Source organism: Pithys albifrons, chromosome 28 (assembly GCF_047495875.1).
Source record: "Pithys albifrons albifrons isolate INPA30051 chromosome 28, PitAlb_v1, whole genome shotgun sequence".
Classification (NCBI taxonomy): Eukaryota; Metazoa; Chordata; class Aves; order Passeriformes; family Thamnophilidae; genus Pithys; species Pithys albifrons.
In genome coordinates this window covers 418494-473001 of record NC_092485.1, presented here as the reverse complement: position 1 = coordinate 473001, position 54508 = coordinate 418494, and the positions used below count along the sequence as shown (strand labels likewise).

Genomic DNA, 54508 nt, shown 5'->3' with positions numbered 1-54508 from the left:
ACCAAATCAACCCCCCACAGACCCCCCCCCCCAATGCCCCCCAGCCTCACCATCCCTACTGAGGAGGCATTTCACACACACCCCACCCCCCCTCAGCCTAATTAAACCCTCTCAGCCTAATTACCCCATCCCAGGTATTACCATCCCCCTCAGGCACCAGTAACACCACACAGATCCCAATCCAGCCCCATATAGACACCCCCCCCCCCCCCAGTCCCCCTCAGCCTCACCATCCCCACTGAGGAGGCGTTTCACCCTCTCCCTCAGCCTAATTAAAGCCACTCAGCCTAATTACCCCGGCCTAATCACCCCTCACACGGGCCAGGTCCGTCCCACCCCCCCCCGCCACGGGACGACCTCCCACAGCCTCACCCCAGCACGAGCCCCCTCAGAACCTCCGCATCCACCCTCGGGGGGTCCCCGGCACTAATGGCGCCGTTCGCCCCAATTACCGCTCGCGGTCGTTAATTACCCGCCGCTTTCCCGCCACACCCGTGAGGCGGCGCGCGCAGGGGGCGGGGCTTCCCGTCGCCTGGCAACGGCGAGACGCCTCGCGGCAGGCCCCGCCCTCCCACCCGAGGCGCGGGAGCTGATTGGGTGACACCACCGCTCGGCCCCGCCCCATAGGCGGTGCCTCCTTGAATCGGGGCGTTGCTATTGGGTGAGCGCAGCTGGCGGGAACGCAAGCCCCGCCCCTGATCCAAAATCGCGCGGGGGGCGTGGCCTGCGGCAGTGAGGGGAGGGCGGGCCCGGGGCGGGACCTCCTGAGGGGCCTCCGGGAGCTCCGCGGGCCCGAACCGCGTTATTGAACCTGGTGGGGCAGCGCGCGGGGCCCCGGCGGGACCGACCCTTGCCAACCCGCCGACATCGCCCCCGGCGTTCTGGAACTGGGACCGGCCCTTGGCAACCCGCCGACATCGCCCCGGCGTTCTGGAACTGGGACCGGCCCTTGGCAACCCGCTGGGCTCGGCCCCGGCGTTCTCAGCCCGCGGGGAGGCAGGTAACGGCGGGCCCTGGGGGGAGGCCCGCGGACAGAGCCCCCCAGCCTGACCCCCCATGGGGCAGAGACCCCCGCCCTGACCCCCTCATGGGGCAGAGACCCCCGGCCTGACCCCCCATGGGGCAGAGACCCCCGGCCTGACCCCCTCATGGGGAAGAGCCCCCCAGCCTGACCCCCTCATGGGGAAGAGCCCCCCAGCCTGACCCCCCATGGGGCAGAGCCCCCCGGCCTGACCACCCCGTGGGTCAGAGCCCCCCAACCTGACCCATCCATGGAGCAGAGCCCCCTGGCCTGACCCATCCATGGGGCAGAGACCCCCTGGCCTGACCCCTCATGGGGAAGAGCCCCCCAGCCTGACCCCCCATGGGGCAGAGACCCCCCAACCTGACCCATCCATGGGTCAGAGCCCCCCAACCTGACCCATCCATGGGGCAGAGACCCCCCGGCCTGACCCCCTCATGGGGCAGAGACCCCCAACCTGACCCCTCATGGGGCAGAGCCCCCCAACCTGACCCCCAATGGGGCAGAGCCCCCTAACCTGACCCCCCATGGGGCAGAGCCCCCTAACCTGACCTCCTCATGGGGCAGAGACCCCCTGGCCTGACCCCCCATGGGGCAGAGACCCCCAACCTGACCCCCCCGATGGGGCAGAGACCCCCAACCTGGCCCATCCATGGGGCAGAGCCCCCCGGCCTGACCCCCCATGGGGCAGAGACCCCCCCGACCTGACCCCCAATGGGGCAGAGCCCCCTAACCTGACCCCCCCATGGGGCAGAGACCCCCAACCTGACCCCCCATGGGGCAGAGACCCCCTGGCCTGACCCCCCATGGGGCAGAGCCCCCTAACCTGACCCATCCATGGGGCAGAGACCCCCAACCTGACCCATCCATGGGGCAGAGACCCCCTGGCCTGACCCCCCATGGGGCAGAGCCCCCCGGCCTGACCCCCTCATGGGGCAGAGCCCCCCGGCCTGACCCCCCATGGGGCAGAGACCCCCAACCTGACCCCCCATGGGGAAGAGGCCCCCCTGGCCTGACCCCCCATGGGGCAGAGCCCCCTAACCTGACCCCCCATGGGGCAGAGACCCCCCAACCTGACCCATCCATGGGGCAGAGCCCCCCAACGGGGCAGAGCCCCCCAGTTTCAGTGCCAGCCCTGCCCACCCAGCCCCATAACAGACCCCCCTCTCCCCCAGACCCCTCATTGCAGCCCTTGCTCCCCCCCCAACTTATCATAAACTTACCAAAAATGCAGAATTTTGTGGCAAAAGGATCTGAGGGGGTCCTGGAGCTCCATTCCTGCTTCCCTTTCCTGTCAAAACTTACCAGAAATGAAGAATTGTGTGTGGTGAAAAGAGCAAGGTGGGTTTGAACCTGGTCCTGCTTTTCTGTCTCACCAAAACTCACCAAAGCCCGGGAGGTTTGTGGTGAGAGGAGCTGAGGGTTTGAACCTGTTCCTGCTTATTTTTCTTATAAAAACTTCCCAAAATCAGGAGATTTGTGGTGAAAACAGCTGAGGGTTTTGGAGCTCCATTCCTGCTTTTCTTTCTTACCAAAACTTACCAAAAAGGAATAACTTTGGGGTAAAAATTGCTGAGGGTTTTGGAGCTCCATTCCTGCTTTTCTTTCTTACCAAAAAGGAAGAATTTTGGGGTAAAAAGAACTGAGGGTTTTGAACCTGTTCCTGCTTATTTTTGTTATAAAAACTTCCCAAAACACAAGAGATTTATGTTAAAAGGAGCTGAGGGTTTTGGAGCTCCATTCCTGCTTTTCTTTATAATGAAAAAGGAAGAATTTTGTGGTAAAAAGAACTGAGGGTTTTGAACCTGTTCCTGCTTATTTTTCTTATAAAAACTTCCCAAAATCAGGAGATTTATGGTGAAAACAGCTGAGGGTTTTTTGAAGCTGTTCCTGGTTTTCTTTCTTACCAAAACTTACCAAAAAGGAAGAATTTGGGGGTAAAAATTGCTGAGGGTTTTGGAGCTCCATTCCTGCTTTTCTTTCTTACCAAAAAGGAAGAATTTTGGGGTAAAAAGAGCTGAGGGTTTTGAACCTGTTCCTGCTTATTTTTCTTATCAAAACTTCCCAAAATCAGGAGATTTGTGGTAAAAAAGAGCTGAGGTTTTTTTAACCTGTTCCTGCTTTTCTTTTTTACCAAAAAGGAACCATTTTGTGGTAAAAGTTGCTGAGGGGGTTTGGGGCCCCATTCCTGTTTTTCCTTCCTTATCAAAACTCAGGAAAAAATCAGGAATTTTGTAGTAAAAGGAGCTGAGGGGTTTTTGAACCTTTTCCTGCTTTTCTTTATTATAAAAACTTACCAAAACTCACCAAAAAAAGCAGATTTATGTTAAAAGGAGCTGAGGGGTCTGGGGCTCCATTCCTGCTTTTATTCTTATCCAAACTTACCAAAACAGGAGAGGTTTGTGTTAAAAGGAGCTGAGGGGTTTTGAAAGGGTTCCTGCTTATTTTTCTTATCAAAACTTACCAAAAAAAGCAGATTTATGTTAAAAGGAGCTGAGGGGTCTGGGGCTCCATTCCTGCTTTTCTTCCTTATGAAATCTCAGCAAAAAGCAGGAATTTTGTAGTGGAAAAGAGCTGAGGGTTTTTGAACCTGTTCCTGCCTGTTTTCCTTACCCAAATTTACCAAACCCCGGGAGGTTTGTGTTAAAAAGAGTTGGGGGTTTGGGACCCCCTTCCTGCTTTGTTTCCTCAGCAGAACTCCCCCCAGAGCAGGAGGGGGTGTCCCATCACACCTGTCCCATCACACACCTGTCCCATCACACCTGTCCCATCACACACCTGTCCCATCACACACCTGTCCCATCACACCTGTCCCATCACACCTGTCCCATCACACACACCTGTCCCATCACACACACCTGTCCCATCACACCTGTCCCATCACATCTGTCCCATCACACACCTGTCCCATCACACACACCTGTCCCATCACATACCTGTCCCATCACACACACCTGTCCCATCACATCTGTCCCATCACACACCTGTCCCATCACACACACCTGTCCCATCACATACCTGTCCCATCACACACACCTGTCCCATCACACACCTGTCCCATCACACACACCTGTCCCATCACACACACTTGTCCCATCACACACACCTGTCCCATCACACACACCTGTCCCATTACACACCTGTCCCATCACACACACCTGTCCCATCACACACACCTGTCCCATCACACACACATGTCCCATCACACACCTGTCCCATCACACACCTGTGTCCCATCACACACCTGTCCCATCACACACACCTGTCCCATCACACACACGTGTCCCATCACACACACCTGTCCCATCACACACCTGTCCCATCACACACACCTGTCCCATCACACACACCTGTCCCATCACACACCTGTCCCATCACACACACCTGTGTCCCATCACACACCTGTCCCATCACACACCTGTCCCATCACACACCTGTCCCATCACACACGTGTCTCATCACACACCTGTCCCATCACACACACCTGTCCCATCACACACCTGTCCCATCACACACACCTGTCCCATCACACACACCTGTCCCATCACACACCTGTCCCATCACACACACCTGTCCCATCACACACCTGTCCCATCACACACCTGTCCCATCACACACACCTGTGTCCCATCACACACCTGTCCCATCACACGCACCTGTCCCATCACACACCTGTCCCATCACACACACCTGTCCCATCACTCACCTGTCCCATCACACACCTGTCCCATCACACACACGTGTCCCATCACACACACCTGTCCCATCACACACACCTGTCCCATCACACACCTGTCCCATCACACACACGTGTCCCATCACACACCTGTCCCATCACACACACGTGTCCCATCACACACCTGTCCCATCACACACACGTGTCCCATCACACACCTGTCCCATCACACACACGTGTCCCATCACACACCTGTCCCATCACACACACCTGTCCCATCACACACGTGTCCCATCACACACCTGTCCCATCACACACACATGTCCCATCACACACCTGTCCCATCACACACACGTGTCCCATCACACACACCTGTCCCATCACACACACCTGTCCCATCACACACCTGTCCCATCACACACCTGTCCCGTCACACACACGTGTCCCATCACACACCTGTCCCATCACACACACCTGTCCCATCACACACACCTGTCCCATCACACACACCTGTCCCATCACACACCTGTCCCATCACACACCTGTCCCATCACACACACCTGTCCCATCACACACGTGTCCCATCACACACACCTGTCCCATCACACACACGTGTCCCATCACACACACCTGTCCCATCACACCTGTCCATGGAACGTCCCATTTAACATCCCATCACGTCCCATCACACACACCTGTCCCATCACACACACGTGTCCCATCACACACCTGTCCCATCACACACACCTGTCCCATCACACACACGTGTCCCATCACACACACCTGTCCCATCACACCTGTCCATGGAACGTCCCATTTAACATCCCATCACGTCCCATCACACACACCTGTCCCATCACACACCTGTCCCATCACACCTGTCTCTCATCTCACCTGTCCCATCAGAAGGTCCATGAAGGTCAAAGGACATCACATGACAAACTGTTCTGGGTTTAGGTACAAGGCCCTTTATTGATACACTGCAAGTGGTTTCCATGGGGTGACACCCACGTGCTGATTGGCTATTTTAATTGTCCCACCATAAGGCAACACTTCTCATTGGCTCTTCTCCCCAGTCCGTGTTTGTCGACCCCCCCAAGCATTCAGAGGTGTTTGTTTGATGCTGTTCTTTCCCATCACAAGCTGCAGTTTATCCCACCCATCTGAGGGGCACAGACCTGAAGGTTCCCATTTCAGTTCTCTGTCCCTACAGTGTGTTCTACACCCCCTGTGCCATTTCCTGTGAGCTGGTAACGGCCCCTTTGCAGCAGCTGCCCAGGGCACCCCTGACCCCTCGGGGTACAGGTGGGTGGGCACTGCAGCTGGGGCAGGGGCAGCTGTTGCCAACCATGCTCTGGGGAGACTGCACACACCAATGTGATGTTCAAGCAAATCCCAAGTTTATTCCAAAACACAGGTATGTGTGACCTCAAGTGACCCCGCCCCAGGTGCAGTGGTCTGACTCCAATTGGTTGAGGCTGGAAACTTGTCCTTTTAAGGTGAAACCAAACTTGTGAGGTGGTCCTCCAGACCCACCTGAGTCAGGGGCTGCAACATGGAGCTTTGCTGCTCATTGGAGTCGTGGCAGCTGCCAGGGAGGCCCAGCCCGCAGGTATCACACACAGGTCGTTTATTCAATCACTCCCTGGAGAAAGGAAAACAGGTACAGGTCAAAGCCAAGCTCTAACTTCAAATTACACAATGTATCTCCCCAAGTCCCACCCACAGCCTCATCTTAGAGTTGAATCACAGTGTCTGTGACCTTCGTAACAGCTCGTAATTGGATGACACTTTTGGGCAGATGTTCACCTTTGCTGTGAGAAAATTTATCTCTTAACTCACCATTCTCTGGGCAGGCTGACTCCAAAAACCTTCTTACCTTTCTTTGGTTTTTCTACCTGCTGGCTTTTCCCACAGAACTAATTTAATACCTGCCAGGAGGCCTCAGAAACTGCCTGCAGTTCCCAAACCCCCTCTCTTAAATCAAAAATCCTTCTGTTCTACCACAGCACGTCACCAAGTTTCCCGTCACACGCTGCAGTTTTCCCAAAGATTCCTGGGCATTGCAGTTGAACCAAACACCGAACTGATGTTGCCTCTGGATCCTGCACCCCTGTGAGCAGTTCAACCAAACACTGAACTGATGTTGCCTCTGGATCCTGCACCCCTGTGAGCAACCAAACACTGAACTGATGTTGCCTCTGGATCCTGCACCCCTGTGAGCAACCAAACACTGAACTGATGTTGCCTCTGGATCCTGCACCCCTGTGAGCAACCAAACACTGAACTGATGTTGCCTCTGGATCCTGCACCCCTGTGAGCAACCAAACACTGAACTGATGTTGCCTCTGGATCCTGCACCCCTGTGAGCAACCAAACACTGAACTGATGTTGCCTCTGGATCCTGCACCCCTGTGAGCAACCAAACACTGAACTGATGTTCCCTCTGGATCCTGCACCCCTGTGAGCAACCAAACACTGAACTGATGTTGCCTCTGGATCCTGCACCCCTGTGAGCAGAGACACTGCAGACAAGTTAATGGAGAAAGATTACAGCTTAATTAGAAGCTTCCAAGGTCCAAACCCAAGAGGTCTGACCCCCAGATCAGGAAGTTCACAACTTTTATTCTCAATATTAACATCCAATCACTATTCTCATTTCCCCTGAGAGCCCACCCAAAGGGGCCTGTCACTCTGCCCCCTTCTCCATGGGGGGCAGTCGGGCCTTCTTCTCTTGTTTGTCTCCTGTTATCCTGCAGGTGACTTCTCAAAAACATCATGGCCTTGGCTGAGCCTGAGAATAACACCCAAAACTTGTGAGGAAGAGAGTTAATATGTGCACTTGGAATTTGAGCAGTTCAGAGGAACTTGTATGTCTGGCCAAACTTCGGGAACGAGGATTTGGGCAGGGCTGTCCCCACCTGGGTGCCCTTCCAGCCTGCCCAGTGGATTTCAGGTGAGGCTCAGCGTGTGCAGAACTGGCCCCACCGTTTCAGTCCTGAGGTTCATCTGCCACGGCCGAGCGAGCTTGGACAGGGACAGTGAAGTCCTCGGGACTGGAACCTACAGCCCCTGATGTTCCCAGGAGGTCTCCCATCCAAGTACTAACCTGGGGCTGACCCTGCTGAGCTTCCGAGATCTGACGGGCTCGGATGTCAGGGAGGCATCAACTGCCCACAGAAGAACTTACGGGACTTCAAATCCACCAAAACACATTAAATTCTTGGGCATCACCGAGATGAGGCTCAACATGGGGACGCTGCGCTGAGTTCAACCCGCAGCGACCGAGGCTTTTCTTCGGCACAGACACCTCGAGAAATCTCCTCCTGAGCAACACAGAGAGCAACAAAGAGGTTTAGAAGGAATCTCATTCTGAATTAATTCCTTTGTTAATTTGACTCTTGTTAGTGATGCCGTGAGTGACCTGCCCAGAGCAGGACTCTGAGCCACGTTAGTGCAGGGTAAGATAAAAAGTAAAGGTCCTTTAATATCCCAGGCCTACAGCCCACAGGAATACAGGATGACATGAATGTGCCCTCCAGTTCTTGTTTCCATGGCTTTTATAATAAGATCCCTCCAATCATTGCTTTACACATTTCTCAGTCCAGCCCTGTTCCACCCCCTGGAATTGGGTCTGGGGTCGTCCAGACCCTCTGTCTTCATCAGCTCCTCTTCCTCGGGCACAAAAAGGTCCCTTGGAGTTCATCCAGTTCTGGCTTTTGGGTCACTCTGACCTGTGTTTATGTTTCGTTCTGTGGGGCTCTGATATCCTTCAGCTCTACATTGGAAAGGAGTCTAAACAAGATTAATTAGCTAAAGGAATTTGAGCTCCCTGTCCTGGGACAGGGTAGTCATCATCATCATGGCCAGGCTTCGTGGAGGAAGATTTGGGAAGGGCACTACCCAGGCTTGCTGCAAGCTGCTGGTGGCTGAAAAGGCCGATACGGGATAGGCAGGTCCGGTCACAAAAGGCACAGGGGAACCTCTCCCTGGGTGACATTGGCAAGGAACGGTTCTGTCTGCGGTGTCTGTTCTCCTCCAGACTGACTGTGCTGCATTCCCAAAGGAAGCAGCAGCGTCGGGAATGGTGTGTCTCCATGAATCCTGACTGGAGGCCAGAGTGGACCATTGGGGCAGTCAATATGGCCAAGGCTGAGCTGTTGTTTCAGGGATTCCTTGTATCTCCTCTTGGGGCTCCTCTCTGGCGGCAGCCGGTGGCGAGTTCCCCACAGACCACAATCTTTGGGAGGCAGTGGGTGATCCTCCATCCTGGAGATGTGCCCTGCCCTGGGCAGTGGGTGATCCTCCATCCTGGAGATGTGCCCTGGGCACTGGGTGATCCTCCATCCTGGAGACGTGCCCTGGGCACTGGGTGATCCTCCATCCTGGAGACGTGCCCTGGGCAGTGGGTGGGTGATCCTCCATCCTGGAGACGTGCCCTGGGCAGTGGGTGGGTGATCCTCCATCCTGGAGACGTGCCCTGGGCAGTGGGTGGGTGATTCTCCATCCTGGAGACATGCCCTGGGCAGTGGGTGGGTGATCCTCCATCCTGGAGACGTGCCCTGGGCAGTGGGTGATCCTCCATCCTGGAGACGTGCCCTGCCCTGGGCGGTGGGTGATCCTCCATCCTGGAGACGTGCCCTGCCCTGGGCGGTGGGTGATCCTCCATCCTGGAGACGTGCCCTGCCCTGGGCAGTGGGTGATCCTCCATCCTGGAGACGTGCCCTGGGCAGTGGGTGATTCTCCATCCTGGAGACATTCCCTGCCCAGCACAGCTGCGTTCTCACCAGCATGGCCTCCATACTGCTGACCCTGCCTGTTCAGAACAGACACACTGGTCACGTAACCAGCCCAGTGGATGTTTAGGATTGAACGGAGGCAGCGCTGATGGAACGTTCGAGGAGCCGCAGGTGGTGGTGGTAGACAGGGGTAGTGATAGAAAAGCATTAAACTTAAACTGTTAGAAATATTAACCCTCTAAAAATCTACAACTACTTTGTTCCTAAAATCTACAAAATGTGAAAATCAGAACAAACCCCCCTTTGGCATCATTGGAAAGACATAAAGCATTGAGAGCATTTAATAATTTGGAAAGAAGTTTCAATTTTTGCGCGAACTGACGCGCGTGGCAGGAAAGTCGGTGCCGCGCTGAGGGTGCCCACCCGCCCGGTGCCCACCCGCCCGGGTGCCCGCCCGCCCCTCGCAGGGGGCTCACCCCCCCCCCTCTGGGAGCACCTTTGCCAATTTAGAACGTGCAGCAAAAATTCTTCGTACCGGCAAAGTTGAAAACTGGCTTGTTGTGGGTTCACTGAGGTGGCCCAAATTTGGGCTCTGGAGTCTGGCCTAGGCCGAAGCTGTCAGGTGAGCTGAGCTGGGCTGAGCCAACAGCTGACCTCTGCTGGCCAGGAACTTTGTACTCTGTCGGAGGAGACTTAGTGGACGAGGATTTCATCAAGTGGCAGAAGGACTATCAACGCTGGGTGGATGAAGATGCGGAAGTGCAAGAACCGGGAAGACCTTGGAGAAAGCCCGACAAAGATCACGAAGGCTTTAGGAGTTATTTGGACATTTCTCCTGTTTAACTGTTATCTACCTCAAAATGGCTGCCCTTGTCTTTTTCCCTTAGTCATCCCTATCCAGGTTTCTCCTTCCCACAAACCCCCAGGGCATTGTCCCGCCAACCTTTCCCTGATTGGTCCCCGGTTGGTGCAGTGCACCATTTTCCTTATATGGCTTTGTTCAACCCCAGTTCTCTGATTGGTTCTTCCCTCGTTCCTCCCCTTCATTTGCATACCCACCAATCCGATGCTTTGCTCCTCCCTGTCTCCGCCCCTAACCCCGCCCTAGTTCTAGAAGGTTCCATGCCACCCTATATAAGCCCGGGCACCCCAATAAACTTTGCTTCTGCGCGTTGACTCCTGACTCGTGTGGACTTCTTCCCTCGGGATCGTCGCCAGGTTGGGAGCGGGAGGAGCTGTCCCCAAAGCTTCTAAGGAGCTGGTCCCTGGTGAGCACACGCTGTTGCTCTCTGAGCCCTTCTCCTGGGAGCGTCACTTCCATCTACCGTATCAGTGGACAAGTCATCCACCGAGAGTACTCCATCCCACACTATGACATCATCTCCAGGGCAGCAGGAACCAGTGTGGGAGTGGTTAAGGCAGTCGCTTCTCAGCCTCCTCTTGGGAGGACACACGATGGTGTCCCAGGGGGGATGGAGAGGACCAGGCCCACCTTTGGCTCACAGGGGATCTCAGGGAAGTAAATTGTGTTGTTCTGGGTCTCTCCTTTCTGCTTGGGTTTGTCTCCCTGGGGAGTAAGTTTATTTTTAAGTAATGTGTAGTTAAGACAGTAGAATTTGTGTGTTTGTTAAGAAGTGGGGAATTTGTTGTTGCAGACTTGTGTGAGTGAACATTTGTACTCTCTTCTAATTGTCTCTTCCTTTCTATAAAAATATATGTAGTTTTAGTATAAATGTTTTTTCAGCCTGATGCTCCAAAGAGCCACAGCAGAGCTCGATGAAGAAAACGGCATCTCCATCCGATATGGTACCGATGGAAGCCCGTTCAGCCTGAGGTAACTGAAGGCCCACACCAAGACCCTGAATCACCTTGTCCAGAGCTGCTTTTGCTGACGGTGCTGCCCTCGTTGCTCACACAGAAGCAGCTCTGCAGCGCTTCACATCCTGCTTTGCAGAGGCTGCTGAGCTTTTTGGGCTGGAAGTCAGCCTGAAGAAGACAGAAGTTCTCTACCAACCTGCACCTCAGGAAGTCTTCCATCATCCCCACATCACCAGAGGCAATTCAGAGCTTAAGTCAGTCCAGCAGTTCACCTGTCTGGGAAGTATCATTTCCTCAGACTGTAAGAACGACAAAGAGACAGACAACAGGCCAGCAAAGGCACACAGAGCCTTTGGAAAACTCCATAAAAGAGTCTGGTCCAATAGACACCTGAAGAAAAGTACAAAGATCAGTGTCTACAGAGCCATTGTTCTGTCTGCTCTCTTATATGGGTCTGAATCCTGGGTCATCTGTCACCACCTGCGGCTCCTCGAACGTTCCATCAGCGCTGCCTCCGTTCAATCCTGAACATCCACTGGGCTGGTTACGTGACCAATGTGTCTGTTCTGAACAGGCAGGGTCAGCAGTATGGAGGCCATGCTGGTGAGAACGCAGCTGAGCTGCCCAGGGCACGTCTCCAGGATGGAGGATCACCCACTGCCCAGGGCAGGGCACGTCTCCAGGATGGAGGATCACCCACTGCCCAGGGCAGGGCACGTCTCCAGGATGGAGGATCACCCACTGCCCAGGGCACGTCTCCAGGATGGAGGATCACCCACCGCCTCCCAAAGATTGTGCTCTGTGGGGAACTCACCACCGGCTGCCGCCAGAGAGGAGCCCCAAGAGGAGATACAAGGACTCCCTGAAACAACAGCTCAGCCTTGGCCATATTGACTGCCCCAATGGTCCACTCTGGGCTCCAGTCGGGATTCATGGAGACACACCATTCCCGACGCTGCTGCTTCCTTTGGGAATGCAGCACAGTCAGTCTGGAGGAGAACAGACACCGCAGACAGAACAGTTCCTGACCAGTGTCACCCAGGGAGAGGTTCCCCTGTGCCTTTTGTGACCAGACCTGCCTGTCCCATATCGGCCCTTTCAGCCACCAGCATGTACAGCAAGTGTGGGTAGTGCCCTTCCCAAAGCTTCGTTCCTGAAGCCTGGCCATGATGATGATGATGGTTTGAAGTGTTTTTTTCCTTTCCCCTCTCTTTTCCTCCCTTTCCCTGGTGTCAGCAGGGAGCCTTTTCTCTCTGTGCTTGGAGGGGTTGGCAGTTGCTGATCTCAAACCAAGACACGGCTGTAAACAAACTTCTGCAGCTTTTCAGAGAGAAGAACTAAAAGAGAAGTTTTCTAAAGTAAACAATTTTCGGTGCAGAGAAAGGACTTCACACAACAAGCTAATGAAGTTTATAGTGCAGAGCCTTTATTACACAAAGCACACGGTTTATAGGGTTAGAACTGCAGCTTATTGGCTAAAAAGAGTTACACACCCCCACGCCAGAAATTGGTGAAACCCCTTATCTCACAAGTCCCATGTTTCTATTATTTAATCCTGGCTGGTTTTACGCACCTGCAGAGTCCTGTGAGAACCCACTGTGTGAATTCTTGGGGAGTTACCCCCTCCCAGCTGAGCTCCTTGCAGCTTCTTAGAATCATAAAATGGATTGGGTTGGAAAAGACCTCTGAGATCAGCAAGTCCCATCCTTGATCCAACCCCACTGTGCCCTGGGCTGGTGATCCCAGTGGGGTTGGATCAAGGGTTGATGATCTCTGAGGTCTCTTCCAACCCAACTGAGAAGAGCAACGAGCTGGTGATCCCAGTGGGGTTGGATCAAGACATGTTGGATTCTCTGTCCCTGGAGGTGTTTCAGAGGACACTCAGTGCCACATCCAGTCCCTTCTCCAGCCTCGTTGCTCTTCTCTGGCCTCCCTCCAGCACCTCCTTAGCTGATAGCTCAGTCTCACGGGGTTTGTACAGGCTGGTTTCAGTCCTGCAGGGTCTTATATAGACCTGAATTGCTCACTTGTGATTTTACTGTACCAACAGTTTTCGGCAACTTAGGGCTTTTTGCAGGCTGTGAAGTAAACGTGAAGCTCGAAGGTGCCTCCCCGTCTGGTGCTCCACCAACAGAATGGGTGGGTATTTACCCCCGGGGGCAACTCCGAAGCTGCACCAGGCATGGCACCACCCCTGGCAAATACCCACTGCCCCAGTTCTCTTTTTTGCTCTCTTTCTTTCACCAGCTCTGGGACCCACTGCCCCAGTTCTCACTTTCTTTCACCAGTTCTGGGAGCTCTTCCGTGGTGGTGGATGTGATAGATGAAATTCATTAATTTGCTAAACTCAAATTGAAATTGTATTTGATGATTTTTATTTGAATGTAGAAGTGTATATATATGTTTAAAAATCTGTTGAAACCCAGCACGGGACAGGTTTTTTTTTTGCAGGAGCCACAAAGATAAGAAACCTTGATTAAAGAACAAAAGAACCGAAACTACAACCATCCAGACCCCCACCGCAGGGGGTTGGGAGAAGCCTACCTCTGGCTCTGCTGCATTCCCGTAAGCCCCCTCCTCCCTTCCCCCCTTCAGTCCATCCTGATTTCGGTACTTCTCAGCCCGGCGCCTGCCCCTTCTCCCCCCCCCAGTTTTTCCCTTATCGAGCCTCCCCCACCCTCGGACGCGAGTTTCGCTATAGTGCCCTTTCCCCCCCTGACCAACCCAGCGCCCGGACAACCCCCCCGACCCTGTGCTCTGTCTCGGTCCCGCGGGTCTCCCCAAAATTTGGCAAAGCCCTTCTCCAAACCCAGGCTGCCCCCCCGTCTCCCCAAACGATCCCCGCACCGGATCTGTGCAGCCCCACGCCGGCTAAAGCGCCCTCCACACCCCATAACCCCGCTCCCACCTCAGTGCCGGAATCTTGTCTGACAGACACTCGCCAGCCGCCCTGCTGGGAACCAAATCCTGTAACCCCAGCCCGGTTTTGCTGCCCCGCTGGTCCCCCGTTCCCCCCTCCTTTTTTCCTCTCCCCCAGCCCCGTCCTGGTTTCTTCACCCAGCCGACACCGCCGCCGGTGCTGACCCCAGCCCCAAGGCTGCTCGTGCCAGCCACTGGCTTGTGCCTGCCCGGCTCTGCCCACGGCTGCCTCCCCGACCCTGCACAGCCCCAACGCAGCTCTGTGCAGCACCAAAGCTCCCTCCCGGTCCCCGTCCCCCTCCCCACCTCGGTCCCTCCTGGGACCCCCCCTCCCCGTAACCGCCCTTCCTCCCTTAGAACCGGCGCCGTGTCCACTCTCCCCATCCCGGGTTATCCACACTCCAGTTCACTGGGTTTTTTAATAAATAAAATTCCGGTCTCCTGCCAAGCCCGCCGCTGGCTCAGCACATGAGACAGGTCAGCCACCGCCTGGAGTGGCCACCGTGTCTGTGGCTGCCACCACCCACGTCGCTCCCAGAGCCACCTCAGCCCCGGGGCCGCATCCGGGTGAACCACCCCCGCAGTGCTGTGACCAGGCCCCTGCTTGGAGCAGCCCGGTCATCTTGGAAGCTCCATTACCGCCATCTCCAGCCGGCCCCATGGAAAGTCACGGGACCAGCCCAGCGGCCGCTGAACAGCAACTATTGCGCAACACCTCGAGCTCACCCAACGCAGAATGTTGCGCCACAGAACTGGGCATGCGCAGAAGGGACACAGTTTGCACAACTCTTGTGAAATGCAGGAACTGCGTCTGCGCAAGGGGGCGTGGCCTGCGCCAACAAAGTGAATATAGACGAGGGTTTGGCCCAGGTCCAGCAGGAACCTTTTGGGAGCTGCTCTCCTGGGTCATCCAGTGCCCTGCCACGCTGCAAGCACTGTATTGCTCCTCTCTTGCCTTCACAGAGAGCTGAAATCACTGAGGCTGGGGCTAACTGAGCTGGACACTGATACCACTTATTAAAATCAATTTCTGTTTGTTCTTTTTTTCTTAATAAATAATGTTACTTATTTTTCCTTATTAAATAAAATACTGATATTCTAGCCAACGCCTAACTGCCTATAACAGTGGAGGGTGGGAGGGAGGAGGCAGCAGCGGCCTCCAAAGAGACTGAAATCAGAGTCCCGTCGGGGCCAGGGCAGGCACCGAGCGCGGCGGAGGGCAGGGGAGGGAAGGTGGCGACCCCCAAAGAGATGGGAGGGCAGGGGAGGGAAGGTGGCGACCCCCAAAGAGATGGGAGGGCAGGGGAGGGAAGGTGGCGACCCCCAAAGAGATGGGAGGGCAGGGGAGGGAAGGTGGCGACCCCCAAAGAGATGGGAGGGCAGGGGAGGGAAGGTGGCGACCCCCAAAGAGATGGGAGGGCAGGGGAGGGAAGGTGGCGACCCCCAAAGAGATGGGAGGGCAGGGGAGGGAAGGTGGTGATGCCCAAAGAGATGGGAGGGCAGGGGAGGGAAGGTGGCGACCCCCAAAGAGATGGGATTCGCAGTCACAGCCAGCCAGACTGGCAGCGAGTGTGGTGGAGGGCGGGGGGGGTTGGGGGGTGTGTGGCAGCCCCCAAAGTGGCGGGTGGCGGCAGCAGGAGAAGGAAGGGAGGGCAAGGTGTCTGCTGATGTCTTGGTTTGAGGGAAAAAACCAAAATGTTTACCAAAAAGCAGAGAAGAGGATTCCTCCACAATAATCACATCACTCTTGATTAAATTTAAGAAAAGGAACTTTAATTAGAAAATGGATATAAGAAGGAAACTGCTCTTAACTACTATATATATATACACATGTAGATATAACTGTACACAGACCAGAGCAAACCACTCCCCCAACACCACAAGTGAAAACCAAAAGAGAATGACCCCCAGAACAGCAGGTTCCTCCTGGAACAGTTCTATTTCTGGACAGTGTCAGTCTCACACCTGGGCTGGCTGCAGGGTGAGTTCTCAGTCTTTTTCCAGCAAGACAGACGAGCAGTGAGCACTCATGAACTCTGTCCTCTCTCTGTCCTTTGTCCCAAATGAAGAAGGGCAGCTGGGAGTGGAGAGCTGCAGCCTGTCCTGGAAAGCAGCAGTGACTCCTCTTTCTCGGGTCGCTGCCGTGGTGGGGTTGGGGCCGTGACACTGCCAGAGACAGCGAGGCCGGAGCGGTGACCAGGGCCCCACATGCCAGAACCAGGAGAAGCAGCAGTGGCAAGAAGAAACCAGCTTACCCCATAGGAGCAGCGAGGAGCAGGAGAAAAGGTTTCTCTCTGACAGACAACACACACAGCCCCAACCTTCCCCCAGAGCTGTGTGATGTCCCACCCGAAACGATCAAGAAGGAATTGGTAGCAGTTAATTACTTCTTTTGTTAACCAAGGGCATGGGGAGTTAGTGGCAGGGAGAGAATTTACATCAAAACTACAACAGCCGAGGATCTGTGTGTGACCTCCAAGGTGGTCCCCGAGGTGGCAGGGAGGGCAGGGAGGGCAGGGAGGGCAGGGAGGGCAGGGAGGGCAGGGAGGGCAGGGAGGGCAGGGAGGGTGGCGGGAGCAGGATCCGAGTGTGGCCAGCGCGAAAGCAGCGGCGCCCTTTCGGATTTTATTTCCCACACCACCTGTCCTATGTGCTTCCACAACGCAGAAAATCTCCCTACTTCTTTCTTTCTACCACTTGGTTCGTTCCACAGGCTTTGCTGTCAGAGGCCAGGGCGACCAAGAGTGTCAGATGGCAGGTGTATTACAAGAGCTGGGTCGAGGAGCATGTGGAGGTCCCAGGGCCCAGCACCCTGAGCCCAGAGGCCCTGCAGCAGCTCTATAAAGGCTTTGAAAGATCAAAGCATACATTGATGTTTAATACATTGTACAGCAACATGGCTTCCCAATGTATTTTCCCCTCAGTCACCCCTATCCAGGTTCTTCTTCCCACAAACCCTCAGGGCATTTTTCCCACCACTCTTCCCCTGACTGGCCCCAGTTTGGTGCAGGGCACCATTTTCCATATATGGTTCTGGTTTGAACCTGGTTTCCCATTGGCCCTTTCCTTGTTCCTCCCCTCAATTAGCATATGGACCAATGGGATGCTTCTCTCCTCCCCTTCTCCTCCCCTTTCCCCTCCCATGTTCTGGAAAATTCCGCTGCTCCCTATATAAGGCCGGGCGTTCCAATGACCCTTCTGGCTGTGGACTCCTGACTGCCTGGCTGCCTTTCCTCGGGGGATTAGCACCAGTCGGGAGCGGGAGGAGCCTCCCTGCGCTTCAAGGGACCAGCAACTAAAGGAGCTGTCACTGCCTGAGCTTTCATCACTCGCCCCTTGGAGCTGAGAGCTCCCTGCCACTCTATCAGTGGACTCGCCATCCGCTGATACTCTGCCCGTGGCTTCCCATGGGGACAGATCAAACGCTGTACCAACATCGGGGATAAGGTTTCCATCTTGTGCCCACATCAATAACTTTCACAGTCAGAATTACAGCTAATCCCTCTCACAGAGAATAAATACTGGAAGAGCTTCACCCCCACCTCTTCCTCCAACTTACCCTTTTTTTAAGCGAGAATCAGATGACTTGTTTGCCGACTCCGAGACGTGTCTCTCCCTCCAGGTCCTGCGGGGCACTGCGGACCCGCCGCCCTCCGGGGCAGTGCTCACTATTGCTTGGCCTCTCTGCTGTTCTTCCCCTTATTATACTGCTTCTTTTCCAGGGTAGGGATTGGGGGGCAGCAATCTGAGGGATACCTTTCCTCTGGGCCAAGGATCTGGCCCTGATTTCAGGCACCAGGTAAAGTAAACAATATTTCACAGAGGATCAGAGGACACCACACAACAATCACACAACAATCAGGGGGCACCCCACTGTGTTTGTGCCCTGGGGGTGGGTTACACTGCTGGGTTTGTGGGCTAAACCCAATTTGTCTTTGTATCATTGCATTTATTGTAATATTTTTTATTAAATTTTGACTCTGACTTACAATCTCTCTTGAGCCGGGCTCATTTCTCCTGCTGGTTCACCTTTAAACCAGCGAACTCTGATCACGAGGTCGTGAGTTCGAGTCTCAGTGGAGACCGTACCGGGCAGTTAAAGCCTCCCTGCCATCCAATCCCGTCAGATCTTGGATGCTCAGCAGGGTCAGCCCCGGTCAGTACCGGGTGCTGTGACAGTCCCGAGGACTTCACTGTCCCTGTCCCAGCTCGCTCGGCTGTGGCAGATGAACCTCAGGACTGAAATGGTGGGGCCAGTTCTGCACACGCTGAGCCTCACCTGAAACCCACTGCACAGGCTGGAAGGGCACCCATGTGGGGACAGCCCTGCCCAAATCTGCGTTCGCGAAGTTTGGCCATACAGACAAACAATGGACAGTAATGGATTGTTGGCAGCAGCTGCCCAGGGCACACCTGACCCCTCGGGGTACAGGGTGGGTGTGAGACAGGAGCTGTGGTAACTCCCCTCTGGGGAGGCATCAGCACCTTCACCCTCACCTGAGGGGCCATCAAGGACTCCAAAAACATCCCAGGACTCCCAGAGTTCAATCCCCCCTGTGGGACTCCCCGCCCTGGGGGAGGTGCTGGGCATTCCCACCTGACCCTGAGCAATGTTGGGTTTGGATCCTGGTCCTTCCTGGGCTCCTTCCTTGTCCAGGGCTGCAGGAGGTCCAGTTCAGCCTCACCCTTCTATCAGCCCTTCCCTGGGTGTTCCCTTGGGCTGAGTTGTGGCATTTCTGCCCCAATTCCCTCATTCCACACCCAACAAACCCCTGGATGCCCCAGGATGAGCTGCCTGTCCCACCACTTTCCTTTCACAGAGGAATCTCACTCATCAAGGAGTTTATTTCATTATTCCCCTCCCTCCCTGTCCATCCACTGGGGCTCTGGTGCCTCCCCTGGTCTGTCCAAGCTCTCCCCATCCCTGGGAGTGTCCAAGGCCAGGGTGGACATGGCTTGGAGCAACCTGGGCTGGTGGGAGGTGTCCCTGCCTGTGGCATTAAAGGATCTTTAAGGTCCCTTCTAACCCAAACCCTTCTCTGACATTTTTCAGAGCAGGGATTTCCTTTATCTTCCCTCTGTGATTTTTCCCACTCTTGAGTCCTCAATAAGGACCTTGGGCTGAGGGAGCTCCCCCACATCCATCTCCAAACCAACATCCACCCCCAAGGCCTGGGGATACATTGGGGCAATAAATGCAGAGACCACAGATGAAAATCCCATTAAACCACAGCAAATAACGACAAAAATCAAACTATTAATAATTAATAAATAATCTCCCTTGGACAGAAACCAGCAGGGGAGGGGGAAGTCCAACAGAACCACAAATGGACAAGAGAGAAAGAGTAAAAGTTACAAATTGTGGCAGAGGGGGAAGTGCAGGAGGAGCTGCAGGACACAGACATGGGACACAGAGGGGAGGGAAAGGTGTGGGGGGAAACATCCCACAGAAATCCATGGAGAGGAGGATGCAGAGACATCCCACCCTCCAGGGCAAGCCAAGAGCCAGTTCAGACACCAACAAAATCAGGGACCCTCAGCAGGGGTTGGTAAAGACACCACCTGGGCTGAGGAAACCCAACCTTTGGCTGCAGGTTCTTGACAGAGTTCAGGGTAAAAACCACCCACACCCCTCCATCCCCCAGAGCTCCACAGGGGCCTCAGGGAGGCTCAGCAGGGACAGCCTTGGAGCCAGAGTGTCCAGGGCTCCTTCTGCAGGAGGGGTGGGATAAATCCCTGGACTGCCACACCCAGAGGCTCATCCCAGAGCCCTTAAATACATTAATTAACCCTCTAAGTGTGACCTTTTCCTGACAATTGTTTGCAAAGGGTTCCCAGAAAGTTCTCGAGTTCACAGAAAGATTTCATGGATTCACCAAAAGTTCTCAGGAATTCATAAAAAGTCCTCAGGAGTTCCCAGGAAGTTCTTAGGAATTCACAAAAAGTCCCCAGGGGTTCCCCAAAACATTTTAGGGGTTCCCGAAAAGTTCTTGGGAATTCACAACAAGTTCTCAGAATTCACAAGAAGATTTGGTGGATTCCCCCAAATATCTCAGGGAATCCTAAGAAGTTTTCAGAGGTTCCCAGAAAGTTCTCAGGGATTCCCAAAAAGATTTCATGCATTTCCAAGAAGTTCCAGTGCCCACAGGGACAGCAGACACCACCAGACCCACAGCTGGGCGTTCCAGTTTCCCCCCAGTTTCCAAGAGCCAGGCCATGAATTCCAGAGGGGGCAGTTTGTTTGGCAGGCCTGGCACAGGAGCCCCAGCCCCAGACTGGGGGATGTGCCCATGGCAGTGCCCACTGTCCGTGTCACTGGATGCCCCACAGGTGGAATGTCCCAGTCCAGGTGCCCCATTCCTGGTGTTCAACACGAGAGCCCCAACACACCCCCTGGAGGTCGGGAAGCTGTTCCAGCTGCCTGGAATGTTTGTGGCTGGGAGGTTTGCCCTCCAGGAGGGTTTGCCCTGGTAGGGGCAGGGGGGTTTGCCCTGGCAGAGAAGAGGTTTGCCCTTGCCCTCCAGGAGGGTTTGCCCTGGTAGGGGCAGGGGGGTTTGCCCTGGCAGAGGAGAGGTTTGCCCTTGCCCTCCAGGAGGATTTGCCCTGGTAAAGGGTTTGCCCTGGCAGGGGGTTTGCCCTCCAAGGGTGGTTTGCCCTCCAAGGGGGGGTTTGCCCTCCAGGGTGGTTTCCCCTGGCAGCCCTGGCAGGAGGGTTTGCCCTGGCAGGAGGGTTTGACCTCCAGGGGGTTTGCTCTGGCAGGAGGGTTTGCCCTCCAGGGGGGTTTGCCCTCCATCGGGTTTGCTCTCCAGGGGGTTTGCCCTCCAGGGGGGTTTGCTCTCCAGGGGGGTTTGCTCTCCAGGGGGTTTGCCCTCCAGGGGGGTTTGCCCTCCAGGGGATTTGCCCTCCAGGGGGGTTTGCTCTCCAGGGGATTTGCCCTCCAGGGGGGTTTGCTCTCCAGGGGGGTTTGCTCTCCAGGGGGTTTGCCCTCCAGGGGGGTTTGCCCTCCAGGGGATTTGCCCTCCAGGGGGGTTTGCTCTCCAGGGGGGTTTGCTCTCCAGGGGGTTTGCCCTCCAGGGGATTTGCCCTCCAGGGGGGTTTGCTCTCCAGGGGGTTTGCCCTCCAGGGGGGTTTGCTCTGGCAGGAGGGTTTGCCCTCCAGGGGGGTTTGCCCTCCAGGGGGGTTTGTTCTGGCAGGAGGGTTTGCCCTCCAGGGGGTTTGTTCTGGCAGGAGGGTTTGCCCTCCAGGGGGGTTTGCCCTCCAGGGGGGTTTGCTCTCCAAGGGGTTTGCCCTCCAGGGGGTTTGCTCTCCAGGGGGTTTGCTCTCCAGGGGGTTTGCCCTGGCAGGAGGGTTTGACCTCCAGGGGATTTGCCCTCCATGGGGGTTGCCCTGGCAGGGGTGGTTTGCCCTGGCAGGAGGGTTTGCCCTCCAGGGGGTTCTCCCTGGCAGCGCTGGCAGGCAGGGAGGCCTCAGCTCTGCTGCATCTCCTTCCTCATCTCCTCCAGCGCCGCCTCCCTCTGCCGCAGCAGCTGCTTCAGCCGCCAGATTTTCTCCTCCCGGATCGTCTCGTCCAGCTCCGGCGGCGCCGCCGGGAACGCGTCGTCCCTGAAGGAGCCCTCGGGCAGGCAGGGGGGTCCTGTGGGGCTCACCAGCACCGGGCACTCCAGGCCTGGGCTCTCCCTGCCCTCGGGGGGCGTGCCCGGCTCGCAGTGCCCACCCCGGGGGGCTTCGCAGGGTCCCGTGGCCATGTCGGACTCCGGCGAGGCCGGAGCGGGTGGGATGTCCCCGGGAAGGGCTTCGGTGGGATCCCAGCCCGGAGCGGGGCTGGGTCTGGGCGAGGTTCTCCTCCTCTTCTCGCTGTCTGACAGGGGGGAGGACTTGGCTCTCCTTTTCCTGGTGAAATCCTCTTCCAGACCCACAACGATCTGCAGGGACAGGAACACGCCGGGTTAAACCGGAGCAGCTCATCCCAACCCAGAGCTCACTGAGCACAAACCACTCTGGGGCCAAACCCTTGGAATTGCTGCCTGGAAAACGCTGGTTTTAGCAAAGGAACAAACCTATTCCCATGGTCAGGATTTTCCCAGCAAAGATTCCCAGTTAAGACTCCCAGAACAGCGAATTCCCTGCTGGACGATGAAGGACAGGGCACACCTGCCTTTCCTCCTCATCCTCTGGGGCTCTGCTGCAGTTTGGAACTATTAGTAAATTCTCTCCCCTGCCACTAAGTGCCCATGCCAGTAGTTAACAAAAAAGTAGTTAACTGCTGATCACTTGGGTGGGGGCAGGTTTGGCTCTTTTTGGTCTTGGGGACTACACATGGCTGGGTGTGTGCGGGGTTGAGGAGAAGCTGCCTCGCTGCTGCTGCTGCCCCAGGACTGCTTCTGGCTGTCTGGCTGCTGCTGCCCCAGGACTGCTTCTGGCTGTCTGGCTGCTGCTGCTGCTGCCCCAGGACTGCTTCTGGCTGTCTGGCTGCTGCTCCTGCCTGTCCTGGGACTGCTTCTGGCTGTCTGGCTGCTGCCCCAGGACTGCTTCTGGCTGTCTGGCTGTCTGGCTGCTGCCCCAGGACTGCTTCTGGCTGTCTGGCTGCTGCTGCCTGCCCCAGGACTGCTTCTGGCTGTCTGGCTGCTGCTGCTGCCCCAGGACTGCTTCTGACTGTCTGGCTGCTGCTGCCTGTCCCAGGACTGCTTCTGACTGTCTGGCTGCTGCTGCCTGTCCCAGGACTGCTTCTGACTGTCTGGCTGCTGCTGCCTGCCCTGGGACTGCTTCTGACTGTCTGGCTGCTGCTGCTGCTGCCCCAGGACTGCTTCTGGCTGTCTGGCTGCTGCTGCTGCCCTGGGACTGCTTCTGGCTGTCTGGCTGCTGCTGCCTGCCCTTTGCTGCTTCTGGCTGTCTGGCTGCTGCTGCCCCAGGACTGCTTCTGGCTGTCTCACTGCTGCTGCTGCTGCCCCAGGACTGCTTCTGGCTGTCTGGCTGCTGCTGCCCCAGGACTGCTTCTGTCTGTCTGGCTGCTCCTGCCTGCCCTGGGACTGCTTCTGGCTGTCTGGCTGCTGCCCCAGGACTGCTTCTGTCTGTCTGGCTGCTCCTGCCTGCCCTGGGACTGCTTCTGGCTGTCTGGCTGCTGCCCCAGGACTGCTTCTGGCTGTCTGGCTGCTGCTGCCCCAGGACTGCTTCTGGCTGTCTGGCTGCTGCTGCTGCTGCCCCAGGACTGCTTCTGGCTGTCTGGCTGCTGCTGCTGCTGCCCCAGGACTGCTTCTGGCTGTCTGGCTGCTGCTGCTGCTGCCCTTTGCTGCTTCTGGCTGTCTGGCTGCTGCTGCTGCCCCAGGACTGCTTCTGGCTGTCTGGCTGCTGCCCCGGGACTGCTTCTGGCTGTCTGGCTGCTGCCCCAGGACTGCTTCTGGCTGTCTCACTGCTGCCTGTCCCAGGACTGCTTCTGACTGCTCATGTTTCTGCTTCTTGGACAAGGAACACAGGGGGAAGAGACAGAGTCCATCTGAGAGCTCACCACTCGTCTGTCTCGCTGGAGAGGGACTGGAAACTCACTCTGCAGCCAGCCGGGCTGTGACACTGACACTGCCCAAGTATAACTTTCCTCCCAGAGGAAAACCTGCTGGGTTTTGTTGTTGTTTTTTCTCTCTCTGGTGGTGTTGGGGAACTGGTTTGCACTAGTCTGTTTACATACATATATATACATACATCAGTTAAGAACAGTTATCCTTCTTGTATTAAAAGTTCCTCTTGTTAAATTTGATAAAGAGTGGTGTGATTACTGTGGAGGAGGCCCCTCCCCTGCTTGTGGGTAAACATTTTGGGGTTTTAACCCTCAAACCAAGACAGGCTCACTCGGCTCTTCAGCCCCAGAGCAAGACAAGAATTCCCTAATTTGATGGGAAAACTCAAAATGGACAAGAATTCTTCGTTTGTTTCCAAAAAGCTCAGTCAGAGGAACTGTCCATTACCAGAGGAAATCCCTCCCAGATCTCATGGAATCACATCCTGGCCTGGGCTGGAGGGACCTCAAAGCTCATCCAGGGGCAGAGACACCTCCCACTGTCCCAGCCTGGCCCTGGACACTCCCAGGGATGGGTTTAATGCCAAGAGCAGCCTCAGACCCACTCAGCTCTTAGGACAGGATTAGCAGAACCTGAGAAGGTCTTGGATTGAGTCACCCAAAGGAAACTGGAATGCTGTGGCTGAACAGGATGACCTGGGTGTAAAACCCTTTCCAGGAACACCCAAGTTCTGCCAAAGACAAAGGAAGAAGTTCCCAAAGATCTGGAGCTCCAAAGATGGGGCAGGTCCACAGGTGAGGGTTTTATAAACCCACCTTGGTGGCTCCACAGCTGCCCAGGGGGGAAGGAAATGATAAATATGGGAGAAATGCCTTGGAAATGGCACTTGGTTGGTACCCAATGCCAATGATTCCTCCTTCCCTCTGCCCTGCTGGCCCAGCCCAGGTCACACACCCCAGGGTGGTCTCAGCTCCAACCAGGACCTGCCCCAGGGGGGTCTCTCTGCTCCAAACCATTCCTTGCTCCAATTTCCTCCAAAAATCAGCACAACAATTCCCAGCCAGTGCTGGAGTGGGATGGGAATCCCAAACACATTCTGGGAATGATTGTCCCAGGGATCCCAGGAATTCCTGCCCCCCTGCCCCGGCTCCAAACCAACCCCTCTGAGGAATCCCCAGGTACCTTTTCCTCTTTAACACCCTCCTGGGGGTGACTCCTCATTCCCACATCCAGTGAGGATGAGCTGCAGGAGCCACTTTTCATTTCCAGGCTGTCACTGGCCCAACTCCTTCCCTCTGGATTCTCCCAGGAGTTCTCAGTTACTGGGATTCTCCTCAGGCAAATTCTCTCCTCCTTAAACAGCCCAAATTTCTTCCTTAGTTCCAGGTCTTGTTCCCACTGGGGCTGCTCCTGGGGCTCTGTTTTCCACTTTCCCAGTGAGACCTTGTGTTCCCCCTGGATCTGAAACACAGAAGCAGGGACAGAACCATCAATCCCTCCCTCAGTGGCTCTTCCTCCACACAGAAACAGGTAAAATACAGAATCTATAAAAAACAGGTGCTGAAAAGGCAGAACGTTGGGTTTGCCTACACTTAACACACCTCAATTAGCACAGAGCAGCCAATTCCAATAAATCATGTTCTGGTCTAACATTAATTATCTGAAACCCCCAAATCCATTGTGGAACACCCAGAAAATGTCCAGTCCAAGCAGCAAACACAGAAATCAAAGAAGGCACAGGAGAATTCCCTGTTCTACACCTTCCAAATCCCAGGAGAAGAGAAGGCAAGGCCTTCAAAATCCAGGGATTGGCACATTTAGGGACTAAAGCAGCAAATAAAGGGAAAAGAAACTATTCCAACCATTTCCCAGGGGAGGAGTAACCCAAAAAGAAGCCCTGGAGGCTTTGCAAAGGTTCAGTGCCTCAAATGTGCCCAGCTGATGTTCCTCCTCTGCCTGGAGGGACCAGCCAGGGCTTCCAGGAGCGTTTTATTCCCTGGAAGCAAATCCATCCTGGGAATGTGGCCAACAGTCCTGTGGGCACTTGGTGGGACTGAGGGCTCTGGGCCTTGGGCACATTTTTGGTGCTGTGACCTCACAGGGACATTCCAGGTTCTCCTACCAGGAGGTAGATCCAACCCTGCAGGGAGGAGCCTGGACCTCCTTGTGCCCCACCAGGAGGACAAACTCTGCTCTCCCTTTATTGTCCTCCTGGGAAGCTGCAAAGCTTCTCTTTGTTCCCCTCACCCCCCCAGCTGTGCTGGGAACATCTGGATCAGCCCTGGGGGCTTCACCTGCTGACAACTCATCTCCTGAGGGAGCCAAACCCATCCTCCCTCTGCCTCTGCCTCTTCTTCCTGCCCTTCCCACCTGCCCAGCACCGTCCCAGTGGGAGAACAGGACCACTCATGGACCAGACCCAGCCCCAGAGCAGCATTCCCAACATCCCTGGTGCCAAACCCTGCTCGTCCCATGCCCACCCAGCACCACACCCAGCAGAGCCCGAGGTGGCTCTTCCCCTGCTCACCTTTGGCCAGTCCTCACTGGAAGAACATTCCTGGTGCCCCTGGGATGCCTCTGCAGCCTGGGGGGGGTGGGCCCTGTCCTGGCCCCCCTGGGGTGCCCCCACAGCTGGGGCCGGGCAGTCTGTGCTGGAGGACACGACACTGTCGGTGCAGGGGGTGGCACAGGGGTCCTGCTGGGCAGCACTGGGTGCCCCCAGGGCTGCAGGGCTGTCTTTGGGGTGCCCGCCCAGGCCAGCTGGGGGGGAGTCCTGTGAGCCCGCCCTTGGCTCTGGGTCCCTCTGAGCCCCCAGCACCCCTTTGCTCTTGGCCAGCACCAGGCTGACCACGGTGCTGGTGATGTGACTGACCGTGGTGAAGTCCCTGGGCCTGGGGGGCTCCTTTGGGGACAGGGCATCCCCAGGGGGGGCTGCCGGTGTGCCAGCCTGGCCCGAGAGCACGTCCGAGCCCCTCTTGGTCAGCAGATACACCTTCCCGTTGTACATGATCAGGGCGTTGCCCTTGAGGGGCGCGATCTTGGCCTGGCTGGCACAGAGGGGCGGGAGGTTGGCACAGCCGCCCCCCACGTTCTTGGAGTCCAGCATGGTCTTCAGGATCCGGGAGGCCACGTCGTTGGAGGATTTCACCGGGATGAAGGGCGGGGAGAGGGCGCTGTCCTGCACCACCCACTTCATGGGCGGGCATGGCTGTGCCAGGCCGGTGCCGGTGCCGGTGCTCCCGCCCCGCGGGGCCGTCACCAGCAGTGTCCGGGGCACGTCGGGGCCGGCCTGGCCGCAGAAGGGCGGCAGGTGCCGCGGTGGGGGCTGCGGGCTGCGCACCGTGTTCACCGGGCACACGTAGATCACCGTGGGCACCGCGGCGCTGCCGTCGGGCGCGGCCAGGGGGCCCGCCAGGATCTTCCTCTGGATGGCGGCGGGCAGCAGCGAGGCGGGCACCGCGCGCACCTCGGCGTCCGCCGGGATCTGCAGGTGGTGCCCCCAGGGCAGCGCCGGCACCACCGCCGTGCCCATGGGCAGGGCCTGCGTGTTCACCACTATGTAGGTAGTGCTGGGCCGAGCGGAGGGGCTGGGCACGGCCATGCCGGGCACCAGAGCTGTGTCCACGGGCACGGGGGCACCTGGGGTCGGGGCTGCCCTCACACTGGCACCTGGAGCCAGGTCTTCCCTCACACTGGCACCTGAGACCAATCCCTCTCTCACACTGGCACCTGGGGCCAATCCCTCCTTCATGTGGGCACCTGGGGCCACAGCTGCCTTCACACTGGCACCTGGAGCCAGGCCTTCTCTCACACTGGCACCTGGGGCCAAAGCTTCTCTCACGTTGGCACCTGGAGCCAATCCCTCACTCACACTGGCACCTGGGGTCAATCCCTCCCTCACACTGGCACCTGGAGCCAATCCCTCCCTCACATTGGCACCTGGAGCCAATCCCTCCTTCATGGGGGCACCTGGGGTCAATCCCTCCCTCACACTGGCACCTGGAGCCAATCCCTCCTTCATGGGGGCACCTGGAGCCAATCCCTCCCTCACATTGGCACCTGGGGTCAATCCCTCCTTCATGGGGGCACCTGGGGCCAATCCCTCCCTCACACTGGCACCTGGAGCCAATCCCTCCCTCACACTGGCACCTGCAGCCAACCCCTCCTTGCCAGGGCCTGCCCTGGCCCCCTCCTGCCTGTCCCAAGTCCTGATCAGGATGACATTCCCGGGCTGTGCAGACTGGAGGATCCTCACGGGTGCAGACACAGCAGAATTGCCGAGCTGGGTGTTGAGGGTGAGCTGGACAGGGCTGGGGACGCTGCCCCTGGGGCTGTTGGGCATGGCTGGCGCTGGACCCAGCAGGGCAGAACCTCCAGAGGGTCTGGAGATGGGCAGCAGCTTCAGCAGGTTGGTCCCATCGGGCGCCGTGGCCTGCAGGACTCGGTACATGCAGCCTGCGATGCTGGAAGGGACAGGGCACAGCGTGAGCGGGCACGGCAGGGACACCCCATGGCCACCCAGGGTCACCCAGGGCCAGCCCAGGGCCAACCAGGGCTACCCAGGGCCACCCAAGGCCACCCCAGGGCCACTCTGGGGCCACCCCAGGACCAGACCAGGCCACCCAGGGCCACCCCCGGGCCACCCCAGACCCACCCCGGGGCCACCCCAGAGCCACCCAGAGCCACTCCACAGCCACCCCAGGGCCAACCAGGGCCAGCCCAAGGCCAGCCCAGGGCCACCCCCGGGCCACCCCCGGGCCACCCCGGGGCCACCCCAGAGCCACCCAGAGCCACTCCACAGCCACCCCAGGGCCAACCAGGGCCAGCCCAAGGCCAGCCCAGGGCCAGCCCAGAGCCACCCCGAGACCACCCCGGGGCCACCCCAGAGCCACTCCAGGGCCAACCAGGGCCAGCCCAAGGCCAGCCCAGGTCACCCAGGGCTACCCAGGGCCACCCCAGAGCCACCCCGGAGCCATGCCAGGGTCATGCTCCCTCCTGCCCTGTCCTGGGAATGTTCAGGGTTTGGAGCTCCCTGTGCCCTGGGAATGTTGTGGGTTTGGAGTTCCCTGTACCCTGGGAATGTTGTGGGTTTGGAGTTCCCTGTACCCTGGGAATGTTGTGGGTTTGGAGCTCCCTGTGCCCTGGGAATGTTGTGGGTTTGGAGCTCCCTGTACCCTGGGCATGTTGTGGGTTTGGAGCTCCCTGTACCCTGGGAATGTTGTGGGTTTGGAGTTCCCTGTACCCTGGGCATGTTGTGGGTTTGGAGTTCCCTGTGCCCTGGGCATGTTGTGGGTTTGGAGCTCCCTGTACCCTGGGAATGTTGTGGGTTTGGAGCTCCCACCTGCACAGCCTGGCTGGAGTCACTGCCCAACTTCCACCTCCCACAGGAGCAAGAAATGGCATTATTTCACTTAAAAACGCCTTCAGACACCCAAGGAAACACCTCCCACTCCATTCTCCTCCTCCCCTCCGAGGGAACCGCCCTGCCAATGCCACCCTCACCTCCCTTCCCACCTCCCTCCTGCTGTTCCCATCCCCCCTGAGTGCCAGGAATGCCAGGAGAGCTCCACGAAATGCCAGGCAGGTTGGCTGCATGGCAAGGTGGCAGCAGAAAAACAGGAATTCCCACCAGGACACCCTCAGGTGGTGGGACAGGGTGGGGGTGACCAACTCCTGTGGGTCCTGCTCATTCCTGAGACACAGAACCAAAGGTGGATCATCCTCAGAGAGATGGAAAACCCTCAAATGCCACCAGGAAATGAACAGAAGGCTCAGACTGGAAAGGAAAAGGCTCCAAGAACGAGGAGAAATCCATGGAAAAAGCACCAGAGATGTCCGGAGAGTAAAGAGAGACTTTTGGAAAGGGAAGGGACACAAAGCAGGAGACTCAGGTGAGCTGGGAATGCTTTGGGAGCCAAGATTCCCAGAGAGGGAACAGCTGCCACTCCAAGGGAGATTTCCTGCCTGCAGGATCCTGCCCAGGGAGGCGCTGGATTTCAGGAGAACAATCCATGCCCAAAGCACCGTGGGAGCAAACAGAGCTGGGGAAGAGGAGACCAAACACCTGGAAGTTGTTTCCTGGTCCTGAGAGATCCAGGAGGATTAAACCCAACTCCACCTGGAGGCAGCAGGAGGATCAGCCCCATCCCACCAAGGAACTCCTGGAGAAGGAGGACTTGGGATGAGGTCCCAGCCCCTCCCTGGTGAGGGAGCTCTGGAATGGGAGGTTTCCCATCGTTTTGGGCCTGGAACAGCCCTGGGAGATCCCAGGGCCGTGTCCCAGTGCTGGATCTGCTCCAGGAGCTGGGGGGGACTTGGCCTTTTCCCATCCATCCACTGGGATCTCCTCATTCCCAAGGCTGGGCAGTTGGTCCCACCCTGACCTTGGAATTCTCCCCCATCCCCAAAATTCCGGTCCAGTGTCTCATTCCTGGGCATCACATGGGAAAAGAGAGACTTTTCCATGAAGGTCAGCACAGTGGGCAGGGAATTCTGTGGGATTTGTGTCTTCAACCCACCAAAAATTCAAGTGTGGGCAGCAGAGCCCGGGGCTGGAGTGGAAGGGGAAGAATAAAGGGAGTTGGATGTTCTGGAATGGGAAAAGAGAGCAGAGAAGGAGCAGCACGGACAGAGTTTGGCTCAGAGAGCAGGGAGAAAAATGTGGGAATTGGAACACAGAGCAGGAAAAGAAGAGTTTGGGAGCACCTGGGGCCTGGGAGGAGCAGCAGCTCCTGGTCAATCCATCAGCCTTCAAAAAGCCCAACTTTTCTACCCCAAAGGAGGATTGACATCCCAAGGCAAATAATCCAGGAGAGATTTTCCAGGAGGGATTTTCCAGGAGGGATCTTCCAGGATGGATTTTCCCAGAGCACTGGAGTGTTTGTAGAGAGCAAACAGCACTTACCTCACCCCACTAATGGGCAGCAAAGGGCTGAAAAACCTCCTTGTTCCACCTGTCAAAGCAAGGGGACACCTCTAATTCCTGGGAAGGGGAGCAGGAAAAACAGGGAAAGAAGAGCCAGGGGTGCTTTTCCATGAGCAGGTTCATTCCCACCTGGAGTCAGGTCACTGCAAAGGGCAGTCCCGGGGGATTTGGGGCTGGTGGAATTCCAGCCTGGCAGGAGGGGAGGAGGAACTTGGGAATGAGTGAGGAATCCCCAAATTGTATGGAAAACCACAGGTTTGTACTCCAAACAGATCCCAGGTCCTGGAGAATCCCAAAAAACCACGGGAGAAGGGAAGAGGGAATGGAGGGAATTCCCAAAGGGCCCCTCAAACAGCTGAGGAGGGGAGGGAAGGGCCATTCCCAAGGTTTGTGGCCCTGGGAGGGGAAAATATTCCATAGGAACAATCCCAGGACACGGAGACTCGGCCGGGGCAGCCCCAGGAATCCCCAGGAGGGGTTTGGGGGCACCAAAACAACCCCCAGGGCCGGCCCGTGGGGGAGGAGGGGCTGGCCACGTTAATTGGGGTTAATGAGCCTGCAGGGGTCCCTTCACTGGAGTCAGCCACGTTAATTGGGGTTAACGAGCCTGCAGGGGTCCCTTCACTGGAGTCAGCCACGTTAATTGGGGTTAATGAGCCTGCAGGGGTCCCTTCACTGGAGTCAGCCACGTTAATTGGGGTTAATGAGCCTGCAGGGGTCCCTTCACTGGAGTCAGCCACGTTAATTGGGGTTAATGAGCCTGCAGGGATCCCTTCACTGGAGTCAGCCACGTTAATTGGGGTTAATGAGCCTGCAGGGGTCCCTTCACTGGAGTCAGCCACGTTAATTGGGGTTAATGAGCCTGCAGGGGTCCCTTCACTGGAGTCAGCCACGTTAATTGGGGTTAATGAGCCTGCAGGGGTCCCTTCACTGGAGTCAGCCACGTTAATTGGGGTTAATGAGCCTGCAGGGATCCCTTCACTGGAGTCAATGGATCTGCAAGAATCCCTTCACTGGAGCTGATGAAACTCTAAGAATCCCTGAACTTCAATTAATGGATCTTCAAGAATCTCTTAATTAATGGATCCTTAAGAATCCCTTAATTATAATTAACGGAGCTTCAAGAATCCCTTAATTTGACTTAATTAATCTGTAAGACACAAAAGAAGTTCCTGGAAGAGCCAAAACCCCTCAGAGTTGGTAAAAATCTTATTTAATGACACCAGAAAAAAGGGAAAATTCCGGAAAAGCGACAAAATCCAACTGTGGGATGTTCCCAGTGGGATCTGCCAAGCCAAGGACACCTTTGGGACCCAAAAAAGAGGGTGGTTCTTTTCCTGGGCAGTGACAAATCCAGGGAATGCAGAGGGAGCAGGAAATGGGATGTTTATTTCTCATGGATTTATTTCCAGGCAAAAAGGTGGGAAGCACAATCCAGGAATTCCTGTTTCTTGGGAAAACACTCCATTCCATCCCCCCGGGGGAATTCCCTGCCCAGGCAGCACCAACACAAACCCCTTTCCTGCCCCTCCTGCTCCTTCCCCCCCCAGGAATGAACTCAGGGAATGAGGATCGTGGATTTATCCCCAGGAAATCCCGGCAGCAAAGCCAGGATGGGAAATCCTGGAGAAATCCCCCAAAAATCAGAGTCAAGGCACCAACTCCAGAATTTCCCCAGCAAAGGATCCCTCTGGAATCTGATCCCTGCTGGGATGTGGGGTTGGATGAGCCCAGGGAGGGCCTGGATATTGCACTGGGACAACGGGGATGGCTGGGAGAAAATAATCTTATTATTGTATTTACTGTCTATTGGTTAATAATTATTATACTTCAAATTAATAATTATTATACTTCAAATTAATAATTATTATACTTCAAATTAATAATTATTATACTTCAAATTAATAATTATTATACTTCAAATTAAATCTGTATTCCTGCTATAATATATCATTATTTTCTAAAGGAAATTATACACACCTCTATTTATTCCCAGAGATATTTATCCTACATCCATTTCAAATATTGCCTGAATATTGGAATAAAAGGATGACAATAATTATTATAAAATAATTAAATTATTCTACTTATTGTGTATCATTTCATAATTACCAAATAACCACGATAATTATTATTACTGAAATTAAATCTGTATTTCTATTGTAATACATATTATGCCTCATTTGTTATTCTCTAAAGGAAATGGATATTTTTCTATTTATTCAGACAGAGATTTCTGCTCTATCATTATATTCTTCTCAAGTATTGGCTGAACAGTGGAATAAAATAATAAGAACGATAAAATTAATTGTTGGAGTCATTATTGTTGGGTTTATCATCATTATTAAAGATACAGAAACAAACACAGGTATTACATTACATATATTTATATCAAGATAATTTATATATTTCTATTTCTTTAGATCCATATTTAGGCCCTACAGGTGTATCCATTCCATGGGGCATTATTAAGACACCATTAATTAATAATTATTATCTATTTATATTGCAGATTGCTGTTGTCTTTAGGGAACACCTGGATGTCTATTCTATTTCTATTATATTTTTATTCTATTTCTATTCTATTTTTATTCTATTTTTATTCTATTTTTATTCTATTTCTGTTCTATTTCTGTTCTATTTTTGTTCTATTTCTGTTCTATTTTTATTCCATTTCTATTCTATTTTTATTCTATTTCTATTCTTTTCTATTCTATTTCCATTCTATTTCTATTTTATTTCTAATCTATTTATTTATTTCTCTATTTATTTCCTGCAGCTCCACCCCCCCCCCCCACTGGCCAAATATTGGAACAAAATTTTGAACTAATAAAAGCAACAACAATAACAGCAATAATTACTAATTTCAGACATATTTTACTGCAATAATTCTCATGCAAAGGGAGTTCAGGTATTTCTGTTGTATTTATTAATTTCTCTCCCTATCCCACTCAGCTGCACACGCTCCACGTGCTGCTGGATAGTCATGGAATAAAGTATGAAATTAATGAAGGATATAATTATGAGATCAATAACAACAAAATCGGTACCATTTAATGATAGAGCTGTAATAGAATCGATAATATTTATACATAATGGATTTTTATTACACTGTTGTTATATTATTTTATATTATAATCAATAATATTATTTTATATTATAATCAATATTATTGTTTTAATCATTTATTATTATTATTATTATTATTATTATTATTATTATTATTATTATTATTATTATCTCACAGTCCCGCACAGGAGATTCCGGGATGGCCCCGCAGGGGGCGCTGGAGGGGCAGGAAAGGGAAAGGATCGGGAATGAAGAGGAAGGGAAGGGAACGGAGGGAACGGGCAAAGGGAAGAGAGGGATGGGATGGGATGGGATGGGATGGGATGGGATGGGATGGGAAGGGAAGGAAAGGAAAGGAAAAGAAAGGAAAAGGAAAAGGAAAGGAAAGGAAAGGAAAGGAAAGGAAAGGAAAGGAAAGGAAAGGAAAGGAAAGGAAAGGAAAGGAAAGGAAAGGAAAGGAAAGGGAAAAGGAAAAGGAAAGGAAAAAGGAAAAGGAAAAGGAAAGGAAAGGAAAGGAAAGGAAAGGAAAGGAAAGGAAAGGAAAGGAAAGGAAAGGAAAGGAAAGGAAAGGGAAAAGGAAAAGGAAAGGAAAAAGGAAAAGGAAAGGAAAGGAAAAAGGAAAGGAAAAGAAAGGAAAGGAAAGGAAAGGAAAGGAAAGGAAAGGAAAGGAAAGGAAAGGAAAGGAAAGGAAAGGAAAGGGAAAAGGAAAAGGAAAGGAAAAAGGAAAAGGAAAGGAAAGGAAAAAGGAAAAGGAAAGGAAAAGGAAAAGGAAAAGAAAGGAAAGGAAAGGAAAGGAAAGGGAAAAGGAAAGGGAAAAGGAAAGGAAAAGGAAAAGGAAAGGAAAAGGAAAAGGAAAGGAAAGGAAAGGAAAGGAAAGGAAAGGAAAGGAAAGGAAAGGAAAGGAAAGGAAAAAGGAAAAGGAAAAGGAAAGGGAAAGGAAAGGAAAAGGAAAAGGAAAAGAAAGGAAAGGAAAAGGGAAAGGAAAGGAAAAGAAAGGAAAGGAAAGGAAAGGAAAGGAAAGGAAAGGAAAGGGGAAAGTTGGGAAGGGAAGGAAAAAGAAAGAAAAAAAGGAAAAAGAAAAAAAAAGAAAAAAGAAAAGGAAAAAAGAGAAAAAGAAAAAGAAGAAAGGAAAAGAAGAAAAGAAAAGAGGAAAGAAAGAAAGAAAGAAAGAAAGAAAGAAAGAAAGAAAGAAAGAAAGAAAGAAAGAAAGAAAGAAAGAAAGAAAGAAAGAAAGAAAGAAAATAAAAGAGAATGTTTGGGAAGGGAAAAGGGGAAGGGCAGGAGGAAGGCCGGGCTCGAACGACCGGGAGAAGGGCCAAGCGCGGCGATGTTTGTTTGTTTGTTTGTTTGGTTTGTTTGTTTGGGCCCGGCCCGTTCCGGCCCCTCCGCGGCGCTGCCGGGCCCGTTCCGGCGCTGCCACCCGGCCCTTCCCGGCCCATCCCGTCACTGACACCGCTCCCGGCCCCGGCCCCGCCCGCTCACTCACACGGGCCGCTGTCGCCGCTGTCGCCGCTGTCGCCGCTGTCGCCGCTGTCGCTGCTGTCGCCGCCGCCGCTCGGCGCTGCCGGACATGGCCGCGCTGACGTCACTTCCGGCGTGCCGCGCCCGCCGCGCCATTTCCGGTCTGACTCCCGCGAGCGGCGCCGCCACGCGGCGAAGTGCGGAACTGACCGGAACCGGAAATGGCGCCGGAACCGGAACCCGCGGCGGAAACGGGGAAAGAAGGGACGAGGCGGGGGCGGCCCCGGCAGTGCCTGACGGTGCGGGGGGGGCGGCGGGGCCGGAGGGGACGGACGGGCAGAGTGTGGGGAGGGCACCGGGACACACAGGACGTCTGGCTGTAAAGACGGGTACGTACAGAACGTGTGTATTGATAACTCCCCTCCGGGGACACCCCCCGGTCGCGGGGGAGGAGCTCGTGTGCCCTCATGAGGGTGTGGCGCAGCTTTGGCCAACCCTGGACTGGCCCCCCCTTCCCCCTTCCAGAACCTTCCCAGCAAAGGAAAGGGAAAAAACTGAAAAGAAACGCACTCTAAAGAAACTGAACGGAATAAAAGGAATAAATTATATTTACTAACATTTACAAACCACACTGTACACACAATACACAGGATCCCACCCCCCAGGGGAGAGGGGAAGGGAGAAAAGGGGATTGATCAGCCGGAAAATAGGGAAGACACCAACCCAACCCAAAGAAACTGAATGAATCAAAACAAACACAATTAAAAACCTCAAGGAAGGGGAACAAGAATGAAACAATCTCACCCAGGACAGGAGAAACACCAGGGACCGGAGGGACCAGACTCCAACCACCTCCCTCCAGCTCCTCAGCCCAGCAAGGGAAGCCACAACAACTAAAAACTACACTCCCCCCTGCTACGTGGAAGACACGTGTGGAATAATTGTAACTTCCTTGGATATTGTTATGGGCTCACCCAGGTGGGCCTGGATTTCGGCTCTGGAGTCTGGCCTAGGCTGAAGCTGTCAGGTGACCTGAGCTGGGCTGAGCCAACAGCTGAGCTGAGCTGGGCTGAGCCAACAGCTGACCCTTCCAGCCAGTAACTTTGTACTCCATCCCACACTATGACATCATCTCCAGGGCAGCAGGAACCAGTGTGGGAGTGGTTAAGGCAGTGGCTTCTCAGCCTCCTCTTGGGAGGACACACGATGCTGTCCCAGGGGGGATGGAGAGGACCAGGCCCACCACTGGCTCACAGGGTACCTCAGGAAAGTAAAATGTGTTGTTCTGGGTCTCTCCTTTCTGCTTGGGTTTGTCTCCCTGGGGAATGAGCTTCTTCTTAAGTGATGTGTAGTTAGGACAGTAAAGTTTGTGTGTTCATTAAGAAGTTGAGGTGGGGAACTTGTTGTTCCAGACTTGTGTGAGTGAATATTTGTACTCTCTTCTCATTGTCTCTTTCTTTCTGTGAAAAATATATGTAGGTTTAGTATAAATGCGGTTTAAAGTGGTTTTTTTCTTTCCCCTCTCTGTTCCTCCCTTTCCCTGGTGTCAGGAGGGAGCCTTTTCTCTCTGTGCTTGGGGGGTTGGCAGTTGCTTATCTCAAACCAAGACAGATATGATGGTTACTGAGGGAGCCATGGGGCAAACCAGTACAGGCTGAGAGCTGGGCTGGAGGTGGTTTGTGCCACCCGTAGGGTCTCCCATGCCAGACAGGTCTCAGCTGAAGGGTCAGACAAAGTGTGTCCAGGGGCAGGATGGGCTCGCTGGCCCCATGGCAACCATCCTAGGAGAAGGACAAACCAGGATGGGCTCGCTGGCCCCATGGCAACCATCCTAGGAGAAGGACAAACCAGGATGGGCTCACTGGCCCCATGGCAACCATCCTAGGAGAAGGACAACTCCAATCCCAACCCCGGGCAGGTGGAGCTCACTTAGCCCTGTAAGGCCATCCATCTAAGAGAGGGACACTCTGACCAAACCTACGTCCTGAGGTATTCACTGTCACCGTCCAAGCTCGCTGGGCCGTGGCAGATGAACCTCAGGAGTAAAGGGTGGGGCCAGTTCTGTGCACGCTGTGCCTCACCTGAACAATCCACTGTGCAGGCTCGAAGGGTTCACCCACATTGCAAAGCCCTGTAGCGACAGGTGAGGGTCGGAAACGGCAGGTGATGGGAAGCAGCTGGAAGCGCCAGCCCCAACCCTGCATGCAGGAGGGGCAGGATATGGGTCATTAGAGACTGACCCTGGAGATGACAGTCTGTGGGGCAGCATCCTGAGTGACCAAGCAGCCTTTTCTAGGGACAGCACTGCTTGCTCCACACGGAGAGGGGCCCAGCAAAGGTGGCCTAAACAAAGCTCATCTCCAATTGTGCTCTGTGGGGAACTCACCACCGGCTGCCGCAAGAGAGGAGCCCCAAGAGGAGATACAAGGACTGTCTGAAACAACAGCTCAGCCTTGGCCATATTGACTGCCCCAATGGCCCACTCTGGGCTCCAATCGGGATTCATGGAGACACACCATTCCCGACGCTGCTGCTTCCTTTGGGAATGCAGCACAGTCAGTCTGGAGGAGAACAGACACCGCAGACAGAACCGTTCCTTGCCAATGTCACCCAGGGAGAGGTTCCCCTGTGCCTTTTGTGACCGGACCTGCCTGTCCCGTATCGGCCCTTTCAGCCACCAGCAGCTTGCAGCAAGCCTGGGTAGTGCCCTTCCCAAAGCTTCATCCACGAAGCCTGGCCATGACATGATATTAGTATGTAACTCATGGCCTGTCTAACGTCTGTAAAACACATCACACATATGACATCGTGTGTGTGTGGCTCGGCTTCGGGAACACAGATTTGGGCAGGGCTGTCCCCACCTGGGTGCCCTTCCAGCCTGTGCAGTGGATTTCAGGTGAGGCTCAGCCTGCGCAGAACTGGCCCCACCGTTTCAGTCCTGAGGTTCATCTGCCACAGCCGAGCGAGCTTGGACAGGGACAGTGAAGTCCTCAGGACTGGAACCTACAGCCCCTGATGTTCCCAGGAGGTCTCCCATCCAAGCACTAACCCGGGGCTGACCCTGCTGAGCTTCCAAGATCTGACGGGCTCGGATGTCAGGGAGGCATCAACTGCCCACACATATGACATTTCTAACACACATAATACACGTGACATATACAGAACGTGTATGACATGTCCAACATATAAACCCAACATAATCTCCATTTAACCCATATATGACATAAATCACACACATACAGAACATACAATAAATAGTTTTACAGAATAAACCCTCCAATGCAGTGAGGTTATAGAGAGGTCCGTTTATTCTGGCCCAGGGCACAGGGGGGTAACTCCTCCAAAACAGGCGCCCCTGGCTGAGCTAACAAAGGGTTTATATGCAAGTAAGTTGTACATATTTATTTTTCTTTCATGCATAAACATCACTTGCTTAGAATGCCTCCCTGACATTCGACCCATCAGATCTCGGAAGCTCAGCAGGGTCAGCCCCAGGTTAGTGCTTGGATGGGAGACCTCCTGGGCAATGCCGGGTGCTGCAGGTTCCAGTCCTGAGGACTTCACTGGCACCGTCCAAGCTCGCTCGGCCGTGGCAGATGAACCTCAGGACTGAAACGGTGGGGTCAGTTCTGCGCACGCTGAGCCTCACCTGAAATCCACTGGGCAGGCTGGAAGGGCACCCAGGTGGGGACAGCCCTGCCCAAATCTTCGTTCGCGAAGATGAGCCACACACACACCCCCCCTTCCCAGAGGCTGCCCACCAAAGACGTCTCTTCGTCTCTTCGTGTTTTTCTGACAGCCCGGACCCAGCAGGGGGCGTCCCCTCATGACTTATGAGTCCCCTCAGTGACTTCAGTCCCTGTATACGAAAAGAAATTTAAACGTACCTTATCCGCAGCCTTGGGAGGTCCTTGTCCACCCCCACACACAGTGAACGGCTGGGGCAGAGCCCCCCCCAAGAAAACTTCTCCGGGTGCACCTTGGGGTGTCTGTTCCTCAGTCGTCCTGCAGTGGGGTGGGGAATTCTCCTGGCTGGCTCCTCACCAAAATAGTTTTACAGAATAAACCCCTCCAATGCAGTGAGGTTATGGAGAGGTCCATTTATTCTGGCCCAGGGCACAGGGGGGTAACTAAAGTAAACAAACTTTGGCGGAGAGAAAGGACTTCACCAACAAGCTTATGAAGTTTATAGTGAAGACCTTTTCTTTCACACAGCACACGGTTTATATGGGGTTAGACGTACATCTGATTGGCTAAAAGGGTCTCACCCCCACACCCTAGAACTTCTAATTGGTTAAAAGCCCATCTCTCACAAGTCCAGTGTTTGTATTATCTCATCCCGATGTTTTGAGGTCGATGTCCGGAGATCAGGAAGGCAGTTGAGACGCTCTCATGAAAACACTTGCAAGGAGTGACCGCCACCTACGGGACAAAAAGCAGGAGTGTGTCCTTGCAGGCTGAAGTATCAGCATGATTCTCACGGAGCTGAAGCAGTTTGGATTGCTCAGAAATTAAGTTTTTGCAACAATCTCACAACAGGTAACTCCTCCAAAACAGGCGCCCCTGGCTGAGCTAACAAAGGGTTTATATGCAAGTAAGTTGGACATATTTATTTATTTTTCTTTCATGCATAAACATTATTTTCTGAGAGAAGGAGGGTTATTATAATGAGCCTCAAGAACTGATTTCCATTCTCTCCACCTCAAGCCCCTCCTTCTTGCACCTGTGCTGGTCCTCCTGGTCGTTCAGAGTGGTGTCTTTGGGGGTCTTTGGGGATGAAGCAGATGGTCTTCCTCTTGTAAACTTTTTACCTTTTGCTCAGAACGGGTTCAAACCAGCCTTGTTGGCAACTTTTGCTGGTCTAATTGGCCTTATCTTGTTCTTTTGACACCTTTTCTGATTTATCAGGGGGTATCCTGGCTGTTTTAATTGGCCTGGGCCTCTTGGTATTGCACCTTCAAGGGCAGTGTGTGGGTTTTTACACAGTGAGCAAAGCAAATTCCATGGTAAGTACAAAAGCATAAGAAAAATAAGGAAATAATTCTTATCATTAGTCCTGGGTAAATAAGCCCAAGTAAAATAGGCATAAACAAAATGAGCATAAGTAGAATAAGCATAAACAAAATAAGCATCATAAGCCCTAAGTAAAATAAACAAAGGCTCCCCCTTCCCTCCCCCCATCGGTACATGACACACGTACAACATACTGACATATCCATGGATATCACACATATATCACATACATAAAACATTGACATGTCTGTGACATCTATAACATAAATAACACACAGCATTTATAATCTGTGTATAACATACATCATATGACATATTTAACACATATGACATATTTAACACATTGTCTTGGTTTGAGATCAGCAACTGCCAACCCCCCCAAGCACAGAGAGAAAAGGCTCCCTCCTGACACCAGGGAAAGGGAGGAACAGAGAGGGGAAAGGAAAAAAACCACTTCAAACTGCATTTATACTAAACCTACATATATTTTCACAGAAAGAAAGAGACAATTAGAAGAGAGTACAAATATTCACTCACACAAGTCTGCAACAACAAGTTCCCCACCTCAACTTCTTAATGAACACACAAATTCTACTGTCCTAACTACACATTACTTAAGAAGAAGCTTATTCCCCAGGGAGACAAACTCAGGCAGAAAGGAGAGACCCAGAACAACACAGTTTACTTTCCTGAGGTACCCTGTGAGCCAGTGGTGGGCCTGGTCCTCTCCATCCCCCCTGGGACAGCATCGTGTGTCCTCCCAAGAGGAGGCTGAGAAGCGACTGCCTTAACCACTCCCACACTGGTTCCTGCTGCCCTGGAGATGATGCCATAGTGTGGGATGGAGTACAAAGTTACTGGCTAGAAGGGTCAGCTGTTGGCTCAGCCCAGCTCAGCTCAGCTGTTGGCTCAGCCCAGCTCAGCTCAGCTGACAGCTTCAGCCTAGGCCAGACTTCAGAGCCCAAATCCAGGCCCACCTGGGTGAACCCACAACACACATATACCAAATTTAACCATGTAAGCTGTATATGGCCTGTATATAACGCAGATATCACAGAGATGGGAGAAAAATCTCGGCTTTAAGGAACTTTTAGAGAGACGAGTTTAAAAAGCAAAGCCAAAAGGTTCACTGGCCAAGCCGCCCACGCACAGGGTGTCTGGCCACAGAGTTGCCACCGGGGAGCACACGGAGGAGAGGGGGTTGCTACAATTCATACCCTTCGTGCCACGCCCCCTTCCCTCCCCTCCGGGAGCTCAACCCTCCTTTGTCCATTTTTGGCGTCTCTCCTGCTGGTTTGATGCTACTCGGTGACTTCATTTCTCCTCTCCTTATTTGGGCAATTTCTTGCTGTGCCATCGATGCTGATTGGTGCATCCAGCCGTCCTATCAGGCCCTACCATTGGCCGCAGGCCCTGACAACAGCCCCTGGCTGGGACTGTTGCCTCACAGACTTCCCGCCAATTTTCGCCTGTCTAACCTGCATATGGAAAAATCCCCCTCCTAAAAGTCCAGCCCCATTTCCCATAGACAATTAACACAGAACTTTTAATTACCCTGTGCAACCATTAACCAAACCTCTTTATATTTCCCACAACGAACCCTCTCTCCACACTTCTCACCATTCCCTCCTTTTTCTCTTCTCCCTTGGGTTTGTTGTGGCTTTCTGAAGCTCTATACTTCATTTTCATGTCCTCCCCTCTCATCCTCCCACGCTTTGGGGAGCTTCTCTGCTCTTTCCCTTTTGTCGACCAGTCTCTGCCTTTAAGATCATGGGGTTTGTTTGCCCTTGTGCTGAGACCTGCGTGGTTCCCTCAAGTCCAAAGCAAAAGGAAAAGAAAAACCTGTTGGTGCAGGTGATGGCTGTGGTCTGGTCAAGGTCCTGCTGCTCTGGATCCAATGAGAGGTTCCCGAGGTTTTCTTACCCACCACTTATGTACCCTCAGGGAGCACTCAGTCCCTCCCCCAGGGCAGGGACTCACACAGTGGGTGATTAACTCTGGGAGCCAGGGGGTGTTGAACCTTTGATGGCCCATGAGCAGCCACTCCCCCCCAGGCTGGGTGTGAAGGTGATAGTGGCTCCCTGGGCAGCTGCTGCAAATGGTCCATTGTCCTTGGGGAATGAATAGAGGGGGTAGAATACACAGCTTTGATCACCCCCACACAGTGATAACTGGTCCCTCCTGCTGAACTAGGACATTACCCACCCCTTATTCTACTCCATCTAGTCATTCCCAAACTGAATCCCCTTTTAACCTATATATACACATATATACAATGAAACATTACAAACTTCTCACTCAAAATTAGGTCCCCTTGTGGTACACAACGTGTTTCTCCATCTTTTTGCATTACCCACCAAGTGCAACCAGGTCCTTGAGCAAAGACAATCCCTCGGATGGGTTTGCCTTTGTTTGAGGTGGGACTCACCCAAACAGTGTTTCCTAACATACCTCTCATATGGACCACAGGGACTTTATCTCCAGTATTCAAGAGTTCTGATTGGGCAGGGCCAGCTCGATTGATGGAGCCCCAGGTGTTGACCAACCAGGTGGCCTTTGCCAAATGCAGCTCCCGGTGTTTGAAAGTTCCCCCACCCAACGCCTTCAAGGTTGTTTTCAACAGTCCATTACATCGCTCAACTTTCCCGGCAGCTGGAGCATGGTAGGGGATATGATACATCCACTCAATCCCGTGCTCTCTGGCCCAGGTGTCTATGAGGCTGTTCTTGAAGTGGGTGCCGTTGTCAGACTCTGTTCTCTCTGGGGTGCCGTGTCTCCACAGGACTTGTTTCTCAAGGCCCAGGATGGTATTCCGGGCAGTGGCGTGAGATACGGGGTATGTCTCCAGCCATCCAGTGGTTGCCTCTACCATGGTCAGCACATAGCGCTTGCCTTGGCGTGTTTGGGGAAGTGTGATGTAGTCAACTTGCCAGGCTTCCCCATACCTGTATTTCGACCACCGTCCACCATACCATAGAGGCTTCACCCGCTTGGCCTGCTTGATGGCAGCACATGTGTCACAGTCATGGATAACCTGTGAGACACTGTCCATGGTTAGATCCACCCCTCGGTCACGAGCCCATCTGTATGTTGCATCTCTGCCCTGATGACCAGAGGCATCATGGGCCCATCGGGCTAGAAACAATTCACCTTTATGCTGCCAATCCAGATCTACCTGAGAGACTTCAATCTTGGCAGCTCGATCCACCTGCTCGTTGTTACGATGCTCCTCATTAGCCCGGCTCTTGGGTACATGAGCATCTACGTGACGGACCTTCACACTCAGCTTCTCTACCCGGGCAGCGATGTCCTGCCACATCTCAGCCGCCCAGATGGGTTTCCCTTTGCGCTGCCAGCCGGCCTTTCTCCAGCGCTCCAGCCATCCCCACAGAGCATTGGCCACCATCCACGAGTCAGTGTAAAGGTAGAGTCTTGGCCACTTCTCTCGTTCGGCGATATCCAAAGCCAGCTGAACAGCTTTCAGCTCTGCGACCTGACTTGATCCACCTTGTCCTTCAGTCGCTTCTGCAACTCGACGTGTAGGACTCCATACAGCTGCTTTCCATTTCCGGCTTGTCCCTACAATGCGGCAAGAGCCATCTGTGAAGAGAGCATATCGCTTCTCCTCTTCTGGTAGCTGGTTATATGGTGGGGCCTCCTCAGCTCGTGTCACCTGCTCCTCTTCTTCTTCAGAGGACAATCCGAAACTCTCACCTTCCGGCCAGTTAGTGATGATTTCCAAAATCCCAGGGCGATTAGGATTCCCTATCCAGGTTCGCTGCGTGATCAGAGCGATCCACTTACTCCATGTGGCATCAGTGGCGTGATGGGTAGAAGGAGCTTTTCCTTTGAACATCCAGCCCAACACTGGTAGTCGGGGTGCCAGGATGAGCTGTGCCTCAGTGCCAATCACTTCTGATGCGGCTCGAACTCCCTCATAAGCTGCCAGGATCTCTTTCTCAGTTGGGGTGTAGCTGGCCTCAGATCCTTTGTATCCCCGACTCCAGAATCCCAGCGGTCGTCCTCGAGTCTCCTCAGGTACTTTCTGCCAGAGGCTCCAGGATGGGCCATTCTCCCTGGCTGCAGTGTAGAGCACATTCTTCACATCCTGTCCTGTCCTGACTGGCCCAAGGGCTACTGCGTGGGTAATCTCCTGTTTAATCTGCTCAAAGGCTTGTTGTTGTTCAGGGCCCCACTGGAAATCATTTTTCTTCCGTGTCACAAGGTAGAGAGGCCTTACAATCTGACTGTACTCAGGGATATGCATCCTCCAAAAGCCCACGGCACCTAGGAAAGCCTGAGTTTCCTTCTTGCTGGTCGGTGGGGACATAGCTGCTATTTTGTTGATCACCTCTGTTGGAATCTGACGACGCCCGTCTTGCCACTTTACTCCTAGGAACTGAATTTCCTGAGCAGGTCCCTTGACCTTACTTCGTTTAATGGCAAAACCAGCTCTTAGGAGAATCTGGATTATCTTCTTTCCTTTCTCAAAAACCTCCCCTGCTGTGTTCCCCCATACAATGATGTCATCGATGTACTGTAGGTGTTCTGGAGCCTCACCCTTTTCCAGTGCAGTCTGGATCAGTCCATGGCAAATGGTGGGACTGTGTTTCCACCCCTGGGGCAGTCGATTCCAGGTGTACTGCACCCCCTTCCAGGTGAAAGCGAACTGCGGCCTGCACTCTGCTGCCAACGGAATGGAGAAAAAGGCATTGGCAATGTCGATGGTGGCACCACTTGGCTGCCTTGGACTCCAGCTCATACTGAAGCTCCAGCATGTCCGGCACAGCGGCACTCGGGGGGGTGTGACCTCATTGAGACCACGGTAATCCACCGTCAGCCTCCACTCTCCACTGGACTTTCGTACTGGCCATATGGGGCTATTAAAGGGTGAGTGAGTCTTGCTGACCACCCCTTGGCTCTCCAGCTCACGAATCATCTTGTGTATGGGGGTCACAGAGTCTCGGTCAGTGCGGTATTGCCGACGGTGCACTGTGGCTGTGGCCAGCGGTACCAATTGTTCTTCAACTTTCAGCAGTCCCACAGCAGAAGGGTCCTCTGAGAGGCCAGGCAAGGTGCTCAGCTGTCTGATTTCCTCTGTCTCCACAGCAGCTATGCCAAAGGCCCAACGCAGTCCCTTTGGGTCTTTGAAATATCCATTCCTCAGGTAGTCTATGCCAAGGATACATGGGGCTTCTGGACCAGTCACGATGGGGTGTCTGTGCCATTCCTTCCCAGTCAAGCTGACTTCAGCTTCCAGTACAGTCAGCTGTTGGGATCCCCCTGTTACCCCAGAAATAGAGATGGATTCTGCCCCGACGTATCCTGATGGCATCAACGTGCATTGTGCGCCAGTGTCCACTAAAGCTTTGTATTTCTGTGGGTCTGATGTGCCAGGCCACCGAATCCACACAGTCCAATAAACCCGATTGTCCCTCTCCTCTACCTGGCTAGAGGCAGGGCCCCCCTAGTTCTGGTCATGGTATTCACTGCGCTCTCCCTGTGAATATGACCGGGAGGTTCCTTCAAGAGGATCGGGCATAACATCATCATTCCTATACTGTCTGGAGCCTTGCCCACGAGAGACCGGAGCAGCCTTCAACCTGGAAGAATTCCCTGTGTTAGTTGTGCCTCTTTGCAATTCACGTACCCGAGCTGCTAAGGAAGAGGTGGGTTTCCCATCCCACTTCCTCATATCTTCTCCACGCTCATGGAGGTAAAACCACAGATTGCCACGTGGAGTGTACCCTTTCTCCTTAGCTGGAAGACGCCTGCTTCTGATGGCAGAGACTCTCGTTTGTTCTGGAGAGATATGGGAGAGTCCTTCCTTAATCTTCTCTTCCAGTTCAGCCAGTTTTGTTTCCACAGCTGAGACATGGGCTCGTAATGGAGCAGTGACAGTGTCTTCATAAATCCTGAGTTTGCTGACCAGTGCACCCACCTTGTCTTCTCCCTCTCTCCACTGCAATGTTGCGAGGTAGCGAGAATACATTTCTGGCCCAAGTCGTGCAAATTTTAACCACATCTGGGATGTGCACTGGACACCATCTGGACTTTTAGGGAATCTCTCATCCTCTGAAAAGATTCTCTCCAGTACGGCTAATTCCCTTAAGCACCGGATACCTTGTTCCATCGTGTTCCACTGTCCTTGCTGTACATGGAGGTCCTCCTTACAAAGATATCTCTCCCTCACGCTTGACAACAGTCGCCGCCAGAGGCTGAGAGTTTCCTGTCTCTTTCCAATGCCCTGATCAATGACAACATCTCGAGACAGGGATCCCACCTGCCTTGCCTCACTCCCATCTAGAATTGTATCATTGGCTGCAGCATCCCAGATTCGAAGTAGCCAGGTCAAGATGGACTCATTTGCCTGTCGTGTGAACTCTCTCCGGAGCTCACGCAGCTCTCCCAGGGATAGGGACCGGGTGATTATTTCTGGCTCCATTTCTTCTGCTTGAGATGAAGGTCCTGACTCTTCCTCGTCATGCACTATACGAACTGATTTGGTCTTTGATTTTCTTTTCTGGACAGGGGCAACTGCTATCGGTTTCTGTTGTCCTTCTGGCTCCTCCATGGTCTGGGTGGACATGGCGCTAGTTGCTGTATCTCTCTTCCTCTCTGGCTCAGTCATGGTCTGGGTGGACATGGTGCTGGTGGATGTATCTCTCTTCCTCTCTGGCTCAGTCATGGTCTGGGTGGACATGGTGCCTGTGGATTTGCTCCTTTTCTCCTCCTCCTGATAATGCTGTACCACACCAAGCAGTGTGCGGTAGGCAGTGGCCAGGGCCCAGCAGGTTGCTGTGAGCTGCACATCTCTGGGACTACCAGAGCATCTTCCTTTCACATAGCTTAGCATTTTGGCAGGGTCCTGCAGTTGTTCTGGGGTGAATTTCCAGACCATTTGAGGAGAGAAGGTCTCCAAATACTGGCCCATATCTTCCCACTTCCCGTGCCACTCAACATCATCCACTCCCAGGGCAGGCCTCCAGCAAATCTCCTTAGAGAGCCCAGTTCTGACCCTAAACATGGTGTATACAGTACAGAGGAGACAAAGCAACACTAACAGCAGGATTATGCTGTCCCTAACATCAAAAGGAAGCTCAATATTTTCAATGATTGTTGTAGCAGAGGTGAAAAGGTGGAAGTAACCATCTCCGCCTGTTTTCCCCACAGTCTGGGTGCTATTTTTAATGAGGCCCCAGAGGTAACAACCCAAACCAGGACAGGCAGACCAGACTGAATATACATTCACAATGAAATTCATTGCTTCTGATGTTATGACAACATAAACATAGTATATTAATAAAGCAATTTTGATCCTTCTCCCTGGTATTAAAGAGAGCATCAAAATAGGCACATGGTTCCCCATGTGTCGAAATATGAACAGGCCCAGATACACCATCCACATGAATACATCAAGCAACATGGTAGTCAGGGAGTTTCTGTACCCAAATACACAAAATGAAGTTGTAGTTCTGACTTCTCTCTCGTGCCCCACGTTGGGCGCCAAAAGATGTGCTGGTTTGAAGGTGAACCAGCAGGGGAAATGAACTCACCCCGAGAGAGATTATAAGTCAGAGCTAAAATTTAATAATAATATTACAATAACAACACTGACACACAAGGGAAATGGCTTTCAACTCACAAAACCCCAGCAGTATAACCCAGTGTCCTGGGGCACAAACCCAAGGGGGTTTGTTTGCCCTTGTGCTGAGACCCCTGTGGCTCCCCCAAGTCCAGAGCAAAAGGAAAAGAAAAACTTGTTGGTGCAGGCGAGGGCTGTGGTCTGGGCGAGAGCGGTGATCTCCTGCTGTCGAGGTCCTGCTGCTGCTCTGGATCTGACGAGAAGGTTCCCGAGGTCTTCTTACCCACCACTTATGTACCCCTCAGGGAGCACTCAGTTCCTCCCCCTGGGCGGGGACTCACACAATGGGTGATTGACTCTGGGAGCCAGGGGGTGTTGAGCTGTTGATGGCCCATTGGCAGCTCCGCCCCCTCAGGCTGGGTGTGAAGGTGATAATGGCTCCCTGGGCAGCTGCTGCTGATGGCCCATTGACCTTGGGGAATGAATAGAGGGGGTAGAATACACAGCTTTGATCACCCCCACACAGGGTTAGCTGGTCCCTCCTGCTGAACTAGGACACACACCAAGCAGTGTCGGGTGGGCAGTGCCAGGGCCCAGCAGGTTGGTGTGAGCTGCCCATCTCTGGGACTACCAGAGCATCTTCCTTTCACATAGCTTAGCATTTTGGCAGGGTCCTGCAGTTGTTCAGGGATGAATTTCCAGACCATTTGAGGAGAGAAGGTCTCCAAATACTGGCCCATGTTCTCCCACTTCCCGTGCCACTCAACATCATCCACTCCCAGGGCAGAGCTCCAGCAAGTCTCCTTAGAAAGCCCAGTTCTGACCCTGAACATGGTGTATACAGTACAGAGGAGACAAAGCAACACTAACAGCAGGATTATGCTGTCCCTAACATCAAAAGGAAGCTCAATATTCTCAATGATTGTTGTAGCAGAGGTGAAAAGGTGGAAGTAACCATCTCCGCCTGGTTTCCCCACAGTCTGGGTGCTATTTTTAATGAGACCCCAGAGGTAACAACCCAAACCAGGACAGGCACACCAGACTGAATGTACATTCACAATGAAATTCATTGCTTCTGATGTTATGACAACATAAACATAGTATATTAATAAAGCAATTTTGATCCTTCTCCCTGGTATTAAAGAGAGCATCAAAACAGGCACATGGTTCCCCATGTGTCGAAATATGAACAGGCCCAGATGCACCATCCACATGAATACATCAAGCAACATGGTAGTCAGGGAGTTTCTGTATCCAAATACACAAAATGAAATTGTAATTCTGACTTCTCTCTCGTGCCCCACGTTGGGCACCAAAAGATGTGCTGGTTTAAAGGTGAACCAGCAGGGGAAATGAACTCACCCCGAGAGAGATTATAAGTCAGAGCTACAATTTAATAATAATATTACAATAGCAACACTGACACAAAAGGGAAATGGCTTTCAACTCACAAAACCCCAGCAGTATAACCCAGTGTCCTGGGGCACAAACCCAAGGGGGTTTGTTTGCCCTTGTGCTGAGACCCCTGAGGTTCCCCCAAGTCCAGAGCAAAAGGAAAAGAAAAACCTGTTGGTGCAGGCGAGGGCTGTGGTCTGGTTGAGAGCGGTGATCTCCTGTCGAGGTCCTGCTGCTGCTCTGGATCCAACGAGACGTTCCCAAGGTTTTCTTACCCACCACTTATGTACCCTCAGGGAGCACCCAGTCCCTCCCCCAGGGCGGGGACTCACACAATGGGTGATTAACTCTGGGAGCCAGGGGGTGTTGAACTGTTGATGGCCCATTGGCAGCTCCGCCCCCCCAGGCTGGGTGTGAAGGTGATAATGGCTCCCTGGGCAGCTGCTGCAAATGGTCCATTGTCCTTGGGGAATGAATAGAGGGGGTAGAATACACAGCTTTGATCACCCCCACACAGGGTTAGCTGGTCCCTCCTGCTGAACTCGGACAGAGGGAAATGGTGTCAGGACACACAGGGATTTGTGGTTTTATGGTGTTAATGAAGGCACGTTGTGGGTGCTTGAAAGACCAAGGCTGCCACCTTTGATCTTCGGGGACATCTCAATTGTTCCTTGGCACGAGTGGTTCTGGCAAAATGCCATTTTTCAGCCAAGAATTTAAGACGGACGAAGGTTCCTCCCAGAAAAAAGATTCCAGGACACAAAAGTCTTGCTGCTTTTAGAGAGTTAGGGAAGGTGCATCATTGGCACCTGAGAGCCCAAAGCTGACACCTTTGATCTTGGCACAATCATTCTTTTAACTTGTGTCAGTCTGTATTTGTACTTTCTTCTAGTTGTCTCTTTCTTTCTGTAAAATCTATGTAGTTTTAGCACAGATGTAGTTTGAAGGGTTTTTTGCCTTCCCCTTTCTTTTCCTCCCTTTCCTCCCTTTTCCTCCCTTTTCCTCCCTTGGGAGGGAGGCTCTGACCCTCTGTCTTGGAGGGCTGGCAGTTTGCCAGCTCAAACCAAGACAGGCAAATTGCCATTTTTCAACCAACAAGTGAAGATGGACAAGGATTCCTCCCAGGGAAGTGATTCCAGGAGAGAAAGGGATTTGTGTTTTTATAGAGGGTGGTTGAGAGAACAAGGCTGCCACCTTTGATCTTAGTGCAAAGCTCAGTTGTTACAGGTAGGAATTGCCTCAGTTCCTGTGCTAGCCAGGATGAATGAGGAGAGGTTTAGGAAAGCCCAGCTTACCAACAGGTGGCTTAGGGGTGGTGCTATCGTCAAAATTTTGGGTTTTTTGATCATCAAACTCCGTGTTGCCCAGTCTGGTCAAACCAGATGGGCTCCATCTATCTAGAGAGGGCAAAAGAACTGTAGCCCATAAGTTGGCAGGGTTGGTTAGGAGGGCTTTAAACTGGGTTTGAAGGGGGAAGGGACTGAAACTGGGCTCTCCAGAGATAGGCCTAAGGGCACAGAGCCCGAGTTGAGAATGAAATCAATGGCCCAGCTGAAGTGCATGTACACCAATGCACGCAGTATGGGAAACAAACAAGAGGAGCTGGAAGCCAAAGTGCAGCAGGAAAACTGTGACATAGTTGCTGTCACAGAAACGTGGTGGGATGACTCACATGACTGGAGTGCTGCTATGGGGGGGCTACAGGCTCTTCAGAAAGGACAGGCAGGGAAGGAGAGGTGGAGGGGTGGCTTTATATGTTAGAGAGTCTCTTGACTCTGTTGAAGTTGAGGTCAGCAGTGACAAGGTTGAGTGCCTGTGGGCCAGAATCAGGGGCAAGGCCAACAAGGCTGACACCCTTGTGGGTGTCTGTTACAGACCACCCAACCAGGATGATGAAGGAGGTGAATTGTTCTACAAGCAGCTGGCAGATGTCTCAAAATCTCCAGCCCTTGTTCTTGTGGGTGACTTTAACCTGCCAGAAATCTGCTGGGAGCTTCATACTGCAGAGAAGAGGCAGTCAAGGAGGTTCCTGGAGTGTATAGAGGACAATTTCCTTCATCAACTGGTAAATGAGCCCACCAGGGGTAAGGCCCCCCTAGACCTGCTGTTTACAGAGAGGGGCTGGTGGATGATGTAGTGGTTGGAGGCTGCCTGGGGCACAGTGACCATGAAATAATAGAATTTTCAGTCCTCAGGGATGTAAGGAGAGCCACCATTAAAACCTCTACTTTGGACTTCCAGAGGGCAGATTTTGGCCTATTCAAAAAACTGATTCAGAGCATACCCTGGGAAACAACCCTTAAAGGCAAGGGGGGCCAGGAGGGATGGACATGTTTCAAGCAGGAAATTTTGAGTGCACAGGAACAGGCTGTCCCAGTGTGCCCAAAGGCCAGCTGGGGGGGAAGAACAGCCAGCTTGGTTAAATAGGGAGATTCTGAGAGAAATCAGGGATAAAAAGAAAGTTTACAGACTGTGGGAAAAAGGGCTGGCTACTTAGGAAGAATTTACAGATAGAGCTGGGTCATGCAGGAAAAAATTAGGGAAAGAAAAGAGCAATTTGAAGTAAATTTGGCTATTTCAGTTGGGGATAACAAAAAGTCCTTCTATAAATACATTAATAACACAAGGAGGGGCAAGGAAAACCTCCATTCTCTGTTGGACTTGGAGGGAAATAGAGTTAAGGAAGATGAGGAGAAGGCTGAGGTACTTAATACCTACTTTGCCTCAGTTTTCACCAGTAAGACAGGTGGCCCTCAAGACAAGTGGCCTCTGGAGCTGGTGGACAGGGAGAGGGAGCTGAAGAGCCCCCCTGTATTCCAGGAGGAAATAGTGACTGACTTACTGAGCCAGCTGGATCCTAACAAGTCTATGGGACCAGACGGGATCCATCCCAGGGTGATGAGGGAGGTGACAGAAGAGCTTGTCAAGCCACCCTCCATCATCTCCCAACAGTCCTGGCTCTCTGGGGAGGTCCCAGATGATTGGAGGTTGGCCAATGTCACCCCAATCCACAAAAAGGGCTGCAAGGCTGACCCTGGCAACTCCAGGCCTGTCAGCCTGACCTCAGTGCCTGGCAGGGTTATGGAGCAGTTCATCCTGAGTGCAATCACACAGCACCTTCAGCATGGACAGGGATTAGACCCAGCCAGCAGGGGCTTAGGAGGGGCAGGTCCTGTCTGACCAACCTGATCTCTTTTTACGACCAGGTGACCCACCTGGTGGATGAGGGGAAGGCTGTGGATGTGTCTGTCTGGACTTCAGCAAGGCCTTTGACTCTGTCTCCCATAATATACTCCTGGAAAAGCTGGTAGCCCATGGCCTGGACAGGTGTCCCCTCTCCTGGGTCAGGAGCTGGCTGGAGGGCCAGGCCCAGAGAGTGCTGGTGAATGGAGCTGCATCCAGCTGGTCACCAGTGGTGTCCCCAGGGGTCTGTGTTGGGTCCAGTCCTGTTTAACATCTTTATTGATGATTGAGATGAGGGGGTTGAGTCCATCAGCAGCAAATTTGCTGATGACCCCAAGTTGGGAGGGAGTGTCGAGCTGCTGGAAGCAGGAGGGCTCTGCAGAGGGATCTGGAGAGACCTGAGAGATGGGCTGATTCCAATGGGATGGAGTTCACCAAGGCCAAGTGCAGGTCCTGCCCTTTGGCCACCCCAAGCCCCTGCAGCGCTCCAGGCTGGGCACAGAGTGGCTGGAGAGCAGCCAGGAAGAGGGACCTGGGGGGACTGAGGGACAGGAAGCTCAACAGGAGCCACCAGTGTGCCCAGGTGGCCAAGAAGGCCAATGGGATCCTGGCCTGGATCCAAACTAGCGTGGCCAGCAGGCCCAGGGCAGTGACCCTTCCCCTGGACTCTGCCTTGGGGAGGCCACACCTTGAGTGTTGTGTTCAGTTCTGGGCCCCTCAGTTGAGGAAAGAGATTGAGGGGCTGGAGCGGGGCCAGAGAAGAGCAACGAGGCTGGAGAAGGGACTGGATGTGGCACTGAGTGTCCTCTGAAACACCTCCAGGGACAGAGAACCCACCATGTCTTGATCCAACCCCACTGTGATCACCAGCCCAGGGCACAGAGTGCCAGAGTGATCCCAGTGGGGTTGGATCAAGGGTTGGATTTGATGATCTCAGAGGTCTCTTCCAACCCAACTGAGAAGAGCAACGAGGCTGGAGAAGGGACTGGAGCACAAGTGCTGTGGGGAGAGGCTGAGGGAGCTGGGGGTGTTCAGCCTGGAGAAGAGGAGGCTCAGAGGTGACCTCAGCACTGTCTGGAACTGCCTGAAGGGAAGTTGTGGCCAGGTGGGGGTTGGTCTCTTCTCCCAGGCACTCAGCAATAGGACAAGGGGGCACGATGGGCTCAAGCTCTGCCAGGGGAAATTGAAGTTGGAGAGCAGAAAGAAATTCTTTGCAGAGAGAGTGCTCAGGGATTGGAATGGGCTGCCCAGAGAGGGGGTGGATTTCCCATCCCTGGAGGTTTTTCAGCTGAGCTTGGCCGTGGCACTGAGTGCCATGATCTGGTAAAGGGACTGGAGTTGGACCAAGGGTTGGACTTGATGATCTTGGAGGTCTTTTCCAACCCAATCCATTCTATGATTCCATGATTGCTGCCTGAGAGCCCCAGGCTGCCAGGTTTGACCTTGGTGCAAAGGTGAATTATTCCCTGGCTTGAGTGGTCCTGGCAAATTGCCATTTTTCAACCAAGGATGGAAGTTGGACGAAGATTCCTCTCAAACAAAAGGTGCAGGAACTCAAAGGCCTTGCTGCTTTTGGAGTGATAGGGAAGGTGCATTATTGGCAGGTGAGAGCCCAGGTCTGCCACCTTTGATCTTGGTGCAAAGCTCAAATGTTCCTTGGCATGAGTGGGTCTGGCAAATTCCCATTTTTCAGCCAAGAACTGAAGATGGACGAAGAGTCCTCAAAGAAAAAGGGTGCCAGGATACAGTGGCAGGCAACAGGTATTAGGAGACAAATAGATTGCTCTTTGGGAGTGAGTGAGGACAAACATACCCATCTGAGACCCCAGGCCTTCAGCCTTCTCTCATAGGGCAGAGCTTCTCTCCCAAAAAGGAGCTGAGTGGCTGCGTTCTTTGCGAGGAGTGAAACACATGAGGCTCCTTGAGGACAAAATAAATGAGGATAAAAAACCTTCTTGCTCTTGGAGAGTGAGTGAAGCCAAAGCACATGCATCTGAGATCCCCAGCCTGCAGCCTTCTCTCTGGGGGAAAAGCATAATCCTTTATCAGGAGAAACTTCTCTCCCCAAAATGACTTCAGTTGCTGCAGAGAAGTGACACAGCTGCAGTTTTATCCAGAGAAATGGTATGAGGACACAAAAAGCTTAATGCTCTTGGAGAGTGAATGAGGACAAAGCACCTGCATCTGAGATCCCC

General features: G+C 53.4%; 2 protein-coding genes and 1 long non-coding RNA gene across 4 annotated transcripts in view; 2 read left to right on the top strand and 1 right to left on the bottom strand.

Annotated features, from left to right (window-relative positions):
• EPS8L3 (EPS8 signaling adaptor L3) overlaps window positions 1–593 on the top strand; it is a 13027-nt gene extending 12434 nt beyond the window's left edge. The window contains exon 18 of the mRNA XM_071578417.1: window positions 326–593. Coding sequence (XP_071434518.1) covers window positions 326–593 — 268 coding nt within the window. The remainder of the gene's footprint in view (window positions 1–325) is intronic.
• Window positions 594–9429: 8836 nt separating this feature from the next.
• On the top strand, window positions 9430–15249 carry LOC139683425 (uncharacterized). Its single transcript, XR_011699781.1, has 3 exons — window positions 9430–10704; window positions 11181–13819; window positions 14531–15249. It is a non-coding gene; the product is annotated as an uncharacterized lncRNA (long non-coding RNA).
• Window positions 15250–19410: 4161 nt separating this feature from the next.
• LRIF1 (ligand dependent nuclear receptor interacting factor 1) lies at window positions 19411–35255 on the bottom strand. Of its 2 annotated transcripts, none has more exons than XM_071578850.1 (4): window positions 35163–35255; window positions 26210–28145; window positions 24865–25143; window positions 19411–22095 (listed from the first exon to the last, which is right to left on the bottom strand). In XM_071578850.1, exons 1-4 carry the CDS (start codon window positions 35246–35248, stop codon window positions 21640–21642), a joined length of 2757 nt encoding a protein of 918 aa, XP_071434951.1. In that variant the 5' UTR covers window positions 35249–35255; the 3' UTR covers window positions 19411–21639. The 2 variants fall into 2 exon arrangements, with proteins under 2 accessions (XP_071434951.1, XP_071434953.1); XM_071578852.1 differs by lacking the exon at window positions 35163–35255 and adding an exon at window positions 29197–29301.
• Window positions 35256–54508: the final 19253 nt, after the last annotated feature.

What these genes read in the sequence shown, in the direction of transcription:
- LRIF1 (XM_071578850.1), bottom strand. Translation starts at nt 35,248, where the DNA reads ATGTCCGGCAGCGCCGAGCGGCGGCGGCGACAGCAGCGACAGCGGCGA. An exon ending in CAGCGGCGACAGCGGCCCGT is followed by an intron (nt 28,146 to 35,162) that starts GTGAGTGAGCGG and finishes TGTCCCTTCCAG; the next exon opens with CATCGCAGGCTGCATGTACC. An exon ending in AGGGTGTTAAAGAGGAAAAG is followed by an intron (nt 22,096 to 24,864) that starts GTACCTGGGGAT and finishes CTGTCCCTGCAG; the next exon opens with ATCGTTGTGGGTCTGGAAGA.